We start from the raw sequence: 69,708 nt of genomic DNA, 5'->3' as shown, positions 1-69,708 counted from the left end.
ACGCAGTCCAGTGCACATCTTGCATGATGTATGCAGTCCTGGAACAGCCGTTCGAGGGTGTATATCTTTGTTCTAGATGTGAGCAAATTACCCGTTTGGAATCGCAGATCGAGTCTCTAAATGGGCAAGTTGCAACACTGAGAGGCATTGATAATTTGCAAAAGAGTTTGCTTCTCACCGAGCAAGCACTCTTTGGGGTAGATGAGGGGGAGGGTGACAGAGAGGAGGCTGAGGAAAGTGAGGTAGCTAGCTGGGTAAAAGTTAGAAAGCGGGGTAGAGGGAAGAGTGCCAGGGAGGCTAGCCCTGATCTGACACACCCCAACAAGTTTGCACGTTTGGCAGATGAGGGGGATGTCAGTCCGGGGACGGCACTGCTGCAGCCAGACACTTCCTCTGCCAGTCAGGGGAATGTCAGCTCCAGTAAGCAGGGAACCAGGAGAGCAGGGCAGGCCAGACAGGTGCTGGTAGTGGGAGACTCCATTATTAGGGGAACAGATAGGGAAATCTGTCACAAAGACCGTGATCGCCGAACAGTGTGCTGTCTTCCTGGCGCTAGAGTTCGACACATCGCGGATCGGGTTGACAGATTACTGGGAGGGGCTGGAGACGATCCAGCGGTCATGGTCCATATCGGAACCAATGACAAAGTTAGAGGTAGGTGGAGAGTCCTTAAAAATGATTTCAGGGATTTAGGTCAAAAGCTGAGGGCAAGGACCTCTAAGGTAGTATTTTCCGAAATACTGCCTGTACCACGAGCCACACAAGAAAGGCAATGGGAGATTAGGGAGATTAACAAGTGGCTCAAGAACTGGTGTAGGATGGAGGGGTTTGGGTTCCTGGAGAACTGGGCCGATTTTTCTATCGGCAACAGGCTCTATCGTAGGGACGGGCTGCACCTCAATGGGGAAGGGGCAGCTGTGCTGGGGAGAAAGATGGCTAGAAGGTTGGAGGAGTGTTTAAACTAGGGACTGGGGGGGAGGGTAATTACGTTATAGGAGGGGAAGATAGTGCAGATAGAGACCGGGGGCAAGGTAATAAGAATGGGGGAGGAATGGAAGGAGGGACTAGAACAATTCAGAAGGAAAGGTGTAGGGTAAAAAATATACATAAACCTCTCAAATGTATGTATACTAATGCCAGAAGCCTGACTAATAAAACTGGTGAACTGGAATTAGTGATGTGTGAGGAGGACTATGACATAGTGGGAATAACTGAGACATGGCTGGATGATAGCTATGACTGGGCAGTTAATGTACAAGGTTACAGTCTGTTTAGAAAGGATCGTCAAAACCGGAGAGGGGGAGGGGTCTGCCTTTATATAAAGTCCTGTCTAAAGCCCACAGTCCGAGAAGATATAAGTGAGGGACATGAACATGTGGAGTCACTATGGGTAGAGATACATGGAGCTAAAAACAACAATAAATTACTAATAGGAGTTTACTATAAACCACCTAATATACCAGAGTCCACAGAAAATCTACTACTAACCGAGATAGACGAGGCGGCAAATCATAATGAGGTGGTTATTATGGGGGACTTCAACTACCCAGATATAGACTGGGAAACTGAAACTTGTATATCTCATAAGGGAAACCGGTTCATGGCTATAACCAAAGACAATTACCTCTCCCAACTGGTTCAGGACCCGACTAGAGGGACGGCCATACTGGACTTAGTATTAACCAATAGACCTGACAGAACAACAGACATGCAGGTTGGGGGACACCTGGGAAATAGTGACCATAAAGTAATAACCTTCCAATTATCATTCAAAAGAGCGTTTCTACAGGGAGGAACAAAAATACCAAACTTCAAAAAAGCTAAATTTAGCCAACTAAGAGAGGCCATAGGCCAAACTAACTGGGACAAAGTCCTCACAAATACAGACACAAAATGGGATATCTTTAAAAACATCCTAAAAACTCATTGTCAGAGGTACATACCGTATGGTAATAAAAGGTTAAGGAACAAAAAGAAACCAATGTGGATAAATAGAACTGTAAAGAAAGCAATAAATGACAAAAAGAAAGCATATAAAACACTAAAACAGGAGGGTTGCACGGAAGCACTGAAAAACTATAAGGAAAAAAATAGAACATGTAAAAAACAAATAAAAGCGGCCAAACTAGAGACCGAGAGATTAATTGCCATAGAGAGTAAAACCAACCCTAAAATGTTCTTCAATTATATAAATGTTAAAAAGTATAAATCTGAAGGTGTTGGCCCTTTAAAGAGTAATGAGGGGGGAGTCGCAGAGAGCGACGAGGAGAAAGCAAAGCTGTTAAATATTTTTTTCTCCAGTGTATTCACTGAGGAAAATAAATTGTCAGATGACATGCAGAATGCAAAAATAAATTCCCCATTAAAAGTGTCCTGTCTGACCCAGGAAGAAGTACATCAGCGGCTTAAAAAGATTAAAATAGACAAATCGCCAGGACCGGATGGCATACACCCCCGTATCCTAAAGGAATTAAGTAATGTCATAGCCAGACCCTTATTTCTGATATTTGCAGACTCTATACTGACAGGGAATGTCCCACAGGATTGGCGCGTGGCATATGTGGTGCCAATATTCAAAAAGGGGCCTAAAACAGAGCCTGGAAACTATAGGCCGGTAAGTTTAACATCTGTTGTGGGTAAACTGTTTGAAGGTTTTCTGAGAGATGCTATATTAGAGCATCTCAACGGAAATAAGCAAATAACGCCATATCAGCATGGCTTCGTGAGGGATCGGTCATGTCAAACTAATTTAATCAGTTTCTATGAGGAGGTAAGTTCTAGACTTGACAGCGGCGAATCACTGGATGTCGTATATCTGGACTTCTCCAAAGCATTTGACACTGTACCGCATAAAAGGTTAGTATATAAAATGAGAATGCTCGGACTGGGAGAATACATCTGTATGTGGGTAAGTAACTGGCTGAGTGATAGAAAACAGAGGGTGGTTATTAACGGTACATACTCAGATTGGGTCACTGTCACTAGTGGAGTACCTCAGGGGTCAGTATTGGGCCCTATCCTCTTCAATATATTTATTAATGATCTTGTAGAAGGCTTGCATAGTAAAGTATCAATTTTCGCAGATGACACTAAACTGTGTAAAGTAATTTACACTGAAGAGGACAGTATACTACTACAGAGGGATCTGGATAGATTGGAGGCTTGGGCAGATAAGTGGCAGATGAGGTTTAACACTGATAAATGTAAAGTTATGCACATGGGAAGGAAAAATGCAAGTCACCCGTACATACTAAATGGTAAAACACTCGGTAACACTGACATGGAAAAGGATCTAGGAATTTTAATAAACAGCAAACTAAACAGCAAAAACCAGTGTCAGGCAGCTGCCGCCAAGGCCAATAAGATAATGGGTTCGCATGGAGGGGCATAGATGCCCGTGATATAAACATAGTCCTACCACTTTACAAATCGCTAGTCAGACCACACATGGAGTACTGTGTACAGTTCTGGGCTCCTGTAAACAAGGCAGACATAGCAGAGCTGGAGAGGGTCCAGAGGAGGGCAACTAAAGTAATAACTGGAATGGGGCAACTACAGTACCCTGAAAGATTATCAAAATTAGGGTTATTCACGTTAGAAAAAAGACGACTGAGGGGAGATCTAATTAATATGTATAAATATATCAGGGGTCAGTACAGAGATCTATCCCATCAGCTATTTATCCCCAGGACTGTGACTGTGATGAGGGGACATCCTCTGTGTCTGGAGGAAAGAAGGTTTGTACACAAACATAGAAGAGGATTCTTTACGGTAAGAGCAGTGAGACTATGGAACTCTCTGCCTGAGGAGGTGGTGATGGGGAGTACAATAAAGGAATTCAAGAGGGGCCTGGATGTATTTCTGGAGTGTAATAATATTACAGGCTATAGCTACTAGAGAGGGGTCGTTGATCCAGGGAGTTATTCTGATTGGAGTCGGGAAGAAATTTTTTATTCCCCTAAAGTGGAGAAAATTGGCTTCTACCTCACAGGGTTTTTTGCCTTCCTCTGGATCAACTTGCAGGATAACAGGCCGAACTGGATGGACAAATGTCTTTTTTCGGCCTTATGTACTATGTTACTATGTTACCCTACAATCCAACAGCGGTGGTCGTGCTTGCACACTATAGGCAAAAGCACCGACCTATGTGAGTTCCTGCGGTCCTGGCTGGCACTTTTTCCTATAGTGTGCAAGCACGACCACTACTGATGGATTTCAGGGTGGTCGTAACCATGGAAACAAGCAGTGTATAATGTGATGGAAAAATGAATCCAGCCGAGAAAGGAGGCAATATGGAGAATCACAATACATTAGAAAGTGACTTGTAGTAACTTTCTCTACATGATGCCATTTTCTGAACTGAGACAACCCACTTGCAGTTCACATGTTAGGTCTCTTACTCCAGCAAGTTTTCCGTCCAGATGTGATGCGGTGTAGAGTGAACGGACGGCATCCGGGCTGAACCCTGACCCATTCATTGCAGTGGGTCTGTGCACATGAGCGTTGTTTTTCACGCATCATCTTTGCGTTCAGGAAAAATAACAGCATGTTCTGTATTCTTCGTGTTTCGCGCAGCTCTGGCTCCACGGAAGTGACGCAACGCATTTTTCACTAATGGTTGATAGTAGATGTAGATTGTTGTTCGTCAGTTTTTCTTCACACGTGTGAAAAAACGCATGCAATCCATACACAACCCTGATGGGAAAAAAAAACGCAAATACTGAGCGCAATCGCTGAAAAAACTGGTTGAACTTGTGCGCAGAACCATCCGTTTTTCCCTAAACAGATCCTGACACAATCCATGTCACTCACGTGAAATTGGCCTTTTTGGAGAAACTTTTCTTATTACTTGTGGTGTCACGTCCCTTTAGGCTACCGTCACATGAAAACGGACATACACGTACGACGGATGTTTTTTTTTTAACGCCCGTCACACAGCGGCAGTCAATGGGGTTATTCACACAGCATTTTTGTTGACGGCCAGTGAAAATAGGACATACGGACGTTTCGTGTGAATGTCCTAGTCTTTGCTATTCCTGCTAAGAGTTATGAATGAATTACTAGCAGTTTACAATGAAGGTCCGGCTGGGTGTTACCAGTTTAGGGGGTGTGTCCCTGCACAGTTTGACATTATCCAATCAGTGCTGCCAGTGTCAAACTGTGCAGGGACACACCCCAACTGGTAACACCCAGTTGGATCTTCATTGCAAACTGCTAGTAATAAATTTATACGCAGGAATAATAAAGGAACGGTACGACATTGTTATTACATGGGGAATGCAAGTCCACGGTTCCGCAAAACAAATGAAACATGTCCTATACTTGTCCGTGAAAATCAGGACATGGCCCCATTGAAGTCTATGGGTCCGCAAAAAAACGGAGAGCATTCAGTATTTTTGCGGACGTCTGAATGAGAGGCGACGGCGGCAGTGGCGCTGTGTGGACAGGGTCATGCGATCAGCGTTTGGATCTTACAATACAGACGGATTCCAATGTAGGCATAGGCATGTACTGGCAGGAGCACACCTCGCTTCTCCTGCTTGTGCCCGCTCTGCTGAAGCCTGGCATAGTACATTGGTATAGGGTCTCCTTCACTGATGTGCTACACAGAGCTACTGGCAGTTCTCGTCCCCTGCCACTGATTTACGTTTTTTTTCCAGTTGAATTACCAGTAGGGGGCGTAGAAAATCAGGAGCTCGTGAATATTCAGCACCCATGAGCAGGCGCTGGAGCTGTTCAATACAAGATTTCGGCAAAACGGTTAAAGGGGTTGTCCGGGTAACAAAAACTACGCCAGCCTCTGTTTTTTCACCAGGCCCAAGGACTACCAAAGATGCATTTAGTTTATGACAAGGCGCGCACCTCATCATAAATTAGACGTATACCGGTATATGTAGAAAAATGATCAGGCGGCACTCACCTACTGCATAAATCAAGTCCTTTCCTTTTCTTCTTCGAGGATAAAAAGGATACAAGGCTGGGGCTGTATGAAGTTCTGTATGAAGCTGTCTTGCCCCAGCCTTGTCGCCATTTTATCCTCGAAGAAAATAGTTGGTGAGTGCCGCCTGATCATTTTTCTACATATACCGGTATACGTCTAATTTATGATGAGGTGCGCGCCTTGTCATAAACTAAATGCATCTTTGGTAGTCCTTGGGCCTGGTGTAAAAACAGAGGCCGGCGTAGTTTTTGTTACCCGGACAACCCCTTTGCCGAAATCTTGTATTGAACAGCTCCGGCGCCTGCTCATGGGTGTAGGCTGGAGCGCCGCAGTGACTGTTGGATTGCGCATATGCGGGGACGTGTGCGTTGCTTTTTATAACAGGATTATAGTTGTGCCGCCAGTGTTTTACCTTTCTACTACCATAAATTTGACGTATTTTAGGGGAGCGCAAGGGGGAAACTAAGACCGGCGTAAAAAGGCAGTCGTAGTAAATGTGCCTATTTTTCCTAGCTTTTTTTATTTGAACTTTAGAAATTTTTTGGGGATACTTCACTTTACAGTGTATCCAACCCTGCTACATCATCATTACAGAACCATGAACTTCTTCACGACCCTCCTAACCACCATTACTGTAGAGCGCACCAAACTCTGCTACATCACCATGACCGGTCACTGACTCTTTTAACCATTACTCGTACATCTTCTAGGATGTGTTTCACTGTTAACCTCATCAGCCGTACCTTCAGTGTCCTTAGTGTTTGTCTGGTTTCCGTTAGAATCAACTATCGGCTGACTAGAGGCATCAAAATCCTGGGGCCAGCTGAGTAGCTCGACCCCAAAGTGGGGGCTATAGGGTTTGTTGTTTCTCTGGATATTGCAGGAATCAGACCATTACTGGGAAACTTTTTGTGATCCATTATATTGATTGTAAATAGCGCCCTCTACCTGTAGCATAGTGCATAGCAGAACTCTTCCCAGGAGACAGTGAAGTCTCGGGCTGAAATTGCTCTACAAGTGTCCAGGGGAACAGGAATTAGGTGACTGCACAGATGGCCTCACAAATTCTGAGTCGTGAGGAAAGCACTTGCTACCATCTCCCATAAGGTCCTCCTGTGACTGGAGCATTCAGACATCAGAGTCAAGGAGACGGATACAGAGATCTGATGATCTCGGTGCTGCCATCTACAGGCGAGGTCGATTTTAATTGCACCATTTTCTTTTACAAGAATTGTCTGCTTTAGGGTCCATTCAGATGACCATATTTCAGGGTCCGCATCCGGTGCGGACCCATTCATTTCAATGGGGCCGCAAAAGATGCGGACAGCACACCGCGTCCGTAGTTCCGTTCCGCGACCACGCAAAAAAGATAGAGCGTGTCCTATTCTAGTCCGCAATAGGCATTTCTATCATTGGGCCGGCCGTGTGCGGTGCGCAAAATGTGGAACGCGCACAGGGCCGGTGTCCGTGTTTTGCGGATACGCAATTTGCCGACCGCAAAACACTTGCGGACGTGTGAATGGACCCTTTACACAATTGATTTTTGTTAAAAGGATCCCCTGATGATTTTAGTCTGGGATCCCCAGGGATCATGTGTGTGGGAATTTAGTGGTGTCCAGTGCCTCAGTAGCACCACCAGAGGACACGCAAAGTATTACACAATTTTCATTTAAATAAATGGACCGTTCGTGTAATGCATGGAAACGCTAGTTCCTCTAAATGGTCTTCTCCACCACGGCTAATACATGAGGTCCTCTAAATGTTGTTTTGCACCCACTCTCCACCACGGCTAATACATGAGGTCCTCTAAATGTTGTTTTGCACCCACTCTCCACCACGGCTAATACATGAGGTCCTCTCAATGGTCTTCTGCACCCACTCTCCACCACGGCTAATACATGAGGTCCTCTCAATGGTCTTCTGCACCCACTCTCCACCATGGCTTATACATGATTCTACTGAATCCTTTATTGACAACTGGACTGAAAACAATGATGCAGGACCTACAAACCAGTCCTAAAACCAGGGGAAAGCTTGGAAACCCTACACACAGAATCTGCACTCACACGTTAGCTATTTGTCATTAGAACTAAATACATATATCACTATGTGTATGGTAGGACATCAGGGACAATGAATCCTAAAATATTATAGTCGAGTCAAGCAGTGCCAGCAAACAGTGGTAAGCCTTGAGGTCCAGTGTGCTCCTGTGAGCGCCGCAGCTTCTTCAAACAGCAGATCAGCGGGGGTGCAGGGGTCTGAGCCCCACCGATCAGATACTGAGGTTTTGTCTTGAGCATAGGCCAGTGGCGTGCCTAGGGTGTTTGGCACCCAGTGTGGGTCCTTTCTCTGCCCCCCCCCCCAATACTTTGAAAAAATTGTACCCCCTCACAGTAGTATTGCCCTCATTGAACAACCTTCACAGTAGTTTTGTACAGATGTGTGCCCCCTTCACAGTAATATTCCCTATTGTGCCCCCTTCATAGTAATAATCCCCACTGTGTCCCCTTCATAGTAATAATCCCCATTGTGCCCCCTTTATAGTAATAATGCCCACTGTGCTAGTAATGCCCTCTGTGCAACCTCCATAGTAGAAATCCCCATTGTGCCCGTTCACAGTAATAATGCCCACAGTGCCCCTTCACAGTAATAGTGCCCTCTGTGCCCCCTTCACAGTAATAGTGCCCTCTGTGCCCTCTTCATTGTAGTAATGCCCTCTGTGCGCCCTCCATAGTAATAAAGTCTTCTGTGCCCCCTCCATAGTAATAAAGACCTCTGTGCCCCCTCCATAGTAATAAAGCCCTCTGTGCCCCCTCCATAGTAATAAAGTCCTCTGTGTCCCCTCCATAGTAATAAAGTCCTCTGTGTCCCCTCCATAGTAATAAAGTCCTCTGTGTCCCCTCTATAGTAATAAAGCCCTCTGTGCGCCCTTCATAGTAATAAAGTCCTTTGTGCCCCCTCCATAGTAATAAAGTCCTCTGTGTCCCCTCCATAGTAATAAAGTCCTCTGTGTCCCCTCCATAGTAATAAAGTCCTCTGTGCCCCCTCCATAGTAATAAAGCTCTCTGTGCCCCCTCCATAGTAGTAATGCCCTCTGTGCCCCCTGCATAGTAATAAAGTCCTCTGTGCCCCCTCCATAGTAATAAAGTCCTCTGTGTCCCCTCCATAGTAATAAAGCCCTCTGTGTCCCCTCCATAGTAATAAAGTCCTCTGTGTCCCCTCCATAGTAATAAAGTCCTCTGCCCCCTCCATAGTAATAAAGTCCTCTGTGTCCCCTCCATAGTAATAAAGTCCTCTGTGCCCCCTCCATAGTAATAAAGTCCTCTGTGTCCCCTCCATAGTAATAAAGCCCTTTGTGCCCCCTCCATAGTAATAAAGTCCTCTGTGCCCCCTCCATAGTAATAAAGTCCTCTGTGCCCCCTCCATAGTAATAAAGTCCTCTGTGTCCCCTCCATAGTAATAAAGTCCTCTGTGTCCCCTCCATAGTAATAAAGTCCTCTGTGTCCCCTCCATAGTAATAAAGACCTCTGTGTCCCCTCCATAGTAATAAAGTCCTCTGTGTCCCCTCCATAGTAATAAAGACCTCTGTGTCCCCTCCATAGTAATAAAGCCCTCTGTGCCCCCTCCATAGTAATAAAGTCCTCTGTGCCCCCTCCATAGTAATAAAGTCCTCTGTGCCCCCTCCATAGTAATAAAGTCCTCTGTGTCCCCTCCATAGTAATAAAGCCCTTTGTGCCCCCTCCATAGTAATAAAGCCCTCTGTGTCCCCTCCATAGTAATAAAGTCCTCTGTGTCCCCTCTATAGTAATAAAGACCTCTGTGCCCCCTCCATAGTAATAAAGCCCTCTGTGCGCCCTTCATAGTAATAAAGTCCTTTGTGCCCCCTCCATAGTAATAAAGTCCTCTGTGTCCCCTCCATAGTAATAAAGTCCTCTGTGTCCCCTCCATAGTAATAAAGTCCTCTGCCCCCTCCATAGTAATAAAGTCCTCTGTGTCCCCTCCATAGTAATAAAGTCCTCTGCCCCCTCCATAGTAATAAAGTCCTCTGTGTCCCCTCCATAGTAATAAAGTCCTCTGTGCCCCCTCCATAGTAATAAAGTCCTCTGTGTCCCCTCCATAGTAATAAAGCCCTTTGTGCCCCCTCCATAGTAATAAAGTCCTCTGTGCCCCCTCCATAGTAATAAAGTCCTCTGTGTCCCCTCCATAGTAATAAAGTCCTCTCCATAGTAATAAAGACCTCTGTGTCCCCTCCATAGTAATAAAGTCCTCTGTGTCCCCTCCATAGTAATAAAGACCTCTGTGTCCCCTCCATAGTAATAAAGACCTCTGTGTCCCCTCCATAGTAATAAAGTCCTCTGTGCCCCCTCCATAGTAATAAAGTCCTCTGTGCCCCCTCCATAGTAATAAAGTCCTCTGTGCCCCCTCCATAGTAATAAAGTCCTCTGTGCCCCCTCCATAGTAATAAAGCCCTCTGTGTCCCCTCCATAGTAATAAAGTCCTCTGTGTCCCCTCCATAGTAATAAAGCCCTCTGTGCCCCCTCCATAGTAATAAAGTCCTCTGTGCCCCCTCCATAGTAATAAAGCCCTCTGTGTCCCCTCCATAGTAATAAAGTCCTCTCTGTCCCCTCCATAGTAATAAAGTCCTCTGTGTCCCCTCCATAGTAATAAAGACCTCTGTGTCCCCTCCATAGTAATAAAGTCCTCTGTGCCCCCTCCATAGTAATAAAGTCCTCTGTGTCCCCTCCATAGTAATAAAGTCCTCTGTGCCCCCTCCATAGTAATAAAGTCCTCTGTGTCCCCTCCATAGTAATAAAGCCCTTTGTGCCCCCTCCATAGTAATAAAGTCCTCTGTGCCCCCTCCATAGTAATAAAGTCCTCTGTGCCCCCTCCATAGTAATAAAGACCTCTGTGTCCCCTCCATAGTAATAAAGTCCTTTGTGCCCCCTCCATAGTAATAAAGCCCTCTGTGCCCCCTCCATAGTAATAAAGTCCTCTGTGTCCCCTCCATAGTAATAAAGCCCTCTGTGTCCCCTCCATAGTAATAAAGTCCTTTGTGCCCCCTCCATAGTAATAAAGTCCTCTGTGCCCCCTCCATAGTAATAAAGTCCTCTGTGCCCCCTCCATAGTAATAAAGACCTCTGTGTCCCCTCCATAGTAATAAAGTCCTCTGTGTCCCCTCCATAGTAATAAAGCCCTCTGTGCCCCCTCCATAGTAATAAAGTCCTCTGTGTCCCCTCCATAGTAATAAAGCCCTCTGTGTCCCCTCCATAGTAATAAAGTCCTTTGTGCCCCCTCCATAGTAATAAAGTCCTCTGTGCCCCCTCCATAGTAATAAAGTCCTCTGTGCCCCCTCCATAGTAATAAAGTCCTCTGTGCCCCCTCCATAGTAATAAAGACCTCTGTGTCCCCTCCATAGTAATAAAGTCCTTTGTGCCCCCTCCATAGTAATAAAGTCCTCTGTGTCCCCTCCATAGTAATAAAGTCCTCTGTGTCCCCTCCATAGTAATAAAGTCCTCTGTGCCCCCTCCATATTAATAAAGTCCTCTGTGTCCCCTCCATAGTAATAAAGCCCTTTGTGCCCCCTCCATAGTAATAAAGTCCTCTGTGCCCCCTCCATAGTAATAAAGTCCTCTGTGTCCCCTCCATAGTAATAAAGCCCTCTGTGTCCCCTCCATAGTAATAAAGTCCTCTGTGTCCCCTCCATAGTAATAAAGCCCTCTGTGTCCCCTCCATAGTAATAAAGTCCTCTGTGTCCCCTCCATAGTAATAAAGTCCTCTGTGCCCCCTCCATAGTAATAAAGTCCTCTGTGTCCCCTCCATAGTAGTAATGCCCTCTGTGCCTCCTCCATAGTAATAAAGTCCTCTGTGTCCCCTCCATAGTAGTAAAGTCCTCTGTGTCCCCTCCATAGTAATAAAGTCCTCTGTGCCCCCTCCATAGTAATAAAGTCCTCTGTGTCCCCTCCATAGTAATAAAGCCCTTTGTGCCCCCTCCATAGTAGTAATGCCCTCTGTGTCCCCTCCATAGTAATAAAGTCCTCTGTGTCCCCTCCATAGTAATAAAGTCCTCTGTGTCCCCTCCATAGTAATAAAGTCCTCTGTGCCCCCTCCATAGTAATAAAGTCCTCTGTGTCCCCTCCATAGTAATAAAGCCCTTTGTGCCCCCTCCATAGTAGTAATGCCCTCTGTGTCCCCTCCATAGTAATAAAGTCCTCTGTGTCCCCTCCATAGTAATAAAGTCCTCTGTGCCCCCTCCATAGTAATAAAGTCCTCTGTGTCCCCTCCATAGTAATAAAGCCCTTTGTGCCCCCTCCATAGTAATAAAGCCCTCTGTGTCCCCTCCATAGTAATAAAGTCCTCTGTGTCCCCTCCATAGTAATAAAGCCCTTTGTGCCCCCTCCATAGTAATAAAGTCCTCTGTGCCCTCTCTGTATTAAAAATAAATAAATAAAACACAGTAACTACTCACCTTGTCCCGTTCCTGAAGCTCACAGTCCTCTCTTCCCTGCAGGCACAGATCGCTCTGCAGCACTGTGTGGGCGGAGCTTATGTAGATAACGGGGCTGCAGGCTCCGCCCACACAGGCCGGCAGCGCGATCCGTGTCTGCAGGCTGAATGGTGGAGCGGGGAGAAATCTTCCTGCTTCACCATTCTCTACGCCGCCGGCCTGAAGGAGGGGAGGAGCTCTGGGAGCTGAGCTGTGAGTGACAGGACCCAGCTCCCTGTGCTCCAGCAATGAGCGCTTCCATCTGTACTGATTGAAGCGCTCATTGCTTTTGGCACCCCCCTGAGAGTCGGCACCCGGGGCAGACTGCCCCCCACTTAGTACGCCACTGGCATAGGCCGTCAGTATCAAAATCGCAGACAACCCCTTTAACCATAAATAGTTCTAGACTGTGCTCTCATTTAAAGGGAAACTCCAGCAGTCTTATAGTGTCCTAACTAAGGGCAACATAAACTAGTTGACAGATCCCCTTAGCAAAATGCTGGGTTACTTTGTTTAATTGACCCAGCAATTTTGCTAAAACTTGGACTAAACAACTCAAGCGCATGCCAAACGGGTCCTCCTGGCTTTCTCCGCCCACATATTTTTTTCCTATTAAAAAACCCTGTCAATCAGAGACAGGTGGGCGGGGAAAGCCAGGAGCTCATGAATATGGAGACTCAGCATGTGCTGGAGCGGTCATGGATTTTTGTATAAGGGCAGCAAAAAAACTGGAGACAGACAGTGCTAGTTAGAGTTCAAAGAGGCAGTACCAGCCAGAACAGCCCCACAACTTGTGTCAGCTAGAGTCACCCCATAAATACAGCTACCCAAGTTCTTTCATAAACAGCACCAGCCAGAGCTCTACCCCAAAATAGTGCCCACCACCCTTCCCTCTATAAACTGTGGTAACCAGCGCTCAGTCATAAACATTGTCATCTAGATGCTCCCCAAAAAAACAGTTTTAGCTAGAGACCCTCCATAACCAGTGCCAACCAGTCCCGCCAAAACAGCATCATCTAGAGTACCCCCATAAACAGTGCCGGACAGAGTTTCCCAATAAAAGCCTCTAGTCAGGGGCGTAGCTAAAGGCTCATGGGCCCTGGTGCAAGAGTTCAGCTTGGGCCCCCCATCCCTCAGTGCTTTGCGGCCAGGGGAGCACATAGCCTTCATGCTGCCTGAGCCAAAAACTGAAAGGGCATCCCCCCCTCATGCCTTCCCTCCAGCCAGAGGTGTAACTTGACCTTCATGCACTTTCTATAATACCGGTGTCTTCTTATGCGGCACAGGAGTCTTTGGGCCCCTCAGGCTCCTGGCCCAGTAGCGACTGCTACCTCTGTACCCCCTATAGCTATGCCCCTGCCTCTAGCAAAAAGATCAGCTAGAGGAAGGCCTACTGTCCAGAATATTCTAAAATTAAAGGGTGATCCAGCCCAATAAATAAGATTCCCCATGACTTGCAAATCGTTAAAAGAAAATAGGTCATACTCACCTCACCGGTCCATGTCCAGACACAGCAGGAAATGGCACTCAGCCTATCACTGGCTGCAGAGATGACCCACCTCGGCCAGTGATTGGCTGAGCGGCATTCCCAGCCATTTCCTGTCGTGTCAGGACGTCAGCAGGAAGTGGAGCATAGGGGGGATTTGGGCACAGTCGGCACAAAGCAGCGGGGGATCAGTGAGGTGACTATAAGCTATTTTTTGTACCCATTTTCAAAAAAATGTGTGATCGGACATGGACTGAAAATATGGTCGTGTGAACAGCCCCTTAGTCTCAAATATTAGAATATTTGGCGCCGATGAGCCAAAGTTATTGCTTTGCGAAGTCGGGCAATAACTTCATAAATTAATTTGTTCTGTAAAAAAAACCTGGAACTAAACCGAGTTCGGGAAATGTTTTTTTTTTACAGTATAAATCAATTTCTGAAGTTATAAGTAATAACTTCAGCTCATAGGAGCCAATACATTCTAATAGCTCCGTACAGTATTGAAACAAGGTTTTATGCGAATCGACATCGGATGTTTCATCCGAAGTTGATTCGCTCATCCCTAGTCACAATCTGTACAAGAAGCTTATACTGTCATTTATAAGGAAAACTGAAAAAAAGAAATTATGCGGAATTATTTTCTGCATTTTTTCAAAAAAGAAAAATACATACATAATATACACTCACCTAAAGAATTATTAGTGCCCCCATACTAATACGGTGTTGGACCCCCTTTTGCCTTCAGAACTGCCTTAATTCTATGTGGCATTGATTCCACAAGGTGCTGATAGCATTCTTTAGAAATGTTGGCCCATATTGATAGGATAGCATCTTGCAGTTGATGGAGATTTGAGGGATGCACATCCAGGGCACGAAGCTCCCGTTCCACCACATCCCAAAGATGCTCTATTGGGTTGAGATCTGGTGACTGTGGGGGCCATTTTAGTACAGTGAACTCATTCTCATGTTCAAGAAACCAATTTGAAATGATTCGAGCTTTGTGACATGGTGCATTATCCTGCTGGAAGTAGCCATCAGAGGATGGGTACATGCAGTGGTGTATCTTGGTTTTGTGCTGCCCTAGGCGAGACTAAACTTGGGCACCCCCCTAATATAAATTTGACCCTCCCCTTCCTGTCAAGGCCATACCCCTTTCTCTCTAAACACCACCCCTTCCTATCAAGGCCAAACCCCTTTCTCTCTAAACCCCACCCCTTCCTATGTGCCATCCACAGATCCCGCTCCCCTAAACAGTGCCATCCACAGATCCCCCTTCCCTAAATAGTGCCATCCACAGATCCCCCTCCCCGACGCTCACAGGAGAACATTTATAAACTAATCATTAACTTTAACCATTGCTGATTTCTTTACTGGATATCCTACTCTGTCTTGACTCTTAGCTCTGGTAACAGCAGGCAGTGCGGGCAGCGCTCACTCACTGACGTCACGCGCCTGCGCCGCCTAGTGGGAGGAGCAGGCGCGTGACGTCAGTGAGTGAGCGCCGCCCGCACTGCCTGCTGTTACCAGAGCTAAGAGTCAAGACAGAGTAGGATATCCAGTAAAGAAATCAGCAATGGTTAAAGTTAATGATTAGTTTATAAATGTTCTCCTGTGAGCGGCGTGGCCCTGTATATTCTAACCCCCAGGCAAGCATCCCCGTCACCATGGGAACACCTGGGGGTTAGAATATACCATCGGATCTTCTGAGTATACCGGCGGCAACATACAAGACGGATGGGACAGGGGCAAACAAGGCATTTTGCCGCCCCATTGGCAAGTGCCGCCCTAGGCAAATGCCTTGTTTGCCTCTTGATAGATACGCCACTGGGTACATGGTGGTCATGAAGGGATGGACATGGTCAGAAACAATGCTCAGGTAGCCCGTGGCATTTAAACGATGCCCAATTGGCACTAAGGGGCCTAAAGTGTGCCCAGAAAACATCCCCCACACCATTACACCACCACCACCATCCTGCACAGTGGTAACAAGGCATGATGGATACATGTTCTCATTCTGTTTACGCCAAATTCGGACTCTACCATTTGAATGTCTCAACAGAAATCGAGACTCATCAGACCAGGCAACATTTTTCCAGTCTTCAACAGTCCAATTTTGGTGAGCTCGTGCAAATTGTAGCCTCTTTTTCCTGTTTGTAGTGGAGATGAGTGGTACCCGGTGGGGTCTTCTGCTGTTGTACCCGGTGGGGTCTTCTGCTGTTGTACCCGGTGGGGTCTTCTGCTCTTCTATCAGCTTGAATCAGTCGGCCCATTCTCCTCTGACCTCCAGCATCCACAAGGCATTTTTGCCCACAGGACTGCCGCATACTGGATGTTTTTCCCTTTTCACACCATTCTTTGTAAACCCTAGAAATGGTTGTGCGTGAAAATCCCAGTAACTGAGCAGATTGTGAAATACTCAGACCGGCCCGTCTGGCACCAACAACCATGCCACGCTCAAAATTGCTTAAATCACCTTTCTTTCCCATTCTGACATTCAGTTTGGAGTTCAGGAGATTGTCTTGACCAGGACCACCCCCCTAAATGCATTGAAGCAACTGCCATGTGATTGGTTGACTAGATAATTGCATTAATGAGAAATAGAACAGGTGTTCCTAATAATTCTTTAGGTGAGTGTATATATATATATAATGACGCCTATATAAAAGCTAAACCGCAGCTACATCGACCGAAAAACAATGAACAGACTCCATGACTGTAATGGGATCCGTTTGGTTTCCATCCTGGAGAACGCTTATTTTTTTAGCAGAGAAAAAAATAATAATAATACTTTTCTCTCCGGTATTTATGATGAAACCTGCTCAGCGCAGATGTGAACACGACCTAAACCCAACTGTCGCTCTAACACCCAAATTCTTCGTTGTCTGACGGGGAGCTCAAGTATGGGCCATCCCACAAACATCCCTTAAAAAAAAAAAAAAAAAAAAATGGAGATTTATCAAAACTGGTATAAAGGAGAACTGGTTTGGTTGCCCCTAGCAACCAATCAGATTCCACCTTTCGGTTTTCACAGTTCCTTCGGAAAATGAAAGGAGGAATCTGATTGGTTGCCATTAGCAACCAAACCAATTTTCCTTTACAACAGTTTAGATAAATCTCCCCCATGGATGCGCGGAAAAAAAGGAAATTCCAGTGGGGGCCTGGGGGGAAACTCAGGAAACAATTCTCTATGTAAAACGTCACCGTTAAAGCAAAAATGTGAGACCCGCGCACGCGCAGTTGGGCCACCGCCAGGAAGTAAAACGGCCGCTCGCAGCGACGACGTAGAATCACGTGACGCGGTCGCACGGGCCGCTGGGAAATCCCACCCAACGTATAGAGTCCGAACAAGCGTGCGTGTGCGTCATGCGTGACGTAGGTGTCCACACCCCGGTGCGGTCAGTCCCTTTGGAGGGTGGGGGAAGTAGGAGAGCTCACAGAGTGCCTGTAACATGGCGTCGGAGGGTGCGATCATCCCGCAGCTAGTGGAGAGTATAACACAGAGCGGCAGCCCCTCTACCACTTGTAGCGTGCCCACGGCGGGGGGGGACATTAGTAGTAGTGCCCACACCACCATCCCCTGCCAGACAGGTGAGTGTGAGTGACCCCGCCAGGGACAGGGGCTACACCTAGGCTGTGTCTAGTGGGGGGGCCTAGGGCTCAGCACTGCCACCTGGCGCCTCTGCCTGCCCTTGCAGCCTTATGGCCCTGGCTGACTCGGGCCCTTTTGTGTTTTTCTGTCTCAGGCACGACGTCTAGGGCATGCTGGAACTTGTAGTGCTTTTGGACAGCAGTCGTCATGGCCAGGTGGTGGCCTCTGATGAAGCTGTGAGGTGACTTAACGGGGTTGTCTGGGGACATCCCTAAGAAAAATGACGAACCCGGACCCTCTCTAAGCGTATGTCCACACTGTGGCCTCGTGGCAGTGAAACTGCGTCAAAACGCTGCGCTTCCTTTGGTTTGCCGCTAATTCTGTTGTCACATTGGCACCAAACCTTGAGGTGACTGCACAGTGTGAATATATACGTACCCTTATGTACTTAAAGGGGTGTTCCAGTTATAAAGAGTTATCCCCCTCTCCTTCAGATTGGTGGGCTCCTACCTCCTTGCCGATCATTTGAACGTACCTCATGGAGCGGCTGGTGAGAAAAGCTCGCCGCCGCTCCGTTCATTTCAGCTTTGGCCAGCTGTCTGGCCATAGAAATGAATGCTCCACAGGGAACAGGGCCCCCCATTCTCATGATCGGTGGGGTTCCTACCCCTGGGGTAGGGGATAACTTTCTATAACCAGAATACCCCCCCTTTTTGCCAAAAAAACAGGATCCGGCGCCCATGGACTTGCAATGAGTTTACGTTTAATACAACCGGATGCATCCAGATGTATTAAATGGCGCAGATCCGCTTAATTCTGGTTTTGAGATTCGTTGCCGGATCTCAAAACCCGGGAAACCACAACGTAAGTGCGAAACCTCCAGGGCCCACTTATAAGGCCTTGTGCACGCTGCCGTATCCCCTTTCTGCGCGCCGTCTGCAGTATTCTTGCAGACCCGTTGACTTCAGTGGGTCCGTGGTCTACGTTTTCTGGACGTGTTCTATCTTTTTGTGGAACACGCGGATCATCCCCCCCCCCCCCAAATACTGACTGCCGGCCCATTGAAATTAATGGGTCTGCAAATAAAATGCGGATGAAACGTGGACGCTCTCCTTATTTTGCGGATCCATAAAATACATTCAGACGTGTGCATGAGGCCTAAGGCCCCTTTCACACGTCCGTCAGATACTGGACTGTCATCCTGCTGAGTGCAGCAGCGCACGGCATCGTTGGTTGCTATGACGCCGGGCGCTTCGTGCCGCTGCTGCTGTACAGCAATACACTTTTATAGATCATACAAGTGTATTACTGTACAACGGCGGCGGCACGAAGCGCACGGCGTCCTAGCAACCAACCCCCCCACATTTCGTGAGCCTTACACAATCCCATTAAAGGCTTGTAGGGTGCGATCCTGATGTAAAGCAAAATACAGACCATAGACTCAAAGCATCCACAGACACGGGGGCAGCACGGACGGTATCTGCAATTTGCGGACCACAAAATCCTGTTGTGTGCTTGAGGCCTTAGTTACATGTGGATTGCAAAGGGGAACTCTACAAGGTAACACTGACCTGCTGCAGACTTAAAATCCACACTACATGTCAATCAAGTTCTTCACTTAGGGCTCTTTCACACGAGCGGATGCCGTGCGGGTAATCTGCTGCGTGAAAGAGAGCCAAGCCCCGTTCCGGACAGCAAAGACACGGAGCAGTAACAGGACTGATAACGCTCCGTGCCTCTCTGTGACCTTTTTGCTACAAAATCACGGGGACAACTTTATCTCGCTGTGATTTTGTAGTAAAAAGGTCACAGAGAGGCACGGAGCGTTATCAGTCCTGTTACTGCTCTGTGTCTCTGCTGCCCGGAACGGGGCTTGGCTCTCTTTCACGCGGCAGATTACCCGCACGGCATTCGCTCGTGTGAAACAGCCCTTAGCAGCAGATTTTTCACTAATTCTGCAATTTCGGCAGCGTTTCCAACACGCGTGGCGGTACCCTGATGTCCACGTGGGACTGGAAAGCTGTTAGTTTGTGTTCGGCAAATCCTCAGCCTCGTGTGAGATGAGAAAAATCTCATCCATACGCTGCGGGAAACAAAGAAATATAAAAATATCCTCAGTGGAAACTGACTTGCATTGCACCAGGACAGGAGCAAAGGGCATATTGACAACCCCCCCCCCCCCCCCCCCCCCCCCTCATAGGTGCTGGACACGTCTACATTACTTTTCCAAATGTTCTGGACACTGCAGAATATGCCGGGTACTGATATGTAATTTGTATAGGATCACAGTGAATGACCCCCACTGAGCAGCCTTTAAAAAAAAAAAAAAAAAAAGCGCGTCCTCCTTGGTTCGGTTATGACGCCTCTTCATCTAGGAAGTAAAGCAAAGGAGCGCAGAGATTCCATATAGATTTGTACTGATGTCACTGTGACTTTTTTGTGACTCATGTCGCTGTTGCAGTCCAACGCCGTGGGCCATCATTATAAATGTGATGTGATTTGCGCGAAAAGAAATCACATGACGCCGTGTAGCACGAGCGTGACGAATTAGCCCCGGGTGCGTTCAGTGAAACTCGCACCATTTTGCAAGCTAGTTCAGTCAGTTTTGTCTGCAATTGGGTTCAGTTTTTTCCCGCGCGGGTGCAATGCGTTTTTCAGGCGCGTGATAAAAAAACGGAAGGTTTACAAACAACATCTCCTAGCAACCATCTGCGTTTTTCACTGAAGCCCCCTTCACTTCTATCGGGCCAGGGCTGCGTGAAAAACGCAGAATGAGCTGCGTTTTTCACGCAACGCAGAACCGATGCGTAAAAAAAAAACAAAAAACAGCCCCATTGAAATTAATGTGTCAGGATTCAGCGCGGGTGCTATGTGTTTACGTCACGCATTGCACCCGCGCGGAAAACTCGCTTGTGTGAAAGAGGCCTTAAAGAGCCGTCGATTACCAGATGGACAAGCAAACGCTCGTTCATCAGATAATGACATCTTTTATGCAGGCTAAAAAAAAAAATGGTTTGCCGGCGGCAGATAAAGTCGTCTAATCGCGCTCTGCTACCGGCAAATGATTCTGTATGGGGACGAGCCATGGCGTTAGCGATCATTCCTCCCCATACTGTGGAGGAGATCACTGCATGTATGCAGGCGATCGTCAGGAAGGAACGCTTCCTTCCTGACCATCATAAGGCTCATCTGCCCTTAGTCTTTTATGTTACATAAATAATCTGTTAGGAGTAGTAGTTTTCCGAAACGTTGGAGTCCAGTGACAAACGGTGTGATCACAGTACAAGTCTACATTCTCCATTTGGAAAAGTCATGTAAAAGTGGACAGCCCCTATGATGAGGGTCGTCAATGTGGTTGGCTCCTCTCCCGGCGAACATCAACCAGACTCGAGAATTTCCCACTATTAAAGAGGGCAGGAGTCGGCCAACAAAGGAGTGCGATCGGAGCCGAGTCTCCATGCAAACGGTGAACGTCCTGCAGAATATGCAAACTATGAGGGACGAACAATGTTGCTAAAAATTGTTCGTCCCCCTTTCACTTTTGCATCGGGTCCTTTAAAAAGAGCGCCAGTCAACGTTTTATATCGTTGATGGACGCATGCTTTGGATTTAAATGAGCCCGTCTAAAAGGACCTGTAGACGTGAACGTTCACTTAGAGGACTGTCTCGTAAATGTGTGAGCAAATTTCTTAGAACGTGTATTTGCAGCCTTGGCAGGGCAACCACTGAGATTTCAAGTCCCCTTTGGCTTCCTTATTGGCAATTAGCGATTCTCTAATCTATTAATCTAGGCTCATCGGCATATGTCATGGGAGAACAATCACAAGCCATCTTCTCCCGGGATGTGCGCGTCTCATGCTTCTACCACTGACCAGGATATTGGCCTCTACTAGGACCCTACGGCTCTAGATATATAAGGGGGAGGTTGTAGACCCAGCGAGGCTGACCCAGTCATGAAGGTTGGATCAGGGCCAGATCTTTCCATCTCCGTTTCAGCTTCAGTCACATCATGGGAATTTCCATAGACTAATGAATAAATGTTCTAGGAGGGGGATCTACCTGGCGGTGTACACATTGGGAATAGTTAGCTCCCGTCTCTGTCATAATACCTGCTCCTAACCCCCTCCCGTGATTGCAGTGTTCCTCTGAGAGATCTACCACCATGTAAGTAGGTTTATAATATAGAGCTGACTTCACTGGAATTAGAAGTAAAGGGGATGTTTGCTGATCTCCATTATAAGGTAAAAGTGTGAATAACACTGTAGAATACACTGGTACATATGTTGGAGATGCCCTCACCACGCACCCAGTAGGTGATCGGAGCTCACAACTAGGTTTTTTCAGGCTGGGGCTAGACCACGACGATGGAGAAGGAGCCACATGGACCCTTGCCTTGAGGTAGAGCTGTTATATAGCGGCATAACTTTCCGGTCAGTTATGTTATTTATTCTATGTAATTTATAATGTGACCGCTGTCCTGTAAGAGATATGCAGTCAACGTGGTCATCTAACTCCAGCCTGAAGATCTAGAGTCTTGAAGACCCTTTTTCTTTGGAGAGTCTTCATTCTGAGTTTGTGGGACCTCGTAGTCCGTTGACATTACACTATGCCATAAGGTTACTCCACTGTCTTCATGTATGATGTGGTTAGGGAGCCCTTTGGATCCATCTTCTGTGTGATGTGGGTCTGAGGAGCCCCCTCCGTCACATCTATATATGGTATAATAAACTGATTCCTCCACTTTGAGTATGGGGTATGACATCTTATTTTCTGGTGCTTGTGAGCCACTGATGTCACACATAGGACATGTTTCAATACCCCACCTAAAGAACACCAGCTCGTATGTGGAAGTGGTCTGTGCCCAACTTTTAATAAAAAGATAGATGATTGATTGTTTAGATGATATTGATTGTTTTGCCTTTGCTTTTTCTCTTGAATGAGCATTACAGTGCCCCAGCAAGCGAGCATCTCTGTACGCAGTGCCCTAGCCAGGGGTCTTCTCCATATGCAGTGACCTAGCTAGGGAGCTCCTCTGTGGGCAGTGCCCCTGGCAGGCATCTTCTCTGTACGCAGTGCTCCAGCCAGGGAACTCCTCTGTACGCAGTGCTCCAGCCAGGGACTTTCTATGTACACAGTGCTTTAGACGGGGAGCTCTTCTGCATGCAGTATCCCAGCCAGGGGTCTCCTCTGTGCGCAGTGCTCCAGCCAGGGGTCTCCTCTGTGCGCAGTGCTCCGAGCCAGGGATCTCGCCCGTACGCAGTGCTCCGAGCCAGGGATCTCGCCCGTACGCAGTGCTCCGAGCCAGGGATCTCGCCCGTACGCAGTGCTCCGAGCCAGGGATCTCGCCCGTACGCAGTGCTCCGAGCCAGGGATCGCGCCCGTACGCAGTGCTCCGAGCCAGGGATCTCGCCCGTACGCAGTGCTCCGAGCCAGGGATCTCGCCCGTACGCAGTGCTCCGAGCCAGGGATCTCGCCCGTACGCAGTGTCGGAGCCAGGGATCTCGCCCGTACGCAGTGTCGGAGCCAGGGATCTCGCCCGTACGCAGTGTCGGAGCCAGGGATCTCGCCCGTACGCAGTGTCGGAGCCAGGGATCTCGCCCGTAAGCAGTGTCGGAGCCAGGGATCTCGCCCGTACGCAGTGTCGGAGCCAGGGATCTCGCCCGTACGCAGTGTCGGAGCCAGGGATCTCGCCCGTACGCAGTGTCGGAGCCAGGGATCTCGCCCGTACGCAGTGTCGGAGCCAGGGATCTCGCCCGTACGCAGTGTCGGAGCCAGGGATCTCGCCCGTACGCAGTGTCGGAGCCAGGGATCTCGCCCGTACGCAGTGTCGGAGCCAGGGATCTCGCCCGTACGCAGTGTCGGAGCCAGGGATCTCGCCCGTACGCAGTGTCGGAGCCAGGGATCTCGCCCGTACGCAGTGTCGGAGCCAGGGATCTCGCCCGTACGCAGTGTCGGAGCCAGGGATCTCGCCCGTACGCAGTGTCGGAGCCAGGGATCTCGCCCGTACGCAGTGTCGGAGCCAGGGATCTCGCCCGTACGCAGTGTCGGAGCCAGGGATCTCGCCCGTACGCAGTGTCGGAGCCAGGGATCTCTTCTGTGCGCAGTGCCCGAGCCAGGGATCTTAGTACTCAGTGTCCCAGCAAAGGATTTTCTCCATATGCAGTGCCCCAAATCAAACTCCTCTGTGCACAATGCCCCAGCCAGGGATCTATTCCATATGCAGTGCCCTATTTGGGCAGCCCCTCTCTTGCTGTGTTCCAGCCAGGGAGCTTCTCCATATGCATTGCCCCAGCCAGAAATGTTCTCCGCATGCAATGCCACAGCCAGTGATCTCTATGCAGTGCCCCAGCCAGGGAGCCCCTCTGTTCTCAGTGCCCCAGCCAGGGAGCCCCTCTGTTCTCAGTGCCCCAGCCAGGGAGCCCCTCTGTTCTCAGTGCCCCAGCCAGGGAGCCCCTCTGTTCTCAGTGCCCCAGCCAGGGAGCCCCTCTGTTCTCAGTGCCCCAGCCAGGGAGCCCCTCTGTTCTCAGTGCCCCAGCCAGGAATCTTAGTACTCAGTGTCCCAGCCAAGGATTTTCTCCATATGCAGTGCCCCAAATCAAACTCCTCTGTACACAATGCCCCAGCCAGGGATCTATTCCATATGCAGTGCCCTATTTGGGCAGCTCCTCTCTTGCTGTGTTCCAGCCAGGGAGCTTCTCCATATGCATTGCCCAAACCAAGATTTGCTCCATACACAGTATCCCAGCCATGGAGCTCCTCCATATGCATTGCCCCAGCTAGGAATGTTCTCTGCATGCAATGCCCCAGCCAGTGATCTCCTCTATGCAGTGTTCCAGCCAGGGATCTCTTCCATATGCAGTGCCCCAGCCAGGGAGCTCCTCTGCGCGCAGTGCCCCAGCCAGGGAGCCCCTCTGCGCGCAGATTTCCCTACCGAAACAGCCTGCCGATGGCTCTGCCTGATACGGTACAATTGGCCTTAGGATACAACCACGCGGCACAGTCGTGTACCATGCGGCCGTTTGGGCCACAGTGGGCTTTCATTAAACTTCACAGTGCGGTCTTGATTAGTTTAATTAGAGCCCTCTTTGGGCCACATGGTACTTGACCGCAGGAGGCCGTGTCACAAAAGCACCGTGTGGTTGTGCCCTTAAAGGGGTCCGGACATATCCCCGTTTTCACCCAGACAGCCCCCCTGATATGAGCAACGGAGCATTTCATGCTCCAATGCTCTCCCTTGCCCTGCGCGATACAGCGCTTCCTCCTAGCAGTATTCCCGGTGACGTCACCGACTCTGATTCTCGGGCTTTAGCGCTGCCCTAGCCGTTTTACAGGCTAGGGCACTACTAAAGCCTGCCCATTAGTGTCGGTGACATCACCGGGCTCACTGCTAGGTTGAAGCCTCTGCCTAGCGTTACCCATGAAATGCCCGGAACGTCATCGGATCTCCATAAAAAGCTCTGATGCTCATATCAGGGGAGCAGCCTGGATGAAAATGGGGATATGTCCAGGTTCAGCTCTGAAACCGGACAACCCCTTTAAAAGGGTTTTCAGATTATTACTTTTTTTTTTTAACTGATGACCTACCCTTTGAATAGATCATCAGTATCTGATTGGTGGGGGTCTGACACCCGGGATCCCCGTAGATCAGCTGTTTGAGAAGGCAGCGGTGCTAGTAGTAGCGCTGCAGCCTTCTCACAGCTTTTCGTAGGCCGAGTGACGTCCCGTTCATTGGTCATGTGGCCTAGGCGCAGCTCAGCCCTATTGAAGTGAATGGGCCTAGCTGCGATACCAAGCACATCCACTATGCGGCGCTGTGTTTGGTGAGCAGAGAGAAGGCCGCAGCCCTCACAGGAGCACCACTGCCTTCTCAAACAGCTGATCGACTGGGGTCCCGGCCGATCAAATACTGATTACTTATTAAGAACCCCAGGGTTATTAATTTTGGCCGGGGTACAGATGGGGTCGTATGCTCCATTGCAGCCAATGGCTAGCATCAGTGATTATTTGTCCCTAAGTGGCACAACACTGCTGGGTCACCACTGAAGCCAGTCATTGGCTGCAGCAGCGCATGTGACCTGGTCCACAGAACGACCAGAAGTAAATAAGCCAGGGACTGGACGATTGCCGAACATAGCGACGGGGGCAAGTGAGTGTGATTCTGTCATTAGGTGTCATTAAAAAGGGCCAAAATCCTGGAATTTCCCCTAGAGGTATGTACACACACACGGGGAGGTCATTTATCAAAGGGCGGCTTTTTACGCTGGTCTTTGATAGCCCCTGCACTGCCAGAGGAAGCTCCTAATTTATAAAGAGGTGACAGCCGTGCAGCTGTAGTGAAAATGCCGCCAGCCCCCTTAAATGTTAGTAAATTTGCCCGGACCTATATCTCTCACCCCACCACTCTGGCGTAGCGCTGTTAGTAAATGACCCCCATTGCTTACACTACAATACATGTGGCTGGATTTACAAAACCCCTTCCTCACATTGCAGAAATATGAGCCGGGGATTTTTACTGCAGGTTTTACTCTTTGCAGAGAATGTGGGTAAATCCGCCGCGTTTGGCTTTCTGCCACGTATTCGCTGAAAGCGTCCACCGCTTCTGCCTTTACATTGCTGGAGCATTGAACGTGGATTTTACATCCGTCTATTTCTTGCTTTAAATTGGGAGCTGATCCCAATTAAGGCTGAAAAAAAAAAATAATAAAAAATAAATCTTTGGTAAGAAAATGCGGGGTTCATATCCTAAGGGTAGCCCATCCATATGTACACTGGCGGGGGTCCGACGCCCTCCACTGATTTGGAGTAGCTCTAGTGCTGAAACTATACAGCGCCGTCCATTGTGTAGTGGTTGGAGCTGGTTACTGCGGCGCTGCTTCTGTTGCAGTGAAACCACTGACGCTACACTGAAACAGCTGATCGGCAGGGTGTCAGACCCCCACCAATCAAATATTAATTGCGTATCCTGAGATTATGTCATCAGTATTTATATTTCGGGAAGCCCCTTTTAAAATGGTTGTCCGGGTTCAGAGCTGAATAATAATTTCACCCCATCAGAGCCGGTGACGTAATCGGGCACACTGCTGGGCAGAAGCTTCCGCCCGGCAGTGTGTGATTGTAAACAAAAGAGCCCTTGCCCTGCTCCAATGCTGAAGTAAGGGGGTTACTTGAGCATCGTAGCAGGGCAAGGGCTCTTTTGTTTACAATCACACACTGCTGGGCGGAAGCTTCTGCCCAGCAGTGTGCCCGATTAAGTCACCGGCTGTGATGGGCGTGCTTTAGTGCTGCCCTAGCCGTTTTACTGGCTAAGGCCGTGCTAAAGCCCGCCCATCAGTGCCGGTGACGTCACTGGGCTTCCTGGCAGCCCCATGGAGAGCCCCGGTACGTCACCGGATCTCCAAAAAAAATGCCTTTGCCCTGCGCGATTTAGCGCAGGGCAAAGGAGAGCATCGGAGCATGAACTGCTCCGATGCTCAAGTCAGGGGGGCTGCCGGGGTGAAAATGGAGGGATGTCCGGGTTCAGCTCTGAACTCAGACAACCCCTTTAAGCTTCTGGATTTTCCAAGTTAAGCAATAGCCACTTTTTATTTCCCCTGCAGCAAATCTGCTGAGAAAACGAATGCTTGCACGGTGCCCTTTAAAAAAAATAATTGGCCATTTGCACCACAACTTCAATTGAACTTTGTGATTTAGGCAAGGGCATACATTAAAGGGGTATTCCGGTAGGTAAAAGTTATCCCCCATCCACAGGATAGGGCATAACTAAGATTGGTGGGGATCCTACTGCTCACCGATCAAGATGACAGGGCCCTGTGCCCCCTGCTGCTCCCCTAAAATGACCAGTGCTCTGTTCATTTCTATGGGTGTTCCGGAGATACCAGAGTACAGCGCTCACCTGTCTCCAGAACTCCAGTAGAAATGAATGGAGCGCACACGCACATGTGCGATTGGCTGCTCTGGTCATTTCAGGGGAGCAGCAGGGGGTACAGGCCCCCATTCTCGTGGTCGGTGGGGGTCCCAGCCCCACCATTCTGATAGTTATCCCCTATCCTGTGAATAGAGGACAACCTTTACCTACCAGAATACCCCTTAAAGTTGTGTGACCAGTCAATGGGGGTCATTTACTTACCAGTCTTGCCAGAAGTTGCAAGACCCCGTTTTGCGGTTTCTTTAACAAAAAATATTATCGGACAGGCATTCTTGTTCTGTGCTCGCGCCTTGGGTGTTTGGGCCGGGAATTTGGCCCCAACCCGTTTCCCATCTTTTCAGGTGTAAAAGCGGAGTGAAAACGACTCCAGTCAGGGGCCGGAATAGTTTTTACTCCAGCTGCATGGACTGCTAGCGGTGCACCTCATTAATAAGGCCTAGGCGCCTTCTCCACCAGTGCAGGGGAGAAATAAAGAACGGAGTAAAACGCGGTCTTTGCAAATGACCCCCAATGTGTGCAGAGTCGCATGTCTGTTTTATAGTTTGGGATTTTCAACACCAATTAAAAAAAATCCAAATTGCTGACTGATCACAAGTGAGTCGTCGTCGTCGTCACACACAACTAGAAAAGGTCACTTGTGATCTGCAACCCAAAACCCGTCAGGTGTGAATTTTAGCCTGTGGTAACTAATGTCACCGTGTAGTTGTAACCGAAACTGAACCCTCTTAAGTGACCAGAACACGCTGCAGGGACCTGCGCAGCCGCTACTAAGTGTACAACGCGCAGGCGCACGGAGCAGTGTAAGTAATTCTCGCCTCCCCCTTCATACAGCTGATCGGCAACAGCCGGACTCCTAATTCGGATAAATTAGAGTAAGTAATTTTGACATATTCTAATAAGTAATCTTGTGTTACTAGATCCTCTCTTCAGGATCCTTATCTCAGAGAGGAGAGCGGTTACTAAGAGCATCCCTCTCTTTGGAGGACCTGTCCTGTCCTACATTACACAGACAACCCACGGCGGCCCCGTCGAAATGAATGGAGGGCGGCTGTGCATGCGCAGTTCACTCTCCATTCATTTCCCCGCTCCGTTGTTGTAGGTGTGGGACCTGCACCTATCAGACAATGGGGGCATATCCCATTGTATGGGATGGTAAAACCCCTTTAAGGAACTTCCTGGACCACTGTAGTAGTCTTTGATTTTCTAGTCATCCAGCGATACATTTATTTATTTATTTTTAAATTACAATGGCAAGTTTTGTTGGCCGCTTGGCTCCTATGAAATGCCTAGTGTTGGGTGTGCATGTGTTGTCCACGTGTGCAGTGATTGCTGCGGACCCCCTAGACAACATTTGGTTATTATTATTTATTATTAAAGCGCCATTCATTTCAGAGCGCTGTACATATGATAAGGGGTGCACATACATAATACAGACAATGGCACTAATCATAAACAAGACAAGTTACAGACTGGTAGAGAAGGAGAGAGGGCCCTGCCCGTGAGGGCTTACAATCTACATGGTATGGGAGAAGGACACAGTAGGTGCGGGTGAAGCTGGTCATGGCGCTATAGAGGCAGCAGGGTCACTGGTTGTAGGCTTGTCTGAAGAGGTGGGTTTTCAGGTTTCTTTTGAAGGATTCCACTGTCGGTGAGAGTCTGATATGTTGGGGTAGCGAGTTCCAGAGTATGGGGGATGCGCGGGAGAAATCTTGGAGTCGATTGTGGTAAGAGGCGATAAGAGGAGAGAAGGAGGTCTTGCGAGGATCGGAGAGTGCGTGTGGGGGTGTATCGGGAAAGTAGCTCAGAGATGTAGGAAGGGGCCAGGTTGTGGACGGCCTTGTACTGTATTTGTTAGTACTTTGAAGTGAATTCGCTGGGCGATGGGGAGCCAGTGAAGGGATTGGCAGAGGGGAGAGGCAGAGGAGTAACAGGGTGAGAGGTGGATTAGTCGGGCAGCAGAGTTGAGGATAGATTGGAGGGGTGCGAGAGTGCTAGATGGAAGGCCACGGAGGAGAGTGTTGCAGTAGTCAAGGCGGGAGATTATGAGGGCATGTACAAGCATTTTCGCAGATTCAAAGTTAAGAAAAGCACGGATGTGGGAGATGTTTTTGAGTTGGAGGCGGCAGGTGGTGGAAAGGGGCTTGGATGTGCGGTCGGAAGGAAAGGGCAGAATCCAAGGTCACTCCAAGGCAGCAGACTTGGTTGACCGGGGATAGTGTGCAGCCATTGATCGTGATAGATAGGTCTGTTGGGGGGGGGGGGGGGGAGCAAGATGGGGGAAAGATGATGAGTTCTGTTTTATTCATGTTGAGTTTTAGAAAGCGAAAGGCGAAGAAGGATGATATAGAAGATAGACATTGTGGGATTCTTGATAGAAAGGTGGTGATGTCTGGACCAGCGAGGTAGATTTGTGTGTCATCAGCATAAGAGTGATACTGAAAGCCATGGGACTATGAGCTGTCCCAGGCCGAGAGTGTAGATAGAGAAGAGCAGGGGTCCTAGGACAGAGCCTTGCGGGACACCAACAGAGAGGGAATGAGACGAGGAGGTGGTGTAGGGGTGGGAGACGCTAAATGTCCGGTCTGTGAGGTATGATGTGATCCAGAAGAGGGCCAGGTCGGTGATGCCAAGAGATGAGAGAGTTTGCAACAGAAGGGAGTGGTAGACCGTGTCGAAGGCAGAGGACAGGTCAAGGAGAAGAAGGACAGAGTAATGTTTCTTGGTTTTGGCTGTTAGTAGGTCATTGGTGACTTTGGTGATGCAGCCTTGGGACTGTCTACGGACGTGGGTCATCCATCACATTTCCTTGCTGGGAGTGGTGACTGTGTTCCTTTCAGAAAGTACATGACAAGGGCAGAGAGGGGGAAGCTACAGGGAGTAAGTACAGACACCTCTCCATACAAATGTACTGGATACCACATGGAGGTACAGAGACCTGTCATGTATGGTCACTTCCAGGTCATCAGGACAAACCGTAACAGGATTTCAACGTACCCGGTCTTGTCTTGTGAGGTAATGGGCCGCCATGTTTCTGTCCGTAGATGTAGTATAAAGGTTTAGCCCATAGAACAGCCAATAAAAAAATCTCTTTGTGACCAACTTTACAGTGAATGATCCATCCAGTTGAAGGGGAAATCCCTGCTCTTAGTACTATAAGTCGATCATAGAGTGTCCTGCTATGTGATCAACTTAGTGATCGCTGTAATCTGGGGAGTAAGTGTTCAGTTTCCCTGCAGCGCCACCACGGGGGAAAATAAGTATTACACAATTATTTTTCATATCAGTGGGTCGTCTTCATAATGCAGGACAAGGAGAGAGGTGTTATTTGTAAGGATTGTCCACTTTTGCCAATAGATGAGAAGGATCCTGAGCAGAGAACCCCGCTCTGTTAGGTCAGAACTCCTAAGCAGGGTGTATGACAAAATGTGTGGTTTTTTATGCTTCCAGATGACACTTTTAGGAGTTTTCCACTATTATGGCTCTTTTTTTTTTTTTACTAGCCCCTAGAGCAGTGATGGGGAACCTTTTACAGACCGCTTGCCCAAACTGTGACCCAAAACCCACGTATTTATCGCATAGTGCCAACACGGCAATTTGACCTGAACACCAATATAGAATATCTTCCATGTAATTTATCATTTAGCTATAATAGCCGCCTACATTCAGTGCGCTGTCCATAGTGCGCCCTGCGCTGGTGAATGGCGGGAGAAGTCTAAGGCTACTCTCACACCGGCGTTTGGCTTTCCGTTTGTGAGATCCGTTCAGGGCTCTCACAGGCGGTCCAAAACGGATCAGTTTTGCCCTAATGCATTCTGAATGGGAAAGGATCCGCTCAGAACGGATCCGTTTTCACTGACACAATCTGGCACAATAGAAAACTGATCCGTTCCTCTATGACTTTCAATGGAGTTCATGACGGATCCGTCTTGGCTATGTTACAGATAAGGCTACTTTCACACTTGCGGCAGAGGATTCCGTCAGGCAGTTCCGTCGCCGGATCTGGCAATCCGTCTGATGCGGATCCGTCTGACAAATGCATTGAATTACCAGATCAGTCTTTCCAGTGTCATCCGGAAAAACGGATCTGGTATATATTTTTTTCACAGATTTAAAGGTCTGTGCATGCGTGGACCGGAAGAATGGATCTGTCAATGCAGCAATTTTAATGCACTAATACATTTCAATGGATCCGGCATTCCGGCAAGCGTTCAGGATTTTTGGCCGGAGAGAAAAATACAGCATGCTGCGGTATTTTCTTTGGTCAAAAAACGTAAGAGGGTCTGAACTGAAGACATCCTGAACGGATTGCTCTCCATTTAGAATGCATTAGGATTAAACTGATCAGTTATTTTCCGGTATAGAGCCCCTAGGACAGAACTCAACACCGGAAAAGAATAACGCTGGTGTGAAAGGACCCTAATACAAACGGATCTGTTCATGACGGATGCATGCGGTTGTATTATTGTAACAGATCCGTTTTTGCAGATCCATGACGGATCCGCCCAAAACGCGAGTGTTAAAGTAGCCTTAGGCATATTGGTACACCATAGACTTTTTCCAGGGGGCGGGTGCCGCCTCTGGCACCCATGCCATGGGTTCGCCACCACTGCCCTAGAGCATGTGATAACTTAATCAAAAATCGCACTTCCCTGCTCCCCACCACTCCATTCCAGTGCCCGGCCTGGTTACTGCCGCTGAAGTGAATTATGAAATTCACTAAAGTGTTTTTATTTTTATTGGAGATTTTTTTTTTTTCTAAACTAAACTTTCTGCCTATGTGTTATAAAACACCAGAGAAAATGCCTGTCTAACATTTTACAATAATAAAAAAACTCTTAAAAAAAGCCACATAAAAGCGCAGAAAAAAACAAAAAACTATGGAAAAGAATAGAAATAGAGTTTTAGTGCCATGAAATAAAACTATGACGAAGCCTTAATAAAAACCCCAACAGCGAGTGTCATCCTTGCAGTCCTCCACTTCCAGCGCCGCTCTCCCGTCCACAGCGGCAATGTTAGTTATTTTTTTCTTGGCTGCAGCAGTGACATCCCATGCGCACCACGTCACCTCTGCAGCCAGTCGCAGAGCTCAGCAATCCCATGCCGTATACTGCTGAGGCCAGTGATTCCCTGCACGATGACCTGGTGTGTTTCCACGCCAGAAAGCATCCAACTAACACTCTCCCCCCTCCCCCCCTTTCCAATTCCCACATGACTTTTTGTTCCAAGTGGTACGAATAATCCAGCGTTTGGTATGGGCCAGGCCACATTATTCTTAATAAGGCCACATGCACACAACCGTATGTATTTTGCGGTCCGCAAAAAAAATACGGATGATGTCTGTGTGCGTTCCATATTTTGCAGAACGGAACAGCCGGCCCCTGATAGAACAGTCCTATCCTTGTCCATAATATGGACAATAATAGGACATGTTCTATTTTTTGGCGGAACGGAAATGGAATGCACACAGAGTACCTTCCGTTTTTTTTGTGTGCCCAATAAAATGAATGGCTCCGTATACGATCCGCAAAAAAAACTGAACAGACACGGAATATGTTATAAGAAAATATGTTTGTGTGCATGAGCCCTAAGGCTTCATGCACACCACCGTAGGTCCTGTCTGTGTTGCGTCCACATTTTTTGCAGACCCATTGACCTCAGTGGGTTCATTGTCCACATTTTGGGACTTGTTCTGTTTGCAGAATGAATGTATAGATGCAGAAAAAGCGCAATCATCAGCCTTATGTCCGTTCCGCAGGAAGATAGAAAATGTCTGCAAGGTACGGACCCATTGAAGTCAATGGATCCACACAAAAAAAAATATGCAGTTGACACACGGACCACATCCATCCACATATTTTGCAGATCTGCGGTTTGTGGACCGCAAAACAGACATGGTTGTGTGCATGAGGCCTTACTGGTACGATTGAACGGCTACAGCTGTTGTGTAACCCTGAATGGCAGTCACATTGTGCAGGTTCTGCCGTATCTGGGGATCGCATGGGAATAAATGGGTACGGAATGGCACCCGAGACCTCTGATAGTCGGCCGCCTGTCTCGTGCGTCTTCAGATGCCTTTGTGATGGTGCGAATGTCTGTGCAAGAGAGAAAGTCTTGCTGAAAAGAGGAATCCCTTTTCTTCCAACTCTGCATTATGCCGTTCCCCAATACAATGGCCACTAGGTGTGACCAATCTCCTTGTCAGACCGTGTGAGGACACACGCCTTTGAGAAGGGGAATGGCCATTTATTCATACGTTTCCAGGAGGAATAACGGAGGTCAAGCCTACACCCTGCTTCTGTGGGGCTGGTGGAGATAGACAAGTGCGACCTGTTCTGTACATCTTCCTAGACCAGGCATCCTCAAACTGCAGCCCTCCAGCTGTTGTAAAACTACAACTCCCACAATGCCCTGCTGTAGGCTGTGACCTGTAGGCTGTTCGGGCGTGCTGGGAGTTGTAGTTTTGCAACAGCTGGAGGGCCGCAGTTTGAGGATGCCTGTCCTAGACAATGGATGGAGCTGCATGCTTGACCACTGCTCCATTCTTACACCGTGGTCGTGCAGGGAGGGGGGCTCGGGATCCCTGTTCTAGAGACCAGCGGGGCCCCAGCAATCAGGCATTTGTTGCCTCTGCTGCCGGGAGGTTACCTATGGTAAGGAAGGTTACGATTTCATGCTGGGAAATTATGTACATACCGTAGATTATTCCAAATATAAAAGGGTCCCCTATAGGAGCAATATCTGAAAGAAACCGCGTGCGATCCCAGTATACCGCAGGACCGTGGCTATGGAAATGCACAGCGGTAGGCACTTGGTTTGCGGCATGTGTGGCGCCGGATTACAGACATATAGAAGCAGCAAGATAATTGCTCTTTAATGAGCACCTGTCAGCAGGATCAGCCCCATTGATCCTGCCAATTAAAATGATACCTGTCTTGACGATCGGGTGAGGCATTCCCAAGAAAAAGGGACTTTTATTCCTTATGCAAATTAGGGCTTCAGTGCACTAAGGGAAAGCTGAGAGCTTAGGCCCCGCCCCATGGTGCACTGCAGCCCTAATTTGCATAAATACATTTATTTATTTTTCCTTGTAATTGGTGCAATTGATTTTCCTAAGACGGGTACCACCCTACCAGGCAACATGCCTGGTTGAATAAGGTTGATCCTGGTGTCTGGTGCCCTTTAAATAGAAACCTACCCTGAAGTCAGAGGATCGGGAAAGGTGAGTTTGGCGATCCTCGGCCAGAGTGGGAGCTGGACTTACATAGCGGAGATGGACATCCTAAGCCGGGGAACCACTCTGTGACATCCATGTGCTCTAATATGGCCGTGTAATTTTTGTAAAATTTTTTGAATAATTAGTTGTATTACAATTTTTTTTTTTTTTTTAATAGCACAATATGTCTTAGGGGTCATGTGCCGGCCGGACCCGTATGCACTTGAATGGGTCTGCAATCCAGAAGGCTGTGTGCATGAGCCCTAAGAGTGAAACTCCTGAAGACTGGCCAGCTAGACATTTCCCAAGTGGAAAGTAAGAAGTAGTGTTCTTGGTGGCCATTCAGATGATTGGCCATCTTGTTAGCGGCTCGTCCAGAAGCTATTCTGTCCAAGCACCGAAAGGTGGTGTCTGGTGCTCGCTCATACTATACAGCACAGTCAACTTTTCTTAGGTCCACAGAACTGCTTGAGATGTCAGAGGAGAAGGTCCCATGTGTCAATGAAGATGTGTCCCACCGATACGTAAAAAGATGACCTAGTTCCAACAAGCCTTTGTGAGGGCCTTTAGGGCTCATGCACAGACGGTATCCGTTTTATGGTCTGCAAATTGCAGATCGGCATAATACGGATATCAGCTGTTTCTTTTGAACTCCTCATGAAACGTCCTATCCTATCCACAAAACGGACACGTATATAGGACATCTTTTTGGCGGGGCTGCGGGATGGACATACATATACGGACAACTGTGTGGATGTGTGCTTTCCACATCTTTTGCAGGTCCGCATCCGTCTGGCAAATTCGGATGCAGACCGAGCATACGGCCGTGTACATGAGGTCTAAAAGGGATTTTCCCATTAAAAAAGAAAAAGATTTGTCTATCCACAGGATTGCTTATAAATGTACTGTCATTGGGGGAGGGGGGGTCCGACTGCTGGCCCCCCACCGATCATGAGAATGGAGGTCCCCAATTTTCCTGAGTGAATGACGGTGTGCGTGTTCCATTCACTTCTATGGCCTAATGCTATACTCCCATAGAAGGCCTGACTAACGAGCCTCCGAGGGCTCACCGTCTCTGAAGGTCCATTTGCCTGAGCAGATATTCGTATCGGTGATCACAGATGAGATTGCTGTGATTATAGACGAGATTTACTATTGAACCTGCGCCGGTTTTTAGGCACGTTTTGAACCCAAAAATACTGGTGTACTTGCTTTGCACTGCGTTTATTGGGTGTTTTGGACACTTCTCTGACTTTTAGAATCGACCCATGTAAAGGTCTATGAACGAGTGCTGATCGGCGCTCGTCATGGCTCCATCATAGGCCAATGCAGAAGAAACCTCAGGCCGTTCACATTAGATGGGCAGCAGCTATCACCCGACCTCCCTGATACCTATGTGGCATGTGTTCTAGATAGCAGCAGTGATGGCGACGTCTCTCTGAGGCACAAAAGGATCGGCCGTGTTGAAATCTAACCCTAGATTGCCAACTGGTCCCGCTGAAATCGGCAGGCTTGACCTGCATACATCTAAGCCTTAGGTGTATGGCCAGCTTTGGGCCTTCTTTTAGGTCAAATGTCTGACAGCAGGGTGGATGTAAACTGTTGTCTGTCTCCAATAGCAACCCCACCAACTAATGGGGGGGGGGTATACGTGGCTTGTTACATGTGTCTTCTGCTGTGCTTTGTGTTTTTGCTGAATGGTTTCCATTATTGTTCCACAGAGATCGTACTGGATGAAAAAACCAAAAAGGAACTTTTTACGGACACCTTCTGTAGGGTGTGCGGGGCGGTCTTACAGTTCGAAGCTCACAGAAATGCACACTATGAGGTATGAGGCCTTTAAACCTACAGGTCCGTGATGTTTCCCCACTCAAACTTCACCCTGGGCCTGGTTCTCCATTCAAAGAAAGAGCCTAGTCGTTACGTCATGATAAATCATAACCAGTGATTGCAGACTCCCAAGTTACAACCTGTGCTACAGGCCACAGCTGCATTCACCATTCTCCAGCCTTCAGAGCTGAACTCCTTCCAGCATTCATTGCTTTTTCACTTTTCTACACAGAGATTTGTGGGGAGTTACACGCTAAGTGTTGTCTCGGTACAATAAATAATCTGATACAGGAAAAAGTCAACGTCTCCATGCATTTTAGGCACTCTGTTGGTGATGGATCTGGCAACAACCCTGCTGACAGTTTCCAACAGCAAGCAACAGAATTGTGAATGCAGTTCTGAACTGTGAAACCAGCTGTAAATACAGTGACTACCCTATTGTGTACCCAATAAGTTTCCATTAAAGGGCTAGTCCCATCTCAGACATTGATGGCTTGTGGCTTGGATATGCCATCAATGTCAGATGAGCCCCACCTCTGGGACCTGCTCCTATGTCCAGAATGATGCCTCCGAAGGGAAGGAGAGGACACTGCGTGCACAGTACGCTCTCCATTCACTGCTTCAGGAATTTCGCAAGTGTGCTCGGATATTTTCGGGAGTCCAATAGTGGTGAATGGAGAGAGCACCACAAGTGCACGACCACCTTTTTATTCCTCACTAATTGACTTACGCAAATAGCCCATCCAGCACTCCCGTAGTAGTGAACGGAGGTTGGCCGCGCATGCATGGCTGCTCTGACTTTACTTCTGGGCCCAGTCTGGAGATGGGAGCGGGCCCCAGAGGTGGGACCTGCACCTGTCTGACATTGATAGCATCGGGAATACCCCTTTACGACAACAAGCAGAGCTTGGAAGTGTCATATGTTTTCAAAAAATAATAGACGACAGCACTCTTTCTGAGACTGGCCAAGTTGGGTGCACGTCCAGGTTGCGTTCTATAGCTCCACCTCAAGAACTGTAAATATCACACACATTTTTAGACAGCACTCCGTGGTGATGATGATAATAGGTAGTAGTTTATTTCATACTATTTCAGCCGGGCACAGTGGTACACAAGTTGCTTGCAACGTTTCGGGCTAACATAAGCCCTTCATCAGGCACCAGCAGGACCACATAACAGGTGACGTTAATAAATAAACCACTACGTATTATCATCATAACTCAGTTATATGGTTATCACAATGAAGTCTGATGATATGATCCTTTCCCTCTTTCTACAGGGTAAGAGGCACGCGCAAAAAGTGCGACTGTATTTCCTGAAACAGGAGCTGGAAGAACTGACTTATAAGAAAAAACAGAAAGTGGAGCATGTCGATTTTCACGTGAGTTTTCCTTCTAAGCTTTTAGGCTACTTTCACACTCGCATTTTGGCTTTCCGTTTGTGAGATCCGTTCAGGGCTCTCACGCGCGGTCCGAAACGGATCAGTTTTGCCCTAATGCATTCTGAATGGATAAGGATCCGCTCAGAATGCCTCCGTTCCGCCTCCATTCCGCTCTGGAGGCTGCTCGCAGCGTTTTGGTGTCCGTCTGCCGAAACTGAGCCAAACGGATCCGTCCTGACACACTATGTAAGTCAATGGGGACGGATCCGTTTTCACTGACACAATGCAAAACGGATCCCCCCCCCACATTGACTTTCAATGGTGTTCAATACGGATCCGTTTGGCCAATGTTAAAGATAATACAAACTGATCCGTTTTGAACGGATGCATGCGGTTGTATTATCGGTGCGGATCCGTATGTGCAGATCCATGACTGATCCGCACCAAATGCTAGTGTGAAAGTAGCCTTACACTGGAGCCGCCTCTTCAATTATTTTCAGTATCTTCAAACCCAAGTGATCAGTACAGGGCAGAGGAAGCATGAAATAATTTGGCGCAAATCTCTACACCTTTATCACAATGGCGCACTCTGTATAATTCATTGGTCTCTAATTAAACGCCACCTCGCGCCTTTAGCTCACGTGCACGTATTCAGCAGCTAAATACCCCCTAAATCAGAAATACATTTGGCGCAGCCGTCGCTAGATTTTTAGACAGACCCCTTTACAAAAACCAGATGCGAAATGGTGCAGCAAAAAATCTGACCCTATCAACCAATCACAGAAATGAAAATGAATAAAAGCTGAGCCGTGATCGGTCGCGACCAATCTATATTTGATCTCATTGTAGGAAAGCCCTCTCCCTGTTGCGGCGGCGGCAGCAGCACCCCCCATGATACGTAAAATCTCACCATGTTGTGTCATTTCAGGTGGAGAAAGGCATATCTCTAGACAAAAACAGGTTCTGCAGCCTCTGCAACATGGTGTTCAGCTCTCCAGTTGTCGCCCAGTCGCATTACGTTGGGAAGATTCATGCCAAGAAGCTGAAGCAGATGAGTGGAGAACAGAGCGAGTGGTCAACAGGCCCTGAGGAGAATGCCCAGGTAGAAACAGGTGAGGACTGACACAGACGGACAGTTGTCTTTGGTGTTGCTCTGGCAGCTCTGAAGACACCGTTACCCTGTAAGGAGCGGAGCAGTGTAACCATCGGGGTGGCCTTCCCCCTACAGCTACAGACCAAGCTGAATGTCTGGGCCTCAGAGATTGATAACCCATCCTTAGGTTAGCTCATCCATATCATATCAGTGGGGGTCTGCCACCAAGCACCCTCACCCATTAGCTGTTTTGTGTATAGTATATGGAGCAGAAACAGAATGCACTATACACTGTGTAGTTTTCAGCGCCGGTCTACTGCAGCACAGTTGCCATTCCCTTGAATGAGAGCTAGGCTGCAGTACCCTGGAACTGCCACTACACTGTAGGCGGAGCTGCGCTCTCTACACGGTATAGTTTCCAGTTCTTCCTTAAAGGGGTTGGCCCATCTCACACATTGGTGGTATATCACTGGGACCAGCGCTTATCTCTAGAACGGAGCGCGCTAAGTGAAGGAGGATGGACCACGCATGCGCAGCCACTCCCAATGCATTTCTATGGGAGAGCCGAAAATAACCCACTGGCATGTTTGGCAATTTTCCAAAGTCCCATAGAAATGAATGGGAAGCGCACTGTGCCGTTGTGGCTACCAGTCCATTGGGGCTGATGGAAATAGCTGAGCCAGCGCATAGAAGTGAATGGAGGGCGGCCACGCATGCTTCGTATGTTCTCCTTCACTTTGCGGGCTCTATTCTAGAGATAAGTGCAGGTCCGAGAGGTGCCGGCAGTGTATGAGACTGGCCAATCCCTTTAACCACCTGATTGTGGGGAAGGTGCGTGTCAGCCCTCCACCGATATCATATAGATGACCCCGAGGATAGGTCATCGTGATCTGTGGCCCAGATAACCCCTTTAAAGTTTCACCCTCATTTTAAAAAGTTTTTTTAAGGGGCTGACCAGGATTTCAGAAACATGGCAGCTTTCTTGCATAAAGCAGCACCGCACCTGTCCACAGGTTGTGCCTGGTATTGCAAATGGGCACTGCAGCGTAGCTTAACAGACACAGCCCATCGACAGGTGTGCCAGTATTTTTGGAAGAAAGCAGCCATGATTTTCTAAACCTGGACAACCCCTTTAACCATTCGGAACAAGTGTGCCCGGTGGAGCTACATTTGAAAGAGATTTTCCAGTTTTCTTGTTTATACCCAAATACTTAAAAAAACATTTGTCACCTATCCATATGTGCAATCGCTGGAAGTCCAGCTGCTGGAACCCCCACCCATTCGAGAATAGGGTTCCCCTATGTAAATGTGCTTTGTCTTTGGGACCGCCGACCGTAGAACTTTGCGATCTTCCTTAGCTCCATAGAGCAGTGGTCACACATGCCTACCACCACTCCATTCGCACAGGGGACCCCATTCTAATGATCGGTGGGGGTTCCAGTGTCCATACATTTATCGCCTACCCTGTGGATAGATGATGAATGTTCCCTTTAAAGTCTCAGTACCCAGACCCCCACAATTCAAAACCTTTGGTATGCTGCTGTGGCATATCAAAAGTTTTCTTAAGGCTCAGTGACCCTTTAATGTAGTGTAAAAATGGTGGGGAGTGCATTTGGTGCTAATTATCTTTTTCCCTGTTTTTTACCTTTTTAATGAAATTGTCAGTATTACCAACCTAAATTACAAATTTAATACAATTCCACCCAGCGACCCCCCCCCCCCCCCCCCCCTTATGCTTGTGGTGCCACCGCTGGAGTCAGACACAGTGGTCATAGGTGTAACTAGTAAATGACACTTTTATTAATTAAAGGGGTTTTCTCATCTCAGACAATGGGGGCATATCGCTAGGATATGCCCCCATTGTCTTATAGGAGCGGTTCCCACCACTGGGACCCGCACCTATATCGAGAACGGAGCCCCGAAAGTGAAGGAGAGCGCACTGCGCATGCGCAGCCGCCCTCCATTCATTTCTATGGGGCCGCTGAAAATAGCCGAGCTCTGGCTCGGCTATTGCAGTCTGCCCCATAGAAATGAATGGGAGCATGGGCCGCACATGCACGGCACGCTCCCATAGCGCTTGGTGGTGGACCGACCCCAGGAAATCTGGGGTCCTCCAGCCACAGCGCTCCCCGCTCTGTTCTCGATATAGGTGCGGGTCCCAGCGGTGGGACCCGGACCTATCAGACAATGGGGGCATATCCTAGCGATATGCACCCATTGTCTAAGATGGGAATGCCCCTTTAATGTACATTAGTAAGGCTGATGACCTTATAAGAATGAATGCATTTTTCAGAGAAAATAACGATGTAATCCCTGACAACCCCGATCATCTGCATATTCACTACTTATAATGATGGCACTGTCCGGGGTATTGCTGGCAGCGGAGCACAACCTGTCCTGTTGTCACAGCTGTGGTGCCATGTGTTGTCTCAGCTGCTGCTCTTCTTCTTCTTTGCAGCTGTCGACGAGTCCGATCCCATATTCTCCCCTTTGACAGAGAAGTCCAACCAGCAGGACGCGAGCTCAGATCCTTCCGGCGGTGATAATTCAATTGACCTAAGTGACCCAAACAAGTACTGCAAGCTCTGCTGTGCCTCTTTCAACAAGCCCCTGGTGGCCCAGCAGCACTACAGTGGGAAAAAGCACGCCCGCAACAAAGCACGTCAGAAAATGATGGAAGAGATGGGGGATACTGGGGTCCCTATAGACTCTGGGGGTAAGGAGAAATACAGCACATATAGTATTAAAATTGGTTGGTTGTAAGGCACAAACAGGGTAGGTCCGCCAAGAGACACGCTGCTACTGATATAGTTGTATAGGGGGAGGAATTCTCTCATTGATGTTTTTTGAATCCCTGTGTCCCGCACCACCCCCTCAGAGCCTGCACTAGTCCCTAGCACACTATATCAAGTTTACCCGGACCTTTCCTTTAAATACGTTTTTGTGCATTTGGTAATTGATATTGAGGGGTAGCTGGAAATATAAACTAGTTTCAGATTTAAAGGGGTTCTCCGGGATTTACATATTGATGACCTATCCCCAGGACAGGTCATCAATATGAGATTGGCGGGAGTGCTGGGAGTCGGACACCCGCCAATCTTATATTGATGATCAACTGTTTGTGAAGGCGGCAGTGCTCCCGTGATCCCCGCGACCTCCTCGCAGCTCACCAAGCACAGCGCCGTACATTGTATAGTGGCTGTACTTGGTATTGAAGCTCAGCCCCGTTCACACATTGTGAGACCAATGAACGTGGCATCACGTAGCTTAGGAAGAGGCCTAAGCGCTTGCGGAATGCTACAGCCCCTTTGTACAGCTGATCGGCGGGAGTCCCGGAGAATCCCTTGAAGGTTGTCATATGTCAGTGCATTTTGTAAGAACTGTAACATTATGATCTCTCACAACAGCAGGTGAAGGAATATATGTGTGCCCAATCTGCAACATTACCCTGACCTCCATAGAGATGTACCAGTCCCATATGCAAGGCAACAAGCACCACATCAAGTGAGTAATGGTCCTGAGGATGCACGTCTGTGATCCAGCAGCAGACATGATTAGAGCCAGACCTATTAACTGCAAAAGGCTTCCTTTTACAAATTGCAGGATGGCTAGCAAATTCTGTGAGCCTTGATAATGGCTAGATGCCGTCAGCGGTTTCCTGGGCTTTCTTGCTTACAAGACTATACCTAATCACGTGTTGTCCATGGCCGTGTCGCATAATGCGTAGTGACGGTCTTGTCATGTGCCTGAGACTACCACTGTTGATTTAAAGGGTTGTGCCACCACAAAACAATTATCCCCGATCCACAAGATAGGGGATAAGTGTCTGATCAGCGGGGCCCATGCTGATCATGGGACTTCACGTGAGCTGTCAGCTGACTGGACTCAGAAGTGATAGCCTGCAAACAGACTGAGTTTTAATCCCTGTATCACAAAATCTGCAGAAATTTTTTAATAAAGACCAATTGAAAAAAAAAACAACTGTTTACCCAAAATGAGTAAACGCAATTATAAAAAAAAGAATTGCCCCAAAAGTGTCCATTGCCTTTAAATCCTGGCCAAAAGTGTCATCATGGTAGGGAGCCTATAGCCTTGTGAATGAAGCATGTGGCTCCCATTGTTGCTGCCTTGGCGTCTGCGCTGTAGCAGTCCACTACTAGGCGGGGTGGAATACCCAAGGATGACTCGTTCTTGTACATAGGTTTATTTTGAGTTCCTAGGATGCCTGTTCAAAGGAAAATAGGAGTGATTGGTGTGGTTGTGTTTAGGCTCCTACTACTAGCCCTGATCTACAGCATTGGTCACATGTACATGTTAGGCTACTTTCACACTGGCGTTTTGGTTTCCATTTGTGAGATCCGTTCAGGGCTCTCACACACGGTCCAAAACGGATCAGTTTTGCCCTAATGCATTCTGAATGGAAAAGGATCCGCTCAGAATGCATGAGTTTGCCTCCGTTCTGTCTCCATTCCGCTTTGGAGGCGAACACCAAAACACTGCTTGCAGTGTTATGGTGTCCGTCTGACGAAACTGAGCCAAACGGATCCGTCCTGGCACACAATGTAAGTCAATGGGGACGGATCCGTTTTCTGACACAATCTGGCACAATAGAAAACGGATCCGCCCTCCATTGACTTTTAATGGAGTTCATGACGGATCTGTCTTGGCTATGTTACAGATAATACAAACGAATCCGTTCTGAACGGATGCATGCGGTTGTATTATCTGAAGGGATCCGTCTGTGCAGATCCATGACGGAGCCGCACCAAACGCGAGTGTGAAAGTAGCCTTAAACTGGCCACCTGTTTGATGTGGTTTATGATAATACACCGGCTGCATCCGTTATGAACGGATCCGATTGTATCATCTTTAAAATAGCACTGACGGATCCAGCATTAAAACCATTGTAAGTCAATGGGTGCTGGATCCGTTTTCTATTGTATCTAAGAAAATGGTTCTGGCACCATTGACTTGCATTGTGAGTTATGCCGGATCCGTTTTGCTCCGCGGTTTTCTGACCGGTATGGGAACGCAACCAAACGGAACAGAATGCATTTTGCAGCGTTCAGTTTTGTCCCCATTGACAACGAATGAGGACAAAACTGAAGCGTTTTTTCTCCGGTATTGAGATGCTCTGTCGGATCTGAATACCGGAAAAGTTAAACACAAGTGTGAAAGTAGCTTTAATCGGGTCGGGTTTTCTTTTAATATTATATTAACCTCTGGAGGGGTTGTCTGTTTAGAAAACCTATTTTTATATACCATCTAGAGAATTAGCCCACAGGCACACAACCATATCAGTTTTGTGGTCCATAAATCACAGAGCCGCAAAATACGGATGCGGTCTGTGTTACATCTGCATTTTTTGCGGAACCCATTGACTTCAATAGGACCACGGTCGGCATTTTGAGGACAAGTATAGGACCTGTTTTATAATTTTGCGGAACGGACACACTGATTCGGAAAGCTTTTCCGCATCCATATGTCCGTCACGCAGTAAGATAGACAATGGGCCCGCAAATGAAATGCGGATGCTACGCGGATGTCATCCATATTTTGGGTATCACAAAATGGATATGGTCATGTGCATGGGGCCTTAATAGAGGATCCTCAACTCTTGGCCAAAGAGTATGTCTCTCGCTCGGGAGGACCTGTCCTGTCCTGCATTACACACACAACCCATTGATATGATTGGGCACTGTGTAAGTATTAATTTCCCCTGTGGAGGCGCTGCAGGGAAGTTGCCAGATTTACCCACAGACTACAGATCGCTGGGGGTCCCATCAGGAGGGACAGTTCATGACCTGCTTGTTGTCAAGGGGGTCCTTCTAACAAGTAGGTAATGGTGGTGATAACTCTGATAACGGCTGTTGAACCCCTTGCCGCGACACCTAAGAGATATAGACGACCTATCGCCTACCCCTGATCGGCAGGACTGATGGTTATACAATTAGAGATAACTAACATGTCTTTATATAATCATATCTCATTTTGTTTCCTTAGGGAGACAATGGTGGCAAATGTCTTGAAAACCACAAAGAAGGCATATAACTCTTTTCAAGATGAACTGGCGGATTATATAAAAGTACAGAAGGCAAGGGGGCTGGAACCCAAAAAGTTCAGGCAAGATAAGGATCACTCTGATAGCTGTGAGGAGGAAGAACCTGTGCCTGCACCTACTCATCCTAAAACTAGTCTCCCTGTCCCATATAAGTATCCACATCATCCCCCCATGCCCTACCCTCCATATAATTCCCATCATCCGCCTGATTTAAGAGCGGCAGGTTGGGATAAGCCCTACTGGCCTCAAAAGCCAACCCCAAAAATACCCAGCAGACCCATCCCCAACAGAAAACACCCTCGTTCCAGCCCAGACTCCAGCGAGGATTCCTCCTCAAACGAAAGCAGCAGCTCCTCCAAGAAGGAGAAAAGACACAAAAGAGAGCACAGAAGCAAAGACCGGAAACACCAACACAGCAAAACAAGACGAGAAAACGGGAGCAGCGAGAGGAAAAAACGGAAAATAGAAGATTCTGACTCGGGGAAAGACGACGGCGAGCGGGAGAAGAAAGCGGAAGAGTCCAAGCATCGGAAAGACAAGAAGAAGAGAGAGGAGCCGGCTGCCGACAAAGAGGGCAAGAAACACAAAAAGACTAAAAAGATAGAGGACCAAAGAACGGAAGAAGAGATGTTGTGGGACGAGTCCATCTTGGGGTTCTAGGGAGGCGTAAGACAATAGATAAAATCTGTTACTTTAATGAGAGTCTGTGGTAAACGTCTCAGAAAATCATGGGTCCAGGAATATGGGACGCGATCCAGGAGGAACACCTCGTTGTACTTAACTGGGGAGGAGACCACTGAGAAGAAGTAACCAGAGGCCTGGTATATATAGAGTATTTTGCCGAATAGTGTCTCACATAGAGGTCTAATTTATTTTTTTCTTTGTTTTCGTCTAACAAGTATAGTCTGACTTTAAGGGCTTTCCTTCCCTCAAAAAACTGTATATTTCCAATATCCTTGTTTAGGCTCAAACCTTTTTTCCGCTGCTGCTGCCATTACAAGGGGGATTTCTACATTTGTGATTATGTGAGCGACTTTTTCTATGAGTAAACCCAGAGCCGTCTCCAGTTTGTACTTGTCACTTTATTGGGTTGGATTTTATTTTGTTCTGCACATGAGGGATTTTTCTTGAAGCTTGGTTTCAATGGCTTTTTAATGCCGGTGAATTATGGATTTTGCTCCCTGTGGAATAATTCTTGAGGAATTTTTCTAAATTATTTTAATTTCTTTCTGCGTGAGTTTTTTTTTTTTTTTTCTTTTTTAAAGACGATCTTTGGTTTGTTGCACTCTTTTGTGTTGGCTTTTTTAGTTTATGGATTACCAAATAGTCCAATAAAATTGCAGCCGAACTGTTTCATCTTTTTTCCCCCAGTTACTCTCTCATGGGGCAGTGCAGTGAAACTGAACATATGCAGTCAGGTTCCTCCACAGATCTCTGCTGATTCCCAAGGGTCCCTCCAGCCCCCTGATCAACTTATCTGCAGATATTTCTAACAAAAAGATACATAACTAAATTGACAACCCCTTTAAGGGCCCATTCTCTTGCCATTGCATAGATTAGGGAAATACTAATGATCTCCTTGTGGGTACGTTCCTTGACCATCAGTGATGTAAGTGTGCATCGTAGGTCACAAGGAACTATATACAGCATGCTCAGGAGCCGGGCCCTCTCCATACGTGGTGAGTGCTACATGTGCTAATGCCCAGGATTGTAGAAAACTCCAACCATGGCCGTTTAACTCCTCCGATGCCGCTGTCATCTGAGTAGGTAGTTGGGGGTGGTCCCCTGATTGACTCCTCCTCCATGAGGCAGTTATTTTTGCCATTTCAGTTTCTCTGATTACATCTTGCAGGTGTAATAGGATAACAGTTTATACACTGCATAAAAAGTATATAAAGTAAAAGTATATTAAAAATTGAAGTTTCAAATAAAAATAGGGGTCATTTACTAGGGATTGACCAATATTGATTTTTTTAGAGCCGATACCGATAATCTGTGAACTTTCAAGCCGATAATTTATACCGATATTTTATATATTATAATATATATTATATTAGTTGGTAGTCACTGAGGTGGTGGAAATTTGCATTTGGCACTAGTATATTATAAATGTACGGTAAATTATAAATTAATAAAGCCCCTAGTTGGTAGTCAATTTATAATTTACATTTATAATGTACTAGTGCCAAATGCCAATTTCCACACCATCCCCCCTTTTCTCACTGACTTTATTAACCCCTATCAGACCTCAGATCAGACTTTAATTAACCCCTATCAGACCTCAGATCAGACTTTATTTATCCCCTATCAGACCTCAGATCAGACTTTAACCCCTATCAGACTTTATTTATCCCCTATCAGACCTCAGATCAGACTTTATTAACCCCTATCAGACCTCAGATCAGACTTTATTAACCCCTATCAGACCTCAGATCAGACTTTATTAACCCCTATCAGACCTCAGATCAGACTTTATTAACCCCTATCAGACCTCAGATCAGACTTTATTAACCCCTATCAGACCTCAGATCAGACTTTATCCCCTATCAGACCTCAGATGAATAAAATAAAAAAACTCCTCACCTCTCCTGCGCCGCGGCTCCTCTTCATCTCCGGGTCCAGTGTCGCGCTCCCCTGTGTTCTCCGGCCCGCACAGTCACCTGACAGCGTGCAGCCTCAGGTCATAGTGCGCACACTACGTCCTGACGCTGTACGGGGTCAGGACAGTGGTGCAGCGCGGGCGGGCCCCATCAAAGACGACCAGGGAGGGCGAGTATTGGAAGCCCTTCTTCCCTGCTCCTGGCACCCGATGCATACTAGTGAGCACTTCCATAAGCGCTCCACTAGTATTCGCTTTATACGCATTATCGGCATATTGGCAAGGTTAGATACCGATAATGTGCAAAATCCGTAATATCGGCCGATAATATCGGTACTTCCGATAATCGGTCGATCCCTATCATTTACTAATCTGAAATACACCTATATTAGGCGTATCTCGGACGCAGATGGCTGTCTGTGACTTTCCCCGCTTGCGCCAGGTCTGAAATTGTGGGCGGGGAGGGGCCGTCAGGCCCGTCTCATTTACCATTGTCTACACCTGTTTTAGGCGTAGAAAGTGGTCTAAATGTAAGACTGCAAGGAAGCTGGCCTACATTTAGAATTGGCGCTGGAACCACCGAGGTTATGGAGAGGCCAGCGCCTCTTCATAACTTCGGCAGATCCTAAGAATGTGCCCCATAATTCCTATTGCTATGTCTGAAATATTACAATATCACATCAGTAGTACTGCACACTGACCCTTATAAAAAAAAATTGCAGTGATATCATTGCTGTCACTTGGCCTAATAAAATAAAAGCTGAACAAAAAATGATATATAAACTAGTGGCCATCCTGCTAAAAAATCAAGCCCTCACACACTTCAGTATTAAAATTATAACTTTGGTTTTGCTTCGAGCATACTGACCCACAGAATAAATATTTTCACCACCGGGTAGATTGCATTTTTTTTCCCATTTCACCCCCATTTATTTTTTTATTTTTATTTTTATTTTTTTTATTACAGATTCTCCATACATTGTATGGAACATTAATTGGTGTTTAAAAAAAAATTCCCCAAAACAAGCTTTCATATGCCGGTGGAGAAATAAAAAGTTATGGCTCTTGGAAGATGGGGATTAAAGAAATTCACTGCTAACATTCACTGCGTTAAATGTCCTTCATAACTACCAGCTCAGAGCTAGATACCGTGATACCACAGATGTTAAGGACCTTCTGGCACAGCTGTTTTCATCTTGGCCATTCTGCAGTTCCAAGTAAGCCCTAGTAGGAGATTTCAACACCTGTATTCTGACTTACCAGAATATACTGTGCCTCATACATTATATGAGAGAAAAGTATTGGGACACACATCTTAATCCTAGTGTTCCATTCAGTCCCATTGCCACATGTGTATAAAATCCAGCCCCAAGCCATGCAGTCTACCATTACAAACATTTGTGAAAGAATGGCTCGTTCTACACTAAAGAGCTCACTGAATTCCAGCGTGTAAGAGCTGAAATTTCTTCCACCATCAACTGTGAGTGGTATTATTGTAAAGTGGAAGCGTTTAGGGACCACAGCAACTCAGCCACAAAGGGGACACCATGTAAACTTACAGAGCGGGGTCGCTGAGGAGAATAGTACATAAGTCACCAACGCTCCGCCGAGTCCAAACGTGTTCTGGTATTAACACCAGCACAAAAACTATGCAGCGCCGTGGGCTTCATTGCCGAACAGCTCTATACAAGCCTTGTATCACCAAGCGTCCAATGGAGTGGTGTAAAGTATGTCACCACTAGACCTCCGCAGCAATGGAAACATCTCTGGAGTGAGGAATCGTGCTTCTCCATCTGGCAGTATGATGGACAAGTCTAGGTTTGGGGAATGTCAGGAGAACGTTACCTGCCTGGCTGCATTGTGCCAACTGTAAAGTTTGGTGGAGGGCGGATAATGCTATGGGGTTGGATTTCAGGGGTTGGTCTAGGCCCCTTAGTTCCAGTTCAAGGGAAATCTTAATTCAGTAGTCCATGACAATTGTATGTGTCCATCTTTGTGAGGACAGTTTGGAGAAAGCCCTATTCTGTTCCTGCCCCAATGCACAAAGTAAGGTCCATAAAAGCATGGTTTTGGGAGTCTGGTGTGGAAGAACCTGACTCTATCCAACACCTTCTGGATGAACTAGAATGGAGACTACGAGTCAGGGCTTCTCATCCACCATCAGTATCTGACCTCACAAATGTTCTTCTGGGTGAAAGGGCAAACAATTACACAGACACAAACCAATATCTTATAGAAAACCTTCCTAGAAGAATGGCTGTTTTAGCCTCTGGATTTACAAAGGGATGTCATAAGAGCTCCTGTAGGTGTAATTTTGGTGTGTCACAATACTTCTGTCCATACGGTGTACGTCCATATTATGGATCTGAGGCAACAGAACAAGAAAAATTTTGTATTTTTGTTTTTTATCCTCCCCACATTCCAAGAGGCATAACTTTTTAAGGCTACTTTAACACTCGCGGCAGAGTGATCCGGCAAAACGCACATTACTGTACATTTTTTCACACAACGGATCCGTCATTCCGTCGCCGGAAAGAACGTCCGGATCCGTCAAACCGTATAATAACGGATATTGTTTTTGCTGGATCCGTCGAAATAGCGGATCCGCCTATTCCGTTTTCAAACGGAAAGACGGATCCGGTATTCAAATTTTCAGAGATCAAAGAGAATCAATCAGTTATGCAAATAGTACCGTGGCTATAAAAGACAACCGAAGGTCACTTACCCCTCAGATGCTTCCTCTAAAGATTGCAAAGATGATGCCGGACCATATTCGTTTTGGATTTCAGGCTCTAATCCTTGTTTCACGCTGGAGAAGACGTCTTAGAGCCAGACGGCGGCGTCAGCGTCGCTATTGGGTGCGTCCAATAACCTCTGCAAGAATAAGAAGGGGAGCTTTTGAAACTCTGTTTCCTGAATTGAGGGATTATCCGGAAAAGTGTTTGAATTACTTACAGATGACTGTAGAAAGTTTTGATGATCTCTTACAACGGGTGGTCACCTCACATCCAAAGACAGGACACCACTTTCCGCCGCAGTGTTTCCCCAGCAGAACGCCTATTGCTGACCATAAGGTAAATAAAATTTTAATAATTATTATATATTGTTAACTTTATTTTTAGTATAATGTTTTTACGGTTGATTTTTATGGTTTTAAGGTGACACCATAAATCTTTCAGAACCGAAATTTCCAAATTTTTTTCAAGCATCACTGTACAAAGTGCAGAATTGCGCATGCCAATGAGGCTCTGCATTATTATTGTGACTTTAACATCTTGTCTGGTAATGTTTTTACCCATATATTGGGCATTACCAATGTTGAAAGGACTGTGAGCAATATTGTTCGCCATGGAGAGCCTGTTCTATCATTGCATTTTCCCAAAAATTTGTTAGGCCGGAGAAAATTACAACAGAATAAATGAATGGCCATAAGGTCCCAAAGAATTGCGTCCAATTGATGTACCTTGTATTGTATTTATTTGAAAAGTATCTTACTAGTATTTACCCTATATATATATATATAATTTTTTTTTTTTTTTTTTTTTTTTTTTTAGATTTCTGGCAAGTGGAGAAAGTTTCACATCATTCCTTTTTTAATTTCGGCTTGGGATATCAACTGTCTCCATAATTGTAAAGGAGACATGCCGTGTTTTGTGGGAACAACTGCATGATGAATTTATCCCACATCCAACTCGACAAAATTGGACAGAAATAGCAGAAAAATTTTGGGAGGTTTGTCAGTTTCCCAACTGCATCGGTGCCGTAGACGGGAAACATATTGGGATTATCAAGACCCAAGGAACCGGATCAGAGTTTTTCAACTACAATAAATATTTCTCTATCATCCTAATGGCCATCGCAGATGCCCAATATCGTTTTGTTGCCGTCGACGTAGGGGCCTATGGCCGCACCAATTAAAAATTCTTATATGGGCCGCAGTCTATATAACAGACAATTTGATTTTCCTCCTCCTCAACCACTGCTAGGTACAGATGGCCCACCCATGCCGTTTGTATTGGTTGCTGATGAGGCCTTCCAAATGTGTGGAAATCTTCTGAAACCAAATTCCAGCCTTGGATTAAATAAAATAAAAAAACGCACATTCAACTACCACTTGACCAGGGCTCGCAGGATGGTGGAATGCACATTCCAGCTTTTGGTTGCAAAATGGAGGATTTTCCCTAAACCCATTCATATGAAAGTTGAAACTGTCGACGAGGTGGTAAAGTCTGCTGTTCTGTAACACAAATACCTCCTTACAAAAGAACCCCTAAATGTGGAGCAGATACCGGAGGACAGCGAGATGGCCAGCATTAAAAATTTTGGACCGCGGTCAAGTGTAGCGGTTGCAAGGATGAGAGACTCTTTTGCTGATTATTTCTGCTTTGATGCCGGAAGGGTGGACTGGCAGGACCGATTTGTATAAACAATTTGTGATTAATTTTCCATGAACCGTTAAGTGATTACATTTGGTTGCCTGTTTATGTGGGTGGTTACAGTGGGGTGTATTGTTGTATATATAATTTTTTGTTCATATAATTTTGTTTATCACCATACATTGAATCTTGTTTCGTATATTTATGTCCCCACGCTTGAGGAGCGACACATACTTGTGTCGCTCCACTGGCGCTGGGAGATTAGGTCAGGCCTTGGTCGCTCCAAATGAGATGTTAATTATTTGTATACACTTTAAAAAATAAAAAAAAAGACAAAAACAAATACATTTTCAAAACAAAACTTTTGTTTTTAAATATAATTTTTGTAATAAAATATAAATAAAAAGGAAACAAAAAAAAACTACAAATGCCCATATGAAGGCCCAGTAGAAGTAGAAGGTTGGGGGGTCGAGGGCAGAACATGGTTTGGTCCGCCTCTGTCCTGTTCTTGTGCCCCTGTGGACATATAACTTTGTGTTGTGGGAAGTACAACAGAGGGAGTGTGCAATCTTGAGGATGGGGCAGGAGATGGAGTTGACCGAGCAATAGTTGAGGGAGTGGTGAAAGTGGTTGGAGAAAAGTGTTGAGTAAAGAGCTCGGGGGTTTGGGGATGGGGAATGAGGAGGTTGGGATAGGGGATGAGGAGGTTGGGATAGGGCATGGACGGGGGGGGATAGGTCTGGGGCAAGGGAAGGGATGGGGGAAAGGGCATTGACGGGGTATAGGTCTGGATCAAGGGAAGGGATGTGGGGCGGTGCTGTACTTGCCACAAGACGCTGTCCACCTGTCTTCGGGCCTCAAACAGCTGGTCGGGCGTAAACCATTCCATCACGGCGGAGCAACGATAACCAATAGTGATGCACCGCCCCCTCCTGCAGATGTCGCACAGTGTCCTCCAAAGTGGCAACTCTATTGGTGAATCCCATCAAGGACTCGTAAATGAGCCTTGTGAGATCCTCGTAGTCCGCTTGACGGATCCTACTGGTCCTCTGTTGACGCATGAGGGCTTCAAAAAGCGGTGCTAATGTAGCCATCGTTGCGTCGCCAGAGGGCACAAGTAGGGGAACATTGAGGTCCTGACCAGCTGTTTGAGTAGGACGAGAGGGACCCACGCTGGGCGGCTCTTCAGGGACCGCCTCCGGTGCGACAGCCTCCGGAAGGACTTCACGAGGAGCTTCGGGCGCCCGAGTACTGCTTGATGTGCTGTGGGAAAAAAAAATTATGTAAAAATTAGAGAACCTCAGGATAGAGGCGAGCAAGGAGACTTGAGATGATACATGTAAAGTTGCATACCAAAAAAAAAAAACACTGTACAAAGATAAAGCCCATACATTGTAGTAGTGTACAGAGAAGTGTCTATGTAAAGGTTTTTTTTTATTAATTTTTTTTAACGCAACTTCAGATGTATCATCTCAAGCACGCTTTGCTCATCTCTACTCCACCCAATCCATATGTGGATGTCCCGGACAGAGTGCCAAATGACAGTCTGCCTGGGCCACACACATACATTGGAGATCAAAATTCCTAATTAGTATAAACATTATATCTTACCTTCGCAGCTCTAGGGTTCTTCTTAGGAACCCCAATGCGGCCGCATAACAGTACGGCTGCTTGTGGGTTACTCCAGACCCACTCGGGCGCTTAACCTCCTCGTTGAAGTCTTTCTTGTAGCGGTCCCTCATTGACCGCCACCGCACCATGATTGTCTTCCCTGGCAAAAAGAAAAACAAAACAAAAAATAAATATACGTCTTAAAAGTCCTTTTTTTTTATGACATCAAAATGGTTTACTATTTGATTGAACCTGCCACAGCAACAGTAAAAAAAAAAAATTGATGTTAACTATCGGTAGCAGTGACCCACTTCAACCAGACAGAAAACCAATTTTGATTAAAAAGCAGACGTAAGCAGTATACTAATTAAATATGATATACTTACGGCACGCATCCCGTTGACTTTCACTGAGGTCGTCCCAATTCGGCACTATCACCTCACAGATCTGGAGCCAGAGGAGCCGGGTTGTGTGATGGTCTGCGTGGCGGCAGTCTGTGTGGTCCCACAATAGTGGTCGATCCTCTACCATCTGGATAAGGAGGTCGTTGTCGATCCAAAAACCGCAGATGTTCTCCTCATCCATTCTGGTGGAGCCTCGGGAACCCTAAAAAAAAATAAAGCAATTTTTTTAACATAATGTTTGAAACATTTGGAAGTAAAAAGACTTTGAAAATACTCACACGACCGCCGCGTGCTCCCCGACTTCCTCTGGCTGAGGCTCAACGACCTCTCTCTGAGTCAATGGGACGAGCTCACTGTAATAAAATAAAAAAATAAAAAATTTACAAACCCACAACATATTTATGAGATAAAAAAAAAAATACCGCTTGCTGTCCTCAACCCCCAACTTCCTCCTCTCCTGCCGTCCCTTGGCCGGGAAGCATCCCCTCCACAGACTATGACAAATTACAATTTTCCAGGACATCGTCCATGACAGCACCCATGGAGGATGTCCTTATTGGCTTCTGTAGGGACAGGAAGAGAGTTTAAAAAAAACCTCCCCACCCTCTCTCCAGTGTTCTTCATGTCCCTACTGGGATAGAGGGAGTGAGACAAACTCCCGCCTAGCAAGTTAGGTAGGGAATGGGGCGAGTCTGGTCGGGGGTGCTTACCTCCTCTTCAGACTCCTACAGCCCCTTAACCAGCACCCCTCCGGGAAGTGGTCATCTGGTTTAGTCCCCGATACCTTTTCTGAAGCATGGCCGCAAGGATCGGGGACGCCGAAGCCGCTTCTCCCTTCTGGAGCTCTGGGCTCGGTGGCGGCTCCTGCGCTCCCATGCGCGCTCTAGGCCTGGATTGTCGAGCGCTCCCACGTGACCGGAAGCCAGCACGCGTCACCGGAAGTGTCATGGCTGCGCGCATCGGCATGCTGGAGACCTTCCGAATCAGGAGGTCTCGCATGTCTAGGGGGTTGACTCTTCCTTGGAATGAGTCCCCCCGTGAAGAGCAGGAGGAGGCGGCGACTGGCAGACCGGTAAGTGAAAGACCTATTTAAATGTCTGATGGCAACCTGGTGAGGTTGCATCATGAAGGTCCAGGCGTCTAACAAGCAGGAGACTTGCTCAGACTCCCCCCGTCCAGGCCCCTGTAAGTAGCAGCCTTTATGTGCTTAGACAGGTTTTTTTTATGGGAATCTTTGACTCTAAATGTAGTCTTTTATCCCTTTTCCCTTAGACTACAAAAGAGTCAGGGCACAAATCACATGGGGACCCTAAAAAGAAGGGAAGAAAGTATGCGACCTGCCAAACAAGGCTTCTGGAGCCATATAAAAAACAATTATGCCCAGAATGCCTTTCCAAAATTCTTAAGAACGAGCGGTCATCTCTACTCTTGGATTTAAGAGCTATCGTAAGAGATGAGGTGCAGGCGGCAACCTCGGGCCAGAACCCAGACCCAGTACCATCTTTCCCCCCCCCCCTCTAAAAGAGCCAGGATCCAGTTAGACTCTGATTCAGAGGAGGAGGGATTATGTGCTTCAGATGAAATGGAAGATGAGGACTCAGTGTCCTATCAGGAAGAACAAAGGAGATATTTATTTTCATCCGAGGATCTAGACCCCCTACTCGCCGCCATTAGGCAGACCATAGCCATTGAGGAGGAGGAACAGGCACGCTGAAGACGAAATGTTTGGGGGCCTTAAAGTCAGGAAAAGGAAGGTCTTCCCAGTGAATAAAAATTTAAAAGACCTCATTTCAGAAGAATGGGCAGATGGAGAAAAGAAGCTCTTCATTCTCAAAGAATTTAAAAATAGACTGCGCTTTGATCCGAAGGACACTAATCTCTGGGACGAGGTCCCAAAAGTAGATGTCCAGGTGGCTAAGGTAGTAAAAAAAGACCTCAATCCCGTTTGAGGATTCGTCGCAGCTGAGGGATCCCATGGATCGGAAGTTGGATGGTCTACTGAAAAAATCCTGGGAGTCTGGGGCGGCTGCAATTAACACTAACATTGCTGCCACTTCAGCTTCCAGAGCCTTAGTCCTATGGATTAATCAACTAGAGAATCACCTCAGGGCTAAGACATCCAGGGAAGAGATCCTAGAGTCACTCCCTTTGCTAAAAATGGCCTCAAGTTTCCTGGCTGACGCTTCAGCGGAATCTAACGTGCCCTCTGGCTCAAGTCCTGGTCTGGGGATGTAGCGTCTAAAAACAGACTCTGCTCCATACCATTCTCTGGTTCTTTCATGTTCGGCCCAGTCTTGGACTCTATCCTCCAAAACGCGGCTGATAACAAAAAAGGGTTTCCTGAAGAAAGACCTAAAAAACCGCAGCCCTTTCGTAGAGCCTCTGGCCAGAGTCAGGCCAAGTCTTATAGAGGGAAAGGTAAACAGGCTGTTGGAGCTACCCCAAAGGAGGCAGGGGAAGGGGTTTCCTCTTCAACCCCAATACCAACACAGGGAAACCATGACGCCAGACCGGTAGGGGGGAGACTTCATCACTTTTGGGAAAGTTGGAAGCGAGTTACCCACAAGCAGTGGATTCTGGACTCCATCAGGGACGGCTTCAGGATAGATTTCAGAAATCCTCCTCCACAAACCTTCCAGCTGACTTACTTCGAGTCTCCTCTCCTTCAGCAACAGCTGCTGTCAGATGTACAAAAGCTTCTGGTTCTGGGAGCCATCACCCAGGTCCCTCCTCCCCAGCATTTCACAGGACACTATTCAAGACTATTTTTTGTGAAGAAGCCAGATGGGTCGGTAAGGATGATCATCAATTAAAAATTTCTAAACAGGTGGGTGACCTACTACAGGTTCAAGATGGAATCAATAAGGTCCACTACTCCTTTGATCCCACCAGGTGCTCACCTTTGCACATTGGACCTCAAGGATGCGTACTACCACATCCCCATACATCTTCAACATCAACAGTATCTAAGGTTTGCGGTCAAGTACAAGGAGGAGATTCTTCACTACCAATTTCAGTGCCTGCCGTTTGGGATTTCATCTGCCCCCCGTCTCTTCACAAAGATAGTATCGGAAATTATGGCCTACCCTCGCCAGAGTTTGATTACAATTGTGCCCTTCTTGGACGATTTCCTGCTGATAGATTCAGTACAAAAGCTGGAGGAGGACATCCATCAGACTTTGGCCTTATTCACAGATCTGGGGTGGATTGTGAACTATCAAAAATCGGACCTAGTGCCAGACACGAGGAAAGAATTCCTGGGCACTCTCCTGGACACGAGGACACAGCACTCCTTTCTGCCAGAGAGGAAACAAATCAATATAAGAGAAAAGATGGAGTCGTTCAAAAGGAAGAGAACCCATTCAGAGAAGCTATGCAGATCCTGGGACTGATGACCTCCTGTATTTCAAATATACCTTGGGCCCAGTTCCACTCCAGGACCCTCCAGGAGGCAGTATTGACAGTCTGGGACAGAGACCACCGCTCTCTGAACTCCAAGATAAAATTGCCAGACAGAGTTTTGAAATCCCTGTCCTGGTGGATAGAACCCAAGAATTTGGAGAAGGGGGTCCCGTGGAATATGACTCCAGCCATAACAGTTACCACGGACGCAAGTCTGAATGGCTGGGGGGGAGCATGTGTACCAACATCTCTTCCAAGGTTCTTGGGTGCTTCGGGACAGAATAAGGTCCTCAAATTACCGGGAACTAAAAGCAGTGCTGAAGACACTGAGAGCAGCCAAGCACCTTCTCCAAGGTCAACACGTCAGGGCGGAACTAGATGCCCGCTCCTTCAGGATCTAGCAGATCAGATTTTCACATGGGCAGAGAGGGAAGTTCTGTCCATTTCAGCGACCCATTTAAAAGGGTCTCAGAACTCGAGAGCCGACTTCCTAAGCCGTCACCGGATCGACGTGGGGGAATGGAGCCTGAACAAGCAAGTTTTCAAACGGATCTGCCAGGTATGGGGCCAACCAGAGATAGATCTCTTCGCGTCCAGGGAAAATTCACAGCGGGACTGTTTCTACTCTCTAAACCCCAGTGGAAATCCAGTGGCAGTAGACGCCCTAGCCAAAAGATGGGAAATGAAACTGGCATACGCCTTTCCTTCTTTGCCCCTAATCCCGGCAGTCTTAAAGAAGATGAGGACCAGCTCTACCACTCTGATCCTAATTGCGCCAGACTGGCCCAAGAGAGCCTGGTACCCTATCTTAACCACCTCCGGACCGCTGTACGCACAGACGCGTCCTGGAGGTGGTTGATTCATTCCTCCTGGACGCGCCGGCGCGTCCTCTCGCGAGACGCAAGATTTCCTGTGAACGCGCGCACACAGGCGAGCGCGCTCACAGGAACGGAAGGTAAGAGAGTTGATCTCCAGCCTGACAGCGGCGATCGTTCGCTGGCAGGCTGGAGATGTGTTTTTTTTAACCCCTAACAGGTATATTAGACGCTGTTTTGATAACAGCGTCTAATATACCTGCTACCTGGTCCTCTGGTGGTCCCCTTTGTTTGGATCGACCACCAGAGGACACAGGTAGCTCAGTAAAGTAGCACCAAACTACACTACACTACACCCCCCCCCCGTCACTTATTAACCCCTTATTAGCCCCTGATCACCCCCTGATCACCCCATATAGACTCCCTGATCACCCCCCTGTCATTGATTACCCCCCTGTCATTGATTACCCCCCTGTCATTGATCACCCCCCTGTAAAGCTCCATTCAGACGTCCGCATGATTTTTACGGATCCACTGATAGATGGATCGGATCCGCAAAACGCATCCGGACGTCTGAATGAAGCCTTACAGGGGCATGATCAATGACTGTGGTTATCACCCCATATAGACTCCCTGATCACCCCCCTGTCATTTATTACACCCCTGTCATTGATCAACCCCCTGTAAAGCTCCATTCAGATGTCCGCATGATTTTTACGGATGCACTGATAGATGGATCGGATCCGCAAAACGCATCCGGACGTCTGAATGAAGCCTTACAGGGGCATGATCAATGACTGTGGTGATCACCCCATATAGACTCCCTGATCACCCCCCTTTCATTGATTACACCCCTGTCATTGATCACCCCCCTGTAAAGCTCCATTCAGATGTCCGCATGATTTTTACGGATGCACTGATAGATGGATCGGATCCGCAAAACGCATACGGACGTCTGAATGAAGCCTTACAGGGGCATGATCAATGACTGTGGTTATCACCCCATATAGACTCCCTGATCACCCCCCTGTCATTGATTACACCCCTGTCATTGATCAACCCCCTGTAAAGCTCCATTCAGATGTCCGCATGATTTTTTACGGATGCACTGATAGATGGATCGGATCCGCAAAACGCATCCGGACGTCTGAATGAAGCCTTACAGGGGCGTGATCAATGACTGTGGTGATCACCCCATATAGACTCCCTGATCACCCCCCTGTCATTGATTACCCCCCTGTAAAGCTCCATTCAGACGTCCGCATGATTTTTACGGATCCACTGATAGATGGATCGGATCCGCAAAACGCATCCGGACGTCTGAATGAAGCCTTACAGGGGCGTGATCAATGACTGTGGTTATCACCCCATATAGACTCCCTTATCACCCCCCTGTCATTGATCACCCCCCTGTCATTGATCACACCCCTGTCATTGATCACCCCCCCTGTCATTGATCACCCCCCCTGTCATTGATCACCCCTCTGTAAGGCTCCATTCAGACATTTTTTTTGGCCCAAGTTAGCGGAATTATTATTTTTTTTTCTTACAAAGTCTCATATTCCACTAACTTGTGTCAAAAAATAAAATCTCACATGAACTCACCATACCCCTCACGGAATCCAAATGCGTAAAATTTTTTAGACATTTATATTCCAGACTTCTTCTCACGCTTTAGGGCCCCTAGAATGCCAGGGCAGTATAAATACCCCACATGTGACCCCATTTCGGAAAGAAGACACCCCCAGGTATTCCGTGAGGGGCATATTGAGTCCATGAAAGATTGAAATTTTTGTCCCAAGTTGGCGGAACGGGAGACTTTGTGAGAATAAAATTAAAAATATCAATTTCCGCTAACTTGTGCCAAAAAAAAAAAATTTCTATGAACTCGCCATGCCCCTCATTGAATACCTTGGGGTGTCTTCTTTCCAAAATGGGGTCACATGTGGGGTATTTATACTGCCCTGGCATTCTAGGGGCCCCAAAGCGTGAGAAGAAGTCTGGTATCCAAATGTCTAAAAATGCCCTCCTAAAAGGAATTTGGGCACCTTTGCGCATCTAGGCTGCAAAAAAGTGTCACACATCTGGTATCGCCGTACTCAGGAGAAGTTGGGGAATGTGTTTTGGGGTGTCATTTTACATATACCCATGCTGGGTGAGAGAAATATCTTGGTCAAATGCCAACTTTGTATAAAAAAATGGGAAAAGTTGTCTTTTGTCAAGATATTTCTCTCACCCAGCAAGGGTATATGTAAAATGACACCCCAAAACACATTCCCCAACTTCTCCTGAATACGGCGATACCACATGTGTGACACTTTTTTGCAGCCTAGGTGGGCAAAGGGGCCCATATTCCAAAGAGCACCTTTAGGATTTCACAGGTCATTTACCTACTTACCACACATTAGGGCCCCTGGAAAATGCCAGGGCAGTATAACTACCCCACAAGTGACCCCATTTTGGAAAGAAGACACCCCAAGGTATTCCGTGAGGGGCATGGCGAGTTCCTAGAATTTTTTATTTTTTGTCACAAGTTAGTGAAAAATGCTGATTTTTTTATTTTATTTTATTTTTTTCATACAAAGTCTCATATTCCACTAACTTGTGACAAAAAATAAAAACTTCCATGAACTCACTATGCCCATCAGCGAATACCTTGGGGTCTCTTCTTTCCAAAATGGGGTCACTTGTGGGGTAGTTATACTGCCCTGGCATTCTAGGGGCCCAAATGTGTGGTAAGGAGTTTGAAATCAAATTCTGTAAAAAATGACCTGTGAAATCCGAAAGGTGCTCTTTGGAATATGGGCCCCTTTGCCCACCTAGGCTGCAAAAAAGTGTCACACATCTGGTATCTCCGTACTCAGGAGAAGTTGGGGAATGTGTTTTGGGGTGTCATTTTATATATACCCATGCTGGGTGAGAGAAATATCTTGGCAAAAGACAACTTTTCCCATTTTTTTATACAAAGTTGGCATTTGACCAAGATATTTATCTCACCCAGCATGGGTATATGTAAAAAGACACCCCAAAACACATTCCTCAACTTCTCCTGAGTACGGAGATACCAGATGTGTGACACTTTTTTGCAGCCTAGGTGGGCAAAGGGGCCCATATTCCAAAGAGCACCTTTCGGATTTCACAGGTCATTTTTTAGAGAATTTGATTTCAAACTCCTTACCACACATTTGGGCCCCTAGAATGCCAGGGCAGTATAACTACCCCACAAGTGACCCCATTTTGGAAAGAAGACACCCCAAGGTATTCGCTGATGGGCATAGTGAGTTCATGGAAGTTTTTATTTTTTGTCACAAGTTAGTGGAATATGAGACTTTGTATGAAAAAAAAAAAAAAAATCATCATTTTCCACTAACTTGTGACAAAAAAAAAAAAAATTCTAGGAACTTGCCATGCCCCTCACGGAATACCTTGGGGTGTCTTCTTTCCAAAATGGGGTCACTTGTGGGGTAGTTATACTGCCCTGGCATTCTAGGGGCCCAAATGTGTGGTAAGGAGTTTGAAATCAAATTCTGTAAAAAATGACCAGTGAAATCCGAAAGGTGCTCTTTGGAATATGGGCCCCTTTGCCCATCTAGGCTGCAAAAAAGTGTCACACATCTGGTATCTCCGTACTCAGGAGAAGTTGGGGAATGTGTTTTGGGGTGTCATTTTACATATACCCATGCTGGGTGAGAGAAATATCTTGGCAAAAGACAACTTTTCCCATTTTTTTATACAAAGTTGCATTTGACCAAGATATTTCTCTCACCCAGCATGGGTATATATAAAATGACACCCCAAAACACATTCCCCACCTTCTCCTGAGTACGGAGATACCAGATGTGTGACACTTTTTTGCAGCCTAGGTGGGCAAAGGGGCCCATATTCCAAAGAGCACCTTTCGGATTTCACAGGTCATTTTTTACAGAATTTGATTTCAAACTCCTTACCACACATTTGGGCCCCTAGAATGCCAGGGCAGTATAACTACCCCACAAGTGACCCCATTTTGGAAAGAAGAGACCCCAAGGTATTTCGTGATGGGCATAGTGAGTTCATAGAAGTTTTTATTTTTTGTCACAAGTTAGTGGAATATGAGACTTTGTAAGAAAAGAAAAAAAAAAAAAAAAAATCATCATTTTCCACTAACTTGTGACAAAAAATAAAAAGTTCTATGAACTCACTATGCCCATCAGCGAATACCTTAGGGTGTGTACTTTCCGAAATGGGGTCATTTGTGGGGTGTTTGTGCAGCGTACTCAAGTTGTGTGTAGTAGGTGTTTCTGGGTGATGTAGTGCAATATACACAAACCTGGTACAGCTGACTCTCTGCAAGGGCAGGTATAGGTAAGGAATAGTTCGTGACGCCAGTGCCAAGTAAACGGTGGCACGCCGTTTGCGGATGCAGGAATAAATTGAGGAAACGTAGTCTTAAAACAGAACTCCAACTTTAGTAGTTTTCCAAGCAGAGACAATATAGGAAATGCAGTTCCTAAGCATACAGTTGATTTTGCAATTCGGTCGATGCAGGCAATTCAGTTATAGCAGGGTAATTACAGAGTGTTGAACACAGGACTTGCAGCACAGGAGCTTGCACTCTAATTCTGTCTGATCCTGGAATATAGCATATCTTCACCAAGGCCCATTAACCTAGTTCTGGCTTTATATCCTTGGCTATAGCTTTATGAAAGTACCTCCTCTGTCTTTCTTAGTACCTCTGGCTTTCCTGATCTTTGCCTCTGTCTCTCTCAGCTTCTGAATGGTTCCTCAGGCTCTTAGTCTAAGGTATTCCTGCTTCTGCATATGGGAATTCAGGAGGGAATCTTCTCCTGAACAACAGGCCTCAGGCCTGGACTTGTCTCGGACATTGTCTAATCTCCAACTGTAGATTACAGATACTAGACTCCGTCTGCCTTGCACTTCCCTGACTGGCCTTATATAAACTAGGGCTCCCTAGCTTCCTCTAGCGACTAGAAGCTGGAATGACACCCCTGCAGGCCTGTACATGCAAGTTTCAGTAACAGAAAAATACATACATTACATGACATTTTATAAAACTGACATATACCAACTTCCCCATAATTAGGAGGGACGACAGCACACCAAGTGACACTTTGGTAGTGACGGGTATTACAGTTCCCGTACACTACATACCCCACTGCTTTAAGCTGAGTACGACCTCGTACTCCATCATGGGTCGCCCAACTGGAATCTCTACCTGAAATAGAAAAAGAGACATGCAGGCATACATACATGTAATTCATCTGCATTTACATTTACATCAGGTCCAATTGGCAAAAGTGAAGGGTAGTGACAAGGGGCGTCGTTCTCTTCTCTCAGGATAGTGAATGGAACGGGGGCGCTGACCTGGCACAGCGTAACATTAGAACCAGGATAGTCCATGACAATGAATAAGTCCATGATAAAACAGTAGAAAACGGTATAAAAGTTCTTGGAGGCTCAAATAACAAACATGAGTCCGTACCCAGGTCATTTCTTATTAAATCACAGAGGCTCTCATGCGGTGGAGTCCATCTCTGGGCACATTACTTTTAAAAGAGTAAGAATCTCAGAGGCTCAGGTACTTTTTGAGTCTGTCTCCGGGCACGGTTCCTTAGTATGAAGTTGCACAATAAACGGACAGCAAAGACAAGTGCTGTAATACCCCTGATCAACCTGAAAAGGGGGTGAAGGGTAAAAGGTGCAACAAAGGAACAGGCACAACTTGGCGTGGGGTAGCAAAAGCAGGCAGGAGGTCCTGGAAACAAGCCTGGCCTTGCTGACTTTGTAATTTCAGTGGTCAACACCTACCACTGAGCCGTGGACAAACTGGCAGCCGCAACAAAGGACCAGGAAAAGTAGGACTCCTGTCCTGGAAGGGTTAACACCAACTTCTTATGAAATAAATCAAAGGCCTAGCAGGCTGATCACAGTGGCATGTCATATCCACTCGGCTCCGCTGGCAAGTACCGTCTGTAGTAGTCCTCTACAGGAGGATGTGCCCACATGACTGTATCAGGGGGCAGCTGTAGAGTAAAGGGGCCCCTAATAGGTATTGGCCCCATAGGCCTAGGGGTGAACCCTCTGATGGACCGTGCCGGCCCTGGCATGATCACTGCAGGGTGTGACGTGCTTGGCACCGCCGCAGCAAGCGGTCCGGTGCTCTGGGTGCAGCAGTTTACGGCAATCGCGGGTCCGGTCAGGGACACTGACGGAGCGGTGGCAACAGAAGGCGGTTTACGGGTGGTGACAGGCACCCTTACCTCATCCTTCCTCGGCGGTGTCTGGATCCTGGCGGTGTATGTCTTGCGCAACTCCCGCAACTTCTCCTCCAGCCGGACGATCTGCTCACCGATGCTCTCTGTGTCGGAGTCGCTGTCTTCTGCTGGCGCCGCCGGCGCAGGTACAGTCACCGATGGTGCGGACTCGGCCTCTGCAGGTTCTGGCGATGCGTCTGGTCTCCGTCCCATCCGGATGTTCTGGAAGGTAGCACTAAGTCCTTTTAACTGCTCCAGCTCCGATATTGTCTTCTCCCGACGAGGCAGCTCGGGGGAAGGGTAGGGGCTCACCCATTTTTCCAACACGGTTGGCTGCCAGAAGACGTTTGGCCCAATGAAGGAGCTCCGCTCCTGAAAGGCGTGATGGGCCGGCTCTGGAGAGCGTTCCGGTTCCCGCTCGCAGCCAGAGTAGTCTTCTCCTTCTTCTGCCTCCCAGTCCTCAGGTACACGCTTGGGACGGGTCACAGCAGTCGCATAAGGGCCTCGTAGGCTCTCGGCAGGGGTGTACTCCACTTCCTCTCCCTCGCGGAGGCTGTGCTGGTACGAAGGGAGGTAGTCTCTTTTGACAGACCTTCGATTAACATAGAGGTCTCTGCCAGTTAGATAGTCCTGAATAAACCCGTAGCCACGGGGTTTGTCAAACGATAGCACCACTCCCTTTCTCCTTTCCAGGCGGGGTTGGGTGTGCGTATGCTTCTCATGTATGGTCTTGGTTAGTTCCTCATAGATAATTTTGGTCTTTGTGTTCCGCTTGATAGCGGCCTTTCGGATCTCCGCCATCAGGGAAGACCATTTGAAAGATGGCTGGAAAAAGTCCCTCCACGAGCCATAGTAGGGCTCGGGTTCTTTCTCCCTTGGGCGGCAGGCGGGTTGCTCCGGTCCCGGAACGTAGGCCGGTGGAGCCTCCTCTGGCTCTACACCAACATTAGACATCTTTGCAATTTCAGGTGCGGACATTGCAGCAACGCTCTGTTCACTTTTCAACATGCTCGATCCTTCTGAGGAGAGCGATAGGGTCGCGTCAATTACAGCAGCCAGCTCCTCCCACTGCACTGGGGAGCCGCCCCCCAGGTATTTCAGTATATGGAAGGCGGTGTCCAGGCTGGCAGACATGCAAATGTCCAGATAAGCCGTGGCGCCTGCCCTTGACCTTCTTCCCGCTTTTTCCTCAGAAAGGCGCCAATTTTTCCCGCCTTTTCGGGATGAAGGTGACGCAGCAGTAAATTCAGCAAGCTCAGCGGCCATCTTTAGGTACAAACGCTGTCTATTCACTGACAGCAAGCAGGATTGTAAAAAGTCCACAAAACCACACTCCAATGCGGCGATTTTCTTCCTCTGTGCAGCGCAACACTGCACAGCGCTTTTTAGAGGTTTTTGGTACACTTTGGGTATGATTTTCAGTCCACAAAGTCCACTTGAATAAAACAGGAAAATTGTCACTTTGGTCACAGGGCAACTGTATAAGGCACAAAGTTCACGCTTCTTGCACTAGAAAGCGTGCGTATCCTGTTCGTGACGCCAAAAGAGAGGTGCAGCGTACTCAAGTTGTGTGTAGTAGGTGTTTCTGGGTGATGTAGTGCAATATACACAAACCTGGTACAGCTGACTCTCTGCAAGGGCAGGTATAGGTAAGGAATAGTTCGTGACGCCAGTGCCAAGTAAACGGTGGCACGCCGTTTGCGGATGCAGGAATAAATTGAGGAAACGTAGTCTTAAAACAGAACTCCAACTTTAGTAGTTTTCCAAGCAGAGACAATATAGGAAATGCAGTTCTTAAGCATACAGTTGATTTTGCAATTCGGTCGATGCAGGCAATTCAGTTATAGCAGGGTAATTACAGAGTGTTGAACACAGGACTTGCAGCACAGGAGCTTGCACTCTAATTCTGTCTGATCCTGGAATATAGCATATCTTCACCAAGGCCCATTAACCTAGTTCTGGCTTTATATCCTTGGCTATAGCTTTATGAAAGTACCTCCTCTGTCTTTCTTAGTACCTCTGGCTTTCCTGATCTTTGCCTCTGTCTCTCTCAGCTTCTGAATGGTTCCTCAGGCTCTTAGTCTAAGGTATTCCTGCTTCTGCATATGGGAATTCAGGAGGGAATCTTCTCCTGAACAACAGGCCTCAGGCCTGGACTTGTCTCGGACATTGTTTAATCTCCAACTGTAGATTACAGATACTAGACTCCGTCTGCCTTGCACTTCCCTGACTGGCCTTATATAAACTAGGGCTCCCTAGCTTCCTCTAGCGACTAGAAGCTGGAATGACACCCCTGCAGGCCTGTACATGCAAGTTTCAGTAACAGAAAAATACATACATTACATGACATTTTATAAAACTGACATATACCAACTTCCCCATAATTAGGAGGGACGACAGCACACCAAGTGACACTTTGGTAGTGACGGGTATTACAGTTCCCGTACACTACATTTGTACTGTCTGGCCATTGTAGAACCTCAGGAAACATGACAGGTGCTCAGAAAGTCAGAGCTGCTTCAAAAAGCGGAAATTCACATTTTTGTACCATAGTTTGTAAACGCTATAACTTTTACCCAAACCATTTTTTTTTTTTACCCAAACATTTTTTTTTTATCAAAGACATGTAGAACAATAAATTTAGAGCAAAATTTATATATGGATGTCGTTTTTTTTGCAAAATTTTACAACTGAAAGTGAAAAATGTCATTTTTTTGCAAAAAAATCGTTAAATTTCGATTAATAACAAAAAAAGTAAAAATGTCAGCAGCAATGAAATACCACCAAATGAAAGCTCTATTAGTGAGAAGAAAAGGAGGTAAAATTCATTTGGGTGGTAAGTTGCATGACCGAGCAATAAACGGTGAAAGTAGTGTAGGTCAGAAGTGTAAAAAGTGGCCTGGTCTTTCAGGGTGTTTAAGCACTGGGGGCTGAGGTGGTTAAAGGAGATGTCAGTCAGAGATCTGTTTCCCCTTCCATGCAGGAGAGACCTGTTAACGCAAGGGCCTCTGGAGCATCCCAATCTCAACAAGCTGAGACTGACTGCCTGGATCCTGAGAGGCAGACCCTGAGGAAGAAGGGTCTCTCCGATCAGGTAATATCAACCCTGCAACAAGGCCGTAAACCAGTAACTTCGGCCATATATCTTAAAATATGGAAGAGATTCTCATATTGGCTAGCCCAAAATCACCCAGGGACTGAAAATCCATCCATAGGCTACATACTAGATTTCCTCCAGAGAGGGTTTGATATGGGTTTAAAACCTAGCACACTCAAGGTGCAGATCTCGGCCTTAAAACCTAGCACACTCAAGGTGCAGATCTCGGCCTTAAGTAGCTGCTTAGACTTTCCCTTAGCAGAACACAGGTGGGTTGAGGATTATCAGGGCAGTTTCCGGAATGCGGCCCACCTTAAGACATACGGTTCCCACGTGGGACTTAAATGTAGTACTGAACAGCTTATGTGATTCTCCCTTCGAACCCATTGAGAATATATCTGACAAGCTTCTATCCTTCAAGACTGTATTTCTACTAGCTATCACTACTGCACGTAGGATAGGCGAGATTCAGGCCCTGTCAGTTAGGGAACCCTTTTTGAAGGTCCTAGATGATAGGATAGTTCTCAAGTTGGATCATTCCTTTTTACCCAAGGTTGTCTCAATGTTTCACAGAGAACAGGAGATAATTCTCCCTTCGTTTTGTAATGCTCCCAAAAACATACAGGAGGAACGGTTCCACTGTCTGGATGTGAGAAGAGCAGTCCTCACCTACATCAAGCGGACGAAACCTTGGAGAAAATCACCAAACCTCTTCAATCAATTCGGTGGTAAAAACAAAGGATGCAAAGCCTCTAAAACCTCTTTAGCCCGCTGGATCAAGGAGACCATCAGGGAATGCTATAGACTGCAGAATTTGTTTTGCCCCATAGCTTTGAGGGCTCATTCCACCAGAGCCATGGCTACAACCTGGGCGGAGAAAGCAGGAGCTTCCATTAATCAGCTCTGCAAAGCACTATTTGGTTTGTATGACTTGTACTGCTACTGTATACAGTGTGAATTAACATTGTTCTCAAAATAAAGATGTGGCAGACTATCCGGTGTAGTAAGTTATAAGAACACTGGAGAGAGGGGGTGGGGAGGGGCCTTTTAAACTGTTTCTCTTCCTGTCCCTACAGAAGCCCATAAGGACATCCTCCATGGGTGCTGTCATTCCGGACTCCTGGAAAGCCATTTACCGGAAAACTAAATATGTTTTAGAATACTGTCATAATATTACAACGGGGATTGCTTCAAAACTTGACATACCATATCATGTCGACGACTTCGTCTTGGAGTAGAGCTCCCGGCCTCTCTTGAAGATGATGTGCCTGTAGAAAAAAAAAAAAATAATAGATTTGAACTGATCATAATTCAAAACACCCACAAAAATATTACTTACTGGACATTATATTTGAGTTGAATTGAAAAATGTGTCGGTCAGGCTGTCTTGCGTGCGTGCAGGGAAGCGTAATTTCGCAGGCAACCTTGGTTGCATGCAGTCAAGCGGGCTTGCAGTCGGGCTCAGAACTAGTTTTCTTTTGTTTTTTGACCTGCATTAGAAAAAAAATAATAGGAGTATTATTCATGTTTTAAGACTACTACCCCTAGCATCCACTATGTACTTGAACCACCTGCAGTCCCTATGCAAAAGTACATAGGGCCCGCAGGTGGTACAAGTACATAGTGGATGCTAGGAGTGGTAGTAAACAGGACTACTACCCCTAGCATCCACTATGTACTTGAACCACCTGCAGTCCCTATGCAAAAGTGCATAGGGCCCGCAGGTGGTACAAGTACATAGTGGATGCTAGGAGTGGTAGTCAACAGGACTACTACCCCTAGCATCACCTATGTACTACAGCTCCTATGTATAAGTACATAGGAGCTGCTTATATTTATTTATCGTTGAACAACATAAAAAAAATAATATATTTGTTCTCACCTTCAGTGGCATCCCCACCTTCTCCCTCGCAGCCTGGAACGAAGAGACAAACAGGAAGCAGACTGCCCCCACAGCCCCTCCTATTTGATTGCGCAGACTGCAAATCCGGATCCATCAATCCAGCAAACGACGGAACTCTTTTGGACGGATCCGGTACTAATACATTTCAATGGACATTAATGCCTGATCCGTCATTACGGCAAGTCTTCAGTTTTTTTGGTCGGAGATGAAACCGTAGCATGCTGCGGTTTTATCTTTTGCCTGA

At 47.1% G+C, this 69,708-nt stretch overlaps 1 protein-coding gene across 2 annotated transcripts; it reads left to right on the top strand.

Annotated features, from left to right (window-relative positions):
* The first annotated feature begins 17,297 nt into the window (after positions 1–17,297).
* KRCC1 (lysine rich coiled-coil 1) lies at positions 17,298–46,874 on the top strand. Of its 2 annotated transcripts, none has more exons than XM_040419261.1 (7): positions 17,298–17,499; positions 36,360–36,466; positions 37,748–37,849; positions 38,778–38,961; positions 41,401–41,658; positions 42,353–42,446; positions 44,946–46,874. In XM_040419261.1, exons 1-7 carry the CDS (start codon positions 17,361–17,363, stop codon positions 45,661–45,663), a joined length of 1,602 nt encoding a protein of 533 aa, XP_040275195.1. In that variant the 5' UTR covers positions 17,298–17,360; the 3' UTR covers positions 45,664–46,874. The 2 variants fall into 2 exon arrangements, with proteins under 2 accessions (XP_040275195.1, XP_040275194.1); XM_040419260.1 differs by having other exon boundaries at positions 42,350–42,446.
* The last annotated feature ends 22,834 nt before the right edge of the window (positions 46,875–69,708 follow it).

Source organism: Bufo bufo, chromosome 2 (genome assembly GCF_905171765.1).
Source record: "Bufo bufo chromosome 2, aBufBuf1.1, whole genome shotgun sequence".
Lineage (NCBI taxonomy): Eukaryota > Metazoa > Chordata > Amphibia > Anura > Bufonidae > Bufo > Bufo bufo.
This window is presented reverse-complemented; position numbering and strand designations above follow the sequence as displayed.

What these genes read in the sequence shown, in the direction of transcription:
- KRCC1 (XM_040419260.1), top strand. Translation starts at nt 17,361, where the DNA reads ATGGCGTCGGAGGGTGCGATCATCCCGCAGCTAGTGGAGAGTATAACA. An exon ending in CACCATCCCCTGCCAGACAG is followed by an intron (nt 17,500 to 36,359) that starts GTGAGTGTGAGT and finishes ATTGTTCCACAG; the next exon opens with AGATCGTACTGGATGAAAAA. An exon ending in GGTCCCTATAGACTCTGGGG is followed by an intron (nt 41,659 to 42,349) that starts GTAAGGAGAAAT and finishes CTCTCACAACAG; the next exon opens with CAGGTGAAGGAATATATGTG.